At 44.5% G+C, this 72,089-nt stretch overlaps 1 protein-coding gene across 1 annotated transcript; it reads left to right on the top strand.

Annotated features, from left to right (window-relative positions):
- The first annotated feature begins 25,932 nt into the window (after positions 1–25,932).
- Positions 25,933–43,500, top strand: XBP1 (X-box binding protein 1). The gene is given in 6 exon segments (XM_086943300.1): positions 25,933–26,216; positions 32,141–32,237; positions 33,322–33,453; positions 36,163–36,245; positions 36,248–36,326; positions 41,430–43,500. Coding segments are annotated over 6 exon segments (1,116 nt in total). The 5' UTR covers positions 25,933–26,055; the 3' UTR covers positions 41,994–43,500.
- Positions 43,501–72,089: the final 28,589 nt, after the last annotated feature.

Consider the following 72,089-nt stretch of genomic DNA (forward strand, 5'->3'; position numbering starts at 1 on the left):
GTATGTCTAAAAACTACATTTAAAGGCAATATATGAAACCTTAGTGCTTTGTGGAACTCCTTACCCCCGGCAATTCGCGCTATGAGCGATTTGCTTTCTTTTCGTCGCGCCGTGAAAACATTTTTATTCCCTTAGTCATTTTGCTTGTGCTGTTTTTTATTTAGTTGTGTTGTGTAGCTGCCTTGTCGGGCGCCAGGACGCTCCTTAGCTGGAGCATCTGTGCGCCTAATAAAAACCACATAACATAACATAACATAACATAACACATTACATAGACTTTTGCCGTTTCTAGAGTGATCACATTCTACATATAGGAGGATTGTTTCTATTCAATCATGTAACCAGTAATATTATTTAATGTGTTATGGCACACATTATGAAAGTAGACTTCATCCTATAGTAAGTACATACCTACCAAGTAAGGATGAGTTATTAAAATCTCATTTAATGATTCTAGCGATAGCCCTGAGGCAATCGGCCGAGAGATTGGGGATACTGATAGCTGGCACCGAGCATTTAATATCAATATATGCCAATGACATCCTCATTTATCTACGTGATCTAACAGCTGGAGTGGAACCTCTTCCCAGCATATTCACCTCCTTTGAGAGTATCGCGGGCCTGGCAAACAACGAGGGAAAATCAAACACCTTTTATTTCCGAGAAGGACCACGTCCAGATATGCTTCCATTCAGCACCTACAACCTACCTGTAGAGCACAGCACCTTTAAATACTTGGGAATCCAAGTATACAGGGCACAGGCTAAACAACTTGATGGTAACTCAGTGAGGGCAATCACTGCTATACGCTCAAGCGTATCTTTCTGGACATCCCTACCACTGTCAGCAATGGGACGGATTGCCATCTCTAAGATGGTGATGCTCCCCCGGATATTATATTTCTTTGTAAATTTACCCCTGATAGTTCCACAATCCATATTTCGTACCTTAGACACACTACTCCTGGAGCTTATATGGGGGAAGGGCCAACATAGGGTTGGCCTCAAGAAATTACAATTAGTACCCCACCAAGGTGGGTTATGGGTCCCAGACTTCAAGGCATATTACTATGCATGCCAGCTTCAGTGGCTATCCTACGGAACGGCAGGCAGGAACCTGCAGGAAATAGGCTACAAAACACACAACTTAGAGCGTGGAACCCTACACATATTACTGCTCCCCAAAATGAAAATCCCGCAGGATGGGCCTCCCCTGCTATAAACCACACTTCATTGCTGGAAGAAGGCCTTACACTATACTTCAGGTACGACCCCGTATGCGAGAAATATCCCATTACTGGGAATACCACTTCCCGGGGAGGGCTAACGAAGGCGCGACTACAGGATTGGGCGGCGGCTGGCGTGTAGGAGGTCGGGTCGCTCTTTGGCAATGGCACACTAATAGATCATGACACTTTTGTGCTGATCACGGGGGTACCAGACCGACATTATTTACTATATGCTGCAGTCGCCCACTACATTAGGAAGACCTGGGCACCCCAGCGTGTTGATTCTACACAGCATGAGCTAGTACACTTGCTTTATTATATGGGGGAGGGCGGCCATCTAGTAAAATGGCTATACACTGATATTAGGGCACAAGCAGCTATTAACCCTTTCGATGCTGATGACGAGCTCAGCTCGTCATCACCCACGGGTGTCGTGTGCTGATGACGAGCTGAGCTCGTCATGACAACAGCAAAATGGTCATTTGCAGCACAGCGCAAAAATCACTGCAGCAGCGATGCGGTTAAGCTCATTGACCTTTGAGAAAAATGGGCAGAAGCACATACACGGATATAACTGATAAAGCCTGGGCCAGTATCCTAGAACATCCCAAACGGCTATCCCGTAATGCCAGACTTAAATGTATACAAACTATGGTCCTACATAGGTCCTACTTAACCCCCAAAAAAATAGAGTGTATGTTCCCGGAGGCCCAGCACTGCTGCCAGCACTGCTGCCCTAGATGCAAGGCAGACGAAGCGGGCTTTTCCACATGCTATGGGCCTGCCCCCACCTCATTGTCCATTGGGGAGAGATCCAGAGAGTACTTGGGGAGGACACACATATAACAATGAACCTGTACCCCCACTGGCGGTACTAGACAAGACAGCACCATGTAGCTGAGGTTTCAAGAACAACGCTTCCTGGGACACCTTTACCCCCCTCAATGAAAATTATATCAAAAAGGTTCTTCGGATTATAAACCCATCTAATCACTTCAGTGACCTGTTACCACCTACCATCTTCATACTAATTAAAGATGAAATCGCCCCTTCTGGACAAAGATCGTCAATGCGTCTCTGTCACAAGGCACGATCCCAGAATGCCTAAAAGAGGCTCAAGTAATACTTATATTAAAAAAAAACACAGCTGACAGCACAGATCTTAACAACTTCTGACCTATATCCAGCATATCCACTCTAGCCAAACTCCTTGAAAAATGCGTTGAGTCACAATTATGAGACCACATCGAAAATTTCCATCTCCTGGCCCAACACCAATCTGGCTTTCGTAGTGTGCACAGCATTGAATCAGCTCTCACCTACGTGATGGATAACATGTTAATAATGCTTGATCAAAATGAATCCTGCCTCCTTATCCTACTTGACCATTCCTCCGCATTTGACACTGTCAATGACGACAACCTCCTATTCATTCTGGAGCATAAAATGGGCCTTTCGGGTCAGGTGCAGCATTGGTTCTCATCCTTCCTGCAGCACAGAACCCAAAGAGTTAAAGCAAACCACTCACTCTCACAGCCCTCATCAGTCAGCATGGGGGTTCCCCAAGGGCCCTCCTTTTCTCACATTCTCTTCAATTTGTTCCTGGAACCATTAGCTAATGTTCTAAAATCCTTGGACATTCGCTTCCATATGTATGCAGACGACACCCAACTCTATCTGAAAATCTCCTCTCCGGATGACATCACTTCACTCAACTCCACCCTACTGACTACCCAAAACTGGTTAACTGCGAACCACATCCTGCTAAATACCTCCAAAACAGAATTCCTCCTAATTTCTCCCCCGAAACATACTCCTAAAATCGACCTATGGATAAACCAACTCACCGCCTTCAACTGTTCCCTCCGCATTATCGACTCAGCTAATTCTCTAGGAATTACCCTGGATAAGCATCTGATTATGAAGACTCACATTAGCAATGTGTGCAATGGAGCTAACCACCTTCTGAGAACACTCAGGAATCTCAAACCTTTCCTACCTCAAGCAGATTTCAAGCAAGTGGTCCAAGCACTTGTTTTGCCTGGACTTGACTATGGCAGTGCTACGCTGTGTGGCCTCCCCAAATACCCTTTGGCCCCCCTAAAGGCTTCACTGAATGCGGTGGCCTGACTGATCATGGGCACCAAGCGAAATGCACACATCTCCCCGGTTTGAAAATCGCTGAACTGGCTACCCTACGAAGCTAGAATTCAACTGAAGATTGCCTGCCTATCACACAAAGCCCTCCACTTCAAAACCCCCATCTACCTTGCACAAAAACTAGAACTATCCGGAGGGGGTAGACTGTCAAGGAGTACTAATTCCCTCCTCTTGAAACCACAGATCTTCCACAAAAAGAGAACATGCCATTGAGCCTTCTCTGGCTCTGCTCCTAAAATTTGGAACTCTCTTCCACCAGAAATTCGGAGGATCTCTTCCAAGGCTGCTTTCAAACTGGAAGCAAAAAGATTCCTCATGAATAAGTTCTTACCGTAACAGGAGGGGCAATTAGCTCTAAGCGTATCGTACATACTATAGTATCGGTTATTATTCCAGTATATGATTATTATTTAGTTTTTGGTTATTATTCCTGTACATGATTTTTGTATTTACTCCCCTTAAGTCATTATGCTCCATCATCTAGCCCATTCTTCGTTCACCCGGTGTATAAATGGTCTGTTAGATGTTCACTACTTGATTCAATGCCTATTAGACTCCCCATTTGACTCATGTTTTGATTATTGTTCCTTATTGGTTATTATTCCTGTATATGATTATTGTACTTACTCCCCTAATATCACTATGCTCCATCATATAGCCCATTCCTCGTTCACTCAGGTTTTATAAATGAGCTGTTATGTGTGCACTATTTGATTCAATGCCTATTAGATTCCCCATGTTAGATTCATGTTTTGATTTGTTACCTTTCCCTCAAATTGTAAAGCGCTCTGATATCCTTTTGGATCAAGTTTGCGCATATAAAAAAGTTATAAATAAATAAATAAGACAACACTCTGGAATGTCTACTGGGTCTTCGCAAGAGGACCAACGCCCTTAAGGTCCAACTGCGCTTTCTAGACCTTGCCCTTATATTGGCCATAAGAGCGATCACCATGAGATGGAAATCCCCTAGATGCCCCCCAATAAATATGTGGCAAGAAGATGTGATCCGATGGTGTGGGGCCGAGAACGTGCCACTTAGACGTGAGGAAGCGAAAAGGTTAAGGAAACATCCCATTTCCATGGACTGGGATCTCATGTTGGAAGATTTTAGAAAGATAGATTTTTTACCCATACACATTACCCCTACTCCATAACGTAGCCAATTAAACATATAACATGAGACGCAGGCTTCTTATGGGCCCCATCAGCACCCAAATCGCACACCAACAGCAAGGGGTAGAAAAAGCTAGTTATACAAATGTAATAGCTGAGAGTCATATATGAAACCACAGACCAGGAGGGAGGGTGGAGGGAGGGAAGTGGGGGTTTGTTAATGGAACTGTTCAGAATGTACTATAAAATGCAAATACCCGAAGTGATAATATTGTACCTTATAAGCACACACTACTTGTTTCACAGTTGTATTGACTGTAATATGGTGTATTGATATCCGCACCCAGATGAGCAAGTCTGCAAAAAGAAGATATTTGTTTACGATTGTAAAACAAAAAAGAAAATGCCATAATGTACTTGGCAAGACACATTGCACTCATTTTCTGGTACTCAATAAAGTTTGTATAAAAATAAAAAAAAATCTCATTTGATGATGATAAAACACATAGTTTAAGTTCACTATGCCTACAGTAAATGCACTCTAGAAATAATTTTAAGTGAATATCATTAGAGCACACGAGAAACGGGCTAAATGCACGTTCATGTTATGACATTGTAAAATGTACAGGTGGAGCCAAAATGGCGCAGCACCATATGTATGTATGTACTGTGTATGCATTGGTATTTATATAGCGCAAACCTAGCCAGGAAGCAGTGGAGCGCTGTACAAAAGGCATGAGGCAGCCATAATCACATAGTCTGTGACTCAGCCACGGCCTGCAGAGACTCCAGCTTCTCAGAAAATTATTGAAAGGAAAAATAACTGGACTAGTAAAGAAACTGTGGAACATTATATGTGGCAGATTTAACTAAACTATGCTAATATGCTACAAATGAAGGCACAATATGCATCCGCAAAAGGAAAATATGCAGTGCATTGAACTATTAAAGGAACATTATGCTGCACATTCTGTAACATTGTTTTGCAGATAGTTTGGCATTTAACAAATATCCACAACAAAGGGGGTGCACATGCTTTAAAAAAAATAGATAGCTTTTCCGAGAAAGAAAACTACATATTCAGCAGACCTGTTAAACATGTAATCCACCAACAATTAATGCTTATGTCTTGTAAGGAAGCTCAGGATCGCCATTTTATTAACATTGTGCTTTCTATCTCAGAGAGTAAATTGCTTGTGTTTTAACGGATACACAATGTTTTTTTGTCTTCATTGTGCAATAAACTGGTTGAGATAAGAGAATAGGATTTTTTGTAGATTGGAGGCCGTAGACATCAACCTTTACTTTCAGGCCCTGTCCCTGGACATACACCTACATTTGAAGGATTGGAGGATTTAGTGTATGTGGGGTATACTTTCGGCCTCGCGGCCCCCCTTCCACACCTCTTCTCACTCTACCAAGTGGGAGTTATATCTGCACCAGCAGATCCCACTTAATTTTATTGCTTGGTTGCTTAATCATTAGACTTTCCAGATTACCTAGGCATAGCTGTTTCACTGTTACAATGTTCCCCATGCTGTTCCCATACTTCCCAAAACTCGTGTCTCTTGATATGTACTCCCAGCCGATCTAGCCTGTTTGTCGTACGAACTGACCCCAGCCATCCTGCTAGGGTTGGAGGATTATGATGAATCCAGTTAATGCGAATTTCCCGCCTAGCTAATAATATCAAGAGGAAAAGTAAGTTGTTCAGCTTTTTACTTAACTTGGGACTTCCCCTACTGTAAATTCCACTTCTAGCCCCAAACATGACTAGCTCCAGGCTTAACTCTATTTCCTGGTATGGAACTTCTGAGAGAATCTTACCCACTTCTTTCCAGAAATCCTGTAGTTGGGGGCATCTCTGGAACATGTGGACATCGTCTGCTCTCTCCTCCCCACATTTTGGACACTTTTTGACCTCTCCTCTGCTTAATTTGGACAATTTCATTGAAGTCCAGTATACCCTATGTACGTGAAAACATTTTTCTTCCTGAAAGGTGCAGACTTGATTATGTGCCAACATGTAGACAGTGATACTTGCCATAAACTCTGTACATCCACCGTCGGCAAATCTTTCCCCCAGATCTCCATAGGTAAGCTGAATGCCTCCTCTCCTGCCGTTATAAATGATCAGTACCACTGTGCTACTTCTTTCTTCATTAAATATGTTTGAATATTCTTCTCTAAGTCTCTATTTCCTGTGCCTTCCTTCGCCAGTGACTTTGTCCAGTTCAGCAGTTGATAAAATTTAAACTTGGAAAGTGCCCCTTTAGACACTAAGGAGAGTTGGTCCCAACTGACTAGTGAATTCTTGCTTATTAGCTGTCCCCATCTTGTTACCCCTCCACCTCTCAAGGGGATTGATAATACATTGGCTAAACATTCTGGTGTTCCTGGTGAATCCCAGATTGGGGCATTCTCACTATAGTATGGGATTTTCCATAACCGTCTAGCATGGTACCATAACTTAGCGGCGGACCCTAAAATCTTTAATTTCACTTTTCACAAAAATTTGGGATGTCCAAATTTGTATAGAAATTAACTTCCTTCCGAGGTAGTCATAGCTTGCAGGTAAGGTGGATATAACTAATGTTCTTTAAATAAAACTCTAAAGTTCTTGAAGTGGAAAGCCCTATAGTATAGAAACAGATCCGGGCTGGCGATCCCGCCATGCTCCTTTTTTCTCCCGATCTTCTTCCAAGCTATTCTATCTCCTCTTGATGCCTAGATAAAACTGATAATATCTCCCTGTATTTTATTGAACCACTCTCTCCTAAATTCTAGAGGTGTAGAATTAAAGATATAAGTGAATTTTTGCAGTATCATCATCTTCAGCAAATTTGAGCGGCCCAGGGGCGATAACAGGAGGCTTTTACATGCATTAGGTTTCTTGTTTCAGCTAGGACCTTGTTAAAGTTTACTTGGGCTATTTTCCCTATATCCCCCACTACCTTTATACCCAAATACCGTATTTGTTGCTTCACCAAGGGGTTGTTAGTCTCCCAAACTGCTCCAGTACATTTATTTTGCTAGGAAGCGAGCCTAGTAAATCATCTGTGTATATCATTAAGTCATCTGCATATAGTGCGACCTTTTTAGCCCAGTTTTTATATTTAAAGGCAGTTATCTGTTGGGTAAATCTCAAGGCATTTGCTAAGGGCTCTATATACAAGTTGAACAACAGTGGTGAGAGGGGGCATCCCTGCCTAGTACCCCATCCAATGATTATATTATCCGTTAGAGTTCCATTTCCTAATATGCGTGCAGATGGGTTCTTGTATATGGACTTTACTGCCCCTGCAAAGCTATTTCCCAGGTTATACATTACAATCACTTTGTATAAAAAAGCCCAACTAACCCTATCAAACACCTTTGCAGCGTCGAACATGATTACAAATAAGGGGATTTTCTCCTGAGTAGCCACATTAATTGCTCCCACTAATTCATGTGTTAATTCTTGAATCATTCTGCCCTTTACAAACCCTTTCTGATCCTCATGAATCAAACTACCCACCACTTTACCCAATCTTTTTGCCAAAATGTGGGTGTAAATCTTGTAGTCACTGTTTAGCATAGAAATTGGCCTATAAGATTCACACCGTTTTGGATCATTCCCTGGTTTTAGTAAAACACGAATTTTTGCCTCTTCCCAAGACCTTGGTAAGCCCTGTCCTTTAACAATAACTCATTAAATAGTTCAGTTAGTCGAGGAAAGAGCTCGTTTCTCAGAGATCTATATAGCTTGTTTGGCAGGGAATCTGGACCTGTAGCTTTTGATGTTTTCAGTTTTTTACCACTCCCATACTTCTTCCTCTATTATTTTGGAGTTTAAATCCCCTCTATACTTTCCTGTTAGGGTCTGTTTTATCCAAGTCTTGAGATGTCTACTATTTGTTGTTCACTAGCCCGAGTATCTTCTGTATATAAATTCTTAAAGAAACTACTGAAATCCCTCCCAATCGCGGTTTCATCTAGACTTGCTTCTGCTTGGTTTTCCTCTTAGATACATAAAATGTTATTGCAGCTTTGCTCAGTCTTTGCCTTCCAGGCAAATTATTTACCGCAGCCCTCTCCATATTGATAGTGCGCTAGTTTACTTGCCTCCCATTTTTCCTTGATTACAACTTCTAATATATTACAGAGCTCCTCCTTCATTGCATTCATTTCCTGTTTTATCTTATCCTTTCCTTGTATCGTATTCTCCTCTTCGTTCTCTTTTCTAGAGCTAGGATTCCCTTTTCCAAGTTGCTAATCTTATTCTTGAAAGTCTTGTGCCTAAAAGCAGCTGCACTGGTTAGAATCCCTCTTATTATAGCCTTAAAGCATCCCACCGAAACTGCCATGAAGTCTTGTTTGTTTTCACTAAGAAAAAGGAATTGTTTCACTTTTCAGGCTTTCAACTATTTTGGGGTCAAGAAGCAGGGTGCTATCCAAGGTCCACCTGTTTTCACACTGTGGCTTCTGGAGACATATCTCCATCTGGACCGCTGAGTGGTCAGAGGGGTGCACTGGGAGGTGTTTCACCGTTTTTACCTTGTTACATAGTGCCCTGTCTACTAAAAAGTGATCGATTCTCGATGAGTGGCCTAATTTTTTATTCTTGAAGTTCAATTTTGGATGTGTTGCTCCCTTTTTGCGCCAGATATCTACCAGGCCTAGATCCTCTAGATAAAGTTTAGCCAACTCCTCATTCTGGGCAGGGTAGAATTATTTCTGATTGGTAATCTATCATTTCTAGGTCTATTACAAAGAAAATATCCGCTGATTATAGCTTGGGCTGAAATATCTAAGAGATGTGTATACAAGTCCTGCACTGCGGCAGGATCATCCATATTGGGGCCGTAGTACCCTGCTAATACATACATTCGCTCAGATATGCGTACTTTTGCCATGGCCCATCTCCCTTTTGACTCACTGCTAGATGAAACTATTATTGCATTTGCTGATCTCTTAAACAGAATGCTCACTCCCTTGACACAACAAGCCTGATCTGTGCATATATATGAGTCTACCCACTCTTTCTTCTTCAATATTTCTTCCCAGTCTACATTTAAGAGATGAGTTTCTTGGAGAATTATTATATCACAGTTGGTGCTCTTTAGATATAAAACATTTTTTTGGCTTCTGCTTCTGACTCTCAATCCGTTTACATTCCATGGTATTATATTATATTAACTCCCATGTCCTTTAGTGGCACCTTTAATGTTTCTCTTGTTATTGCACAAGTTGGACCAATTTTGTTTCCCCATATGCTCCCACACCATTAGTGAACATAGTCTTACACACCCTTTTACCCAACCTCCCCGTGCTCCTAACCCACACATGGAGAGCCCTCCCTCTTACTCTTTGGTGAGACGGTCTCACCAGTTTGAGCCCCTTGCTCCATTGGCATTCCTTACACTTAATGCACCTTAATCTTATTTATTAGGGATTCTACTTCTTTAAACTCCCTCAGATTGTGCATCTAGTTTCCCCACATAATTCACAGGGACGCAGGGAAGCACATCTCTACTGACGCCCCCAGAGATCTCAGCTCCTGTATGTACTGCCCCGGTTCCCATTGTCTATCCTGTGTTGCTTTTGAGATGTCCGATCTTATTCTAAAAGTCCAGTCGCTTTTCGTGTGGGATCCACCTCTTATTGCTTCCCCTAGAATTTTCTCCTTTAGGGTATATGTTCTGAAATGTATTAGTATCTTCCTTGGGTTCTTCCTTGGTTTGCCTTTTCTGAATGGGTCCCTGTGTACCCTCTGTATATCTTCTGTCAATACCTTCGTTTCTATCAATGAGAAGAACTTTTTGAGATACATTTAGGATTCTCTGGTTATTTCGCCTAGCTTGAATTTCCAAAGACTTGATTTTTCCCCAGAGGTCCTTCTCATTCCCCTTCAAAACCCGGATTTCCTCTTTGTTGATTTCCACACATTTTCCCAGCTCCTCCACGGTAGCCTCCACTACGTTAATACAATCCACTATTGAGTCAATTTTTATCTCCAAAGCTTCACAGGTTCCCTGAATTTTAATTTTTCTCCGAAGTTGCAAAATTTGTTCTTATTTCTGAGATCAACGTCTCTATTAAGCTCGCTGTTCCTCTTGTTCCTTCCTGGCTTTTCCTACGCGTCTCATGAACTTGTCCGCCTGTTTCTATGGAGCTCTGGGAGGGGAGCACTTGTGACATCGACATATCCAGACCCCACGCAGGTAATCCGCTGCTGCAATGTTCTGTATTGTGCGCCTCTTGCTTCAAAAATCCATAATTGCCAACGGAGCTCGTGAGCTCACGACCGGTCCACTAGCCGACCACCATGTTCTCCTGGTAGCTCACTAACACTTTCCAACGGATACACAATGTTGCCCCAAACAACAAACATGCTTTGGTGTACACACTTCTTGTAATAAAAGGAGTGTCTCTTTCATTATGCACATCCCAATTATGTTCTAACATTTGGCTTGCGTTCCATAAATATCTCGTCTTCACTTTATAAGACAACTGGAAGCGTATTTTCCATCAATAAATAGCACCGTAAATATTTATTAAGTATTTCATATTTATCAAGTGCATATCTCACTTGGGGGAGCTTACGGATTCTGTGGGGCCCTCGTGAAATACCTGCTGATTTGAGAAAAATGTCCAGATACATACGTAGTCAAGACAAGAGCCCCTTTTGACATTTCTAATGAAAAAAGAAATGTATGACTGCGCAAGAGAACAGGGTTGTCATAGTTACAGATCATAAGGAAATCCTTATGTGAATGTAATCTTTAAAGTTCATACTCTAACCCAAGGAGCCCTCCGAAAGGGTTTCCAAAAGAGGAGCATGTGAATTATATGTATAATAAGGTGCTGTTTAATATGACTACAGCGCAGAGATTTAGGACCCTTTCCGCCATGAAGGTTAAAGAGCCGAATAAAGAAATCGCCCTTTTTGCAGGGAGTTTAAATTCAAAACTTAAAATTGCGGACAAATCTACTCACCTTTTATCAAACTAGATATTGAGGTGAGATAAAAATGTTTTAACTCAATAAAGCTCGTGCCCATGTGGTTTGCAGATGGAGGAAAATATTGTAAACTTTCTTTTATTATGTGCCCATTACAGGAGACTAAGAAACAATCTTATACTTACAAAGAACAGATTCTACATCCCACATAGGGCGTATCAAACGCCAGCGCGTCTCCAACGATGTTACCCAGACACCCAGTTCCTCTGCCCCAGATGCCGACCACAGGAGGCAGATTTCCACCACATGTTCTGGAGTTGCCCTACACTACAGCCGTATTGGAGCAATGTTCACAAGACACTCAGGGATCTCACAGAGCTTTCACATATGAACCCCTGGGAGTCCTGTGCATTAGGAATCTTTCGGAAGCATGTACGGAGTGTCAGTGCTTGGAGTGTATCTGAGCATCTTCAGCACACAATGGATCTGTTGCAGATATCGAACGTGTTTGGTGTTGCTGTTTCACGACAATGTGACATGTTGGCGTCTAAGACACAGCATTGGTAAATCCTAAACCTTTGGCTTTCCAATATTGCGTGAAGAAAGCGCAACACGAAAGAAACGGAGCATTCACAAAGGCAACACGTGCAGTCACGTGCAGTCACCCATGCACATGTGCAGCCACACACGTGCGGTGCACACAGTCTGGTCATTTTGTGTTGGGGATGCGGTGTCACTGCAGTACACACATATCTGCCCGTGGGGTTGTCACTGCTTTCCCTCTAGGAAAGCCACAATTGTTGCAATTGCCAGTGCTTGATCTCACTTGCATTTAGTGTATCTGGATACTATGTTATAAAACGCTTTGGTCAGGGCGCACTATACAAGGACTGAAAATTGTTGCAATTGCCAGTGCTTGATCTCACTTGCATTTAGTGTACCTGGATCCTATGTTGTAAAACGCTCTGGTCAGGGCGCACTATACAAGGACTGAAAATAAATTAACGAGAATGTCTCATTCTTTGTCAAAACCGGGCCTGTGCCATCTGAGAGCGCTTGCACTTTTAGTGGCAGGTGAAACAAACACGACGCCTTCCCAGACGGGATGCCCTTCGATTCAAGTTTAACTCTAACCCCTCTTGCACTGCCCTTCCCCCTGCCTCGCTGGGTCCAGCCGCATTCCAGCTGTTTCCTTCACACACGCCCTGCCCCTGGCTATCTAACACGCCCCTGCTTCTTTCACGCCCGCCCCCGCTCTGATTAAACAAGTCTTGTGTGTTTATCACGCCGGATAACAGAGGCTATATTTAAGGAAAGGCGCGGGGGCCTTCAGGGCGAGGCCTGTCTCCGGGCATCCCTGGGGGCGGGTCGTGCAGCTGTCAGAGTGGGTGTGTGCCCTGTCTGCACAGACCGGTCAGTCTTGTCTGCAGCACAATGAGATTCCTCGGGACCACAAGTCCAGGCACATCGAGCAGGAGGCAAAACCTGCCTAGCAGAGATGCCAGGGTGCCTCGTGTCAGGGGAGGCGATCAGAGGGGTTCACCCTGCATTCTGGTGTTTGTAGTTTTGTTTTGATATTGTGGACAATGTGTATGGGGGTGGTGACGTTTAGAAGATGCAACAAAGTGCATGCAGAAGTGAGTGTTAAGGCTGTAGTGAACAGGAAAGAGGTGAGATGTGACATATGCAGAGAGAGGATGTCACAAAGATGCAGAGATAATAATGGCGCAAGTTCCTAATGTAGACTGCAGAGGAAAGTGATGCAAAGGGAAGAACAGGAGAGCAAGAGGCTCTGAAGGACACTACTCCTGTTACAGATCATAGTAATGTTTAATTTACTTATATTTTCAGAATTGAAAATTTTCCGATTCTAATTAATCACAAGAAAATCATTGTTGTTACTTATTTATCTTAAGCAGCTAACATGCATTGGCAAAGCCAACAGTTCTGGCTTGTTTCAGGCGTAGCTCAGTTGCGGTGTTATGAATCTGGATGCTTTGCTATGACAGAAAGTTCACAGACAGGCAGCAAACTGCTGGTCAGATGGCACACTATGGGATGCACAGGATTTTAGTTTACAATCTTAAGCCATTCCCTTTATTACAAAGGTCAAGACGCTTGGAAAGGATTCCTAGTAACACATGCTGGGCCACACCCCTTTTTGAGGCGTCCCACTTTTTTCATACATAAAGACCTGGGTTTTTGGAAACTGTCATGAGGTAGAATCAAGACTAGGATCCATTGTATTAAGCTTGCGCCCCAAGCATTTGGCGGCAGCAGGCTGCTGTGAAAAACTCTGGGACTCACACTTATTCTGCTTTTATTTGAACTAAAGCTACTGATATTATTTCCACAACAAATATAAGGACTTGATAAGCTACTCATAGCTGATATGGGGCATTTTGAGAGTTCTTAAAACGGCATAAAGTGGGGGCTCTAATTTGGTAGGATGAAAAAGGTGGGTGCCTCTAAAAGGGATGTGGCCTAAGAGCCATAACAATGATGCCTTTCCAAGAGTGATGTGTGTGAATGAAAACTGAAAAACGCCATTGGAGCAAACCAAATCATGGAAAACCAATTTCAAGGAAAGACAAGTTTAATGAAATACAAAAAAAATCGAAAAATAAAGAGCATTTAAATGCAAGATAGTTGTAAGGAAAAATTTAAAAACTTGGGGTGAGTTTAGGACTACTTTGTGTTTTTAGGTTCAGGGATAGTTAATGTTTAGGGTGACTGGCATCTTCTGAAATGCCCTGGGGGAACATTCCAATAGGCAGGGTGCTCATTTAAAAAGGTGCTTTTTAGGGTTACGGGTGTTGAGGATAATCACTATTACTGAGCGAGGAGTGTCAATGCCACTGATAAATTTCTCTTACCTAACAGGAAGGTGGGGCTGGGCGTATACCAAAGTAAGCACAATCAAGTCAACATGTAGAATAACAAGTGCAATGGATCACCAAGAACTCACTCTGGTCTCCTGTTTGGAAAGTCAAGAGTTGGCAACACAGGGTGGTCTGCCAAAGAAACTGGATATCCTGGACTGTGCTTGTCAGTAACCCAACGTTGGAAGAAACGGCAACAAAGTGAAACAAATCAAGCATGTGTGTTTATTTCTGCAAATCCCAAGAAGTGAATGAAGAGTAGTTGTAGTGTCACTGTCCACTGTACCCTAAGCTTCATCAGCGGGGCACCAGAAATGCAAAGCACTGAAATAGAAATTACTTGTTTTTATGCAGCACGTTTGCCATTTCTAAGTGCCGTAAATAACAGATTTTACCATTACTGTACATGTGATACTGAGGGCCAGAATTAGGCCAAAAAGTAGACCTGGCAAACAAGTTCAAACCAACTCCACTCCCTTCCTTCTCTCTCAGCTCTCTCCACGGTCGGACTGAGACATAAAATAGGTCTGGGCACCAAAATAAAAGTGGACCCCATTAGCGAACCACAAATTTAAAAAGTGGCCCACATTTGCAAATCAGGACAGTTTTGAACTTGTAAAGTCATGCTGTATGGGTATTTTGCAAAGAATGGGACACTGCGTGCATGTGAGTTTGATGCAGGGAATCTTAATGGTAACATCAGGAAACTCATTGTAATGGAAAGAACAACCTAGGCGGAAATCTTAAATTGCCTACATAATGGTCACAGGACAAAAAATGGGAAAGGGGGCAGTTTCCAATAAAATTTGTACTATTGTTATGTATACTAAATAAAATTTATTTTTAAACAGAAAAATATAAAAATGCATATATTTCAATACAGAATAAAATCACATTTCATAAACACAAATGCACAATAAAAAACATATGATTTCTTTCACAAAGTTACGAAAAGATGGTGTGTCAAGTTGTATGTCAACGCGTTTCGGCGTCCAGCACCTTTATCAAGACAGAAGACACTCTCTGAAAATAAAAAAGCATTTTAGTATAAAATATAAAAGAATTTATAGCTACTTTCTAATCCTAAGGTTTGCATTTATCAAATTGTTATAACAAAATACATTCTAGTTAAAACAAAGGAAACTGCGAAGAAGGAAAGGGATATTTTGTCCTGCTATTTAAGGCAATATTTACGCCCTAACGATAAGAGCAAAGGTTAATACTTGCCTCTACTTTAGCTCATAAACTTATATTTCCACAAAACAATGTCTGACATGATTTATATCACACATATTTCTATTTCCTCTGCTGGCAGTTCTAAGTTCATCGATATTGAGAACCAACATCGTGCGATACACAAGAAATCATACTGGCATGCTTTCAAATAGATTCAAATATGAACCAATTCTTATTATTTAAGAAACAATCTAAGGTTTGAAAATTCGACGATAATAGAGACAATCAATTATATAAATAAAAAAACCATTTCAGTATGTCACATGAACAAAGATACATATTTCAAAGAACATATCTTGCTATCTGTCATGTAGTGAACAGAATTCTAAGAATGCGGTTCCACTTTTTAGTAAGAAAATACCTAATACTAGGGGTACATTAATGATGACAACACTGTACTATATATATGGGAGTACATATTTCAATAGACCTGTACCGCTTTTCTCCCTTGTGGATAGGCAATATAAGGATGTAGTAATAATAAAAACGATATATCATATAGACATAGATCCACATTTCATTAGACATGCACTACTCTCTCCTTTACGATAGAAAAATTATAAGAATTCTAATTCAGTTAACCCTTGATTGTACTCTGAGTCACTAGCATAGTTGCTCCGGATGGTTGAAAACGATTTAAATAAAATCAGAAGGTAATAGTAAAGGAAAGAAATGTGATGAGATGGTATAAGAGGACTGTCTAAACTTGATGGCCCTATAATAGTATCTTATTATTACAAATAGAACCCCTTTTTTCTTTTATTAGAAACTGTTATTTGTATATAAAAATGGCAGATCTTATTTGTCTAAATAAGAGAACAGTATTATTAAGATATAGATCTTATAGTCTATGTAGCATTATTATATACATTATCTAATTTTGGACATTATTAGGTCCGCTTACCTATGGCTGTGAACAGATCAAAAACAGCTTGTAAAAGGAATCACGCGGTATTATCAGCGGAATTCTGCATTAGTTAATAAGAGAACACATAAGAATTACATGTAATTTTCAATTTATATAATTCTATTCAAAGGCTGTAAATTTATATTCAAGTGAAATTTCACATACCTAATATCTATTTAGTTCTTGTCTATTATATTTTCCATACTTTGGTTCAATAATTAGGCTCAGCGCTTGATAATTCGATAAACCTAAAAGAGATGTCTGAAAGAATTGATATTATGAGAATAACATACCATTTCATTTCGTTGTTTATTTTACCTATGCTCAAACATTAAAGTTCGTGGCTGGTTTACCTGATATTTAAAAACGATGAGACGCCGCCTCCACGGAAAGTTTCAGTTCGTAACGGATTAACGGAGTGCCTTTCAGTTGCACCTGTATTGAAATTGTGTGTAAGAAGTGCGTGTCAATCATTTGAGGGTTACTATTACCTTCTGATTTTATTTAAATCGTTTTCAACCATCCGGAGCAACTATGCTAGTGACTCAGAGTACAATCAAGGGTTAACTGAATTAGAATTCTTATAATTTTTCTATCGTAAAGGAGAGAGTAGTGCATGTCTAATGAAATGTGGATCTATGTCTATATGATATATCGTTTTTATTATTACTACATCCTTATATTGCCTATCCACAAGGGAGAAAAGCGGTACAGGTCTATTGAAATATGTACTTCCATATATATAGTACAGTGTTGTCATCATTAATGTACCCCTAGTATTAGGTATTTTCTTACTAAAAAGTGGAACCGCATTCTTAGAATTCTGTTCACTACATGACAGATAGCAAGATATGTTCTTTGAAATATGTATCTTTGTTCATGTGACATACTGAAATGGGTTTTTTATTCATATAATTGATTGTCTCTATTATCATCGAATTTTCAAACCTTAGATTGTTTCTTAAATAATAAGAATTGGTTCATATTTGAATCTATTTGAAAGCATGCCAGTATGATTTCTTGTGTATCGCACGATGTTGGTTCTCAATATCGATGAACTTAGAACTGCCAGCAGAGGAAATAGAAATATGTGTGATATAAATCATGTCAGACATTGTTTTGTGGAAATATAAGTTTATGAGCTAAAGTAGAGGCAAGTATTAACCTTTGCTCTTATCGTTAGGGCGTAAATATTGCCTTAAATAGCAGGACAAAATATCCCTTTCCTTCTTCGCAGTTTCCTTTGTTTTAACTAGAATGTATTTTGTTATAACAATTTGATAAATGCAAACCTTAGGATTAGAAAGTAGCTATAAATTCTTTTATATTTTATACTAAAATGCTTTTTTATTTTCAGAGTGTCTTCTGTCTTGATAAAGGCGCTGGACGCCGAAACGCGTTGACATACAACTTGACACACCATCTTTTCGTAACTTTGTGAAAGAAATCATATGTTTTTTATTGTGCATTTGTGTTTATGAAATGTGATTTTATTCTGTATTGAAATATATGCATTTTTATATTTTTCTGTTTAAAAATAAAATTTATTTAGTATACATAACAATAGTACAAATTTTAATGGAAACTGCCCCCTTTCCCATTTTTTGTCCTGTGAACATTGTGTAGGCAATTTAAGATTTCCGCCTAGGTTGTTCTTTCCATTATGTTTTTTCCCTGACCTAGGGGTATACGTTTTATCTATGTGTACAGGGAGCCCTTGTTTGATGCAAGTGAACATCAGGAAACTCAACATTAAAAAACACCCCGGGGTTGCCATAAAACAGGCCACCGAACTGCTTAAAAACCAGCTCATAGATTGATCTGTTGGACCAGCCCATTGGACATCGCCTGATGGCTCTATAAGCTAGTCCAACTCCGGCTCTCTCTCTTTCCCTCCTCACTTTATTGCCCCTCTCTCTCTCTACTGAAGACCCCCTTACCTCCTGTAAATACCAGAGGAATATCCTGGAGAGGTTGAAGCACTAGCTTCCTACCTTAAAAATCTGCATCCAGTAGCTTCAGCAAACAGGACAAATGGTAGTCCAGTTCAGTGCTTAATTTGTGCCGGTGCTTTCAGGTGCTAAGCACCAGCACCTATTACTCAGGGCCGGGTCTATAGAATTGAGAGCCATGGGTATGCTCCAGAGCCTGAGGAGTGATGCAGGTGCCGACTTTTTCATGGTGAAGCTTCCTTCATTGTTTGAGGCTTGATCGGAGTCCGTCAGCTGCGGAGCAAGTAGTGAAGCAGTGAGGGGGGCTGTGGTCAGAGGCAGCTTCAAGGCTCTGCAGGGACAGGCAGGCCTCAGTGCAGATGGAACAGGCAGTCCTCGTGCGAATCGACTGCTGGAGCACTCCTGGCAGAGTGAGGGCTGGTTCGCTGTCCCCATCCAAGCACCGGGGCGCAGCCGCGAAGGAATCTTCCGGAATAGAGAAGGAGCAGTTGAGTTTCATGAGAGGCCGTGGTGCAAGCAGAGGAAGTGGCAGAGGAAACCCTTGTGAATCCCCTAAAACCTCCCGGCAGGAGAGCGCTGGGTAAAAGGTCAGTGCAGTTGGAGGTGAGAGATTTAAGACAAGCAATGTTAGTACCAGAAATGGATACACCCTGCCTAAGAACTAAAAAACATCTGATGGTCAGTTTCTTTATAAAATAGGGTCCATATTAAAATTATATACATTTTCAGTTTTTCCCAAGGTGACACATTGACACTTTTCTAACAAACGTGCAGAATGCTGCTGGGGCTTATTTATGGTAGGAATATAAACAGCAATGAATAGCAGAGAGTCAAATGCCATATTTTGTGTGCGCATTAGGAAAAAATGTTGCCAAGAGGCAGGGATGGAGAAGAGTGCTGGGTGCTAGGGGAGTGTCTTTACTTGAGCAAAAGGAGAAAAAAAGACCTCTTGCCAGATCTTTACTGATACAGAAGTAGTCTCTGCCAAGAGCCTGGTTTTCCCCCAAAAGATCTGTTTCTGAATATTTGAAAAGGAAAAAGGCGCACACAGGCCAGTTCAAGCTCAGCGTTTCTAACTGCCACCCCCAGTTGGTCATTCCTGTCATTCTCCGTATAGGCAGTTTGCCCTCAGGTCACATGTTGTGAGCGGTCTGTCAGAGACGGTGCTTGGCGCTGGTGGAGGCAAATGTGTGCCGAGGACTCCAGGCTACCTTTCACTACCGCTTATACTCTGTGCACAAGGCAGGGGTGGCCTTAGGCATGTGCAAGCTGTGCACTTGCACAGGGCCGCCAAACCCCAGGGGCCGCCACACCAATATATATCCTTAATATATTAATCCTCTGAGGATGGATACATATTTGAGTGGCGGCCCCTGGCAGAGATTTGGCGGCCTCCGGCTCTGTTCCACATCCAAGTTCCAAACACCCTGACTCCCCCCCTCTTCACTGGCCTCCCCGCTCCGCCCCACCCGGACCACCTCTACCGGGGCCCCTACCTACGCTCCCTGCCCAGGGCCGTCATGAGCCTAGAGTTGCCCCTGCACAAGTGGGCGGTGCAGGACCCATGCTTCACAGAACAGCGCCATGAGTGCACGGCCAGTCATTCACGCTGCAATTACGAGCATTATTAGCACGCCACCGTGGCCACCACAGGAACGTGCATCCCACAGAGAGCAGTGTTACACTGTAAAACAAGCACCACACAGGCACAGCCTCCTCCCCCTCTCACTCAGACTCTTAACTCCCAGGTCCAGTGACTCCTCAGCGAGGAGCTTTCACGAAGTTATGATTCTGTTGCGGTGACACGGAGGGATATTTGTGTCTCAGTCTTATCAAAGGACCTAACAGAGTATTTATTTAGGATTTTACTTGCAGGGGCTGATCTTATGACTACTTTTCTTGGTTTCGAATTAACCAGGAGCGTAGTTTCCATTGATGCAGCACGTGCAGTGGCACTGAGGCTCATTCAGTTGGCCTACTGCTATTGTTTACATTCAAAACAGCAGCTAGGAGTGGGGTATGGGTAGGGGCATTTTCTGATTTGCACTAGGGCCCATGACACACTGGGTACGCTATTGGAAGAAAATGTTCTAAAATCAAATCTTGGCTTCCCATTCCCAAAAAGGCTAGTACCTTGATCAAGCTGCTCAACCTCCGTGTCCCACTTCTGTTTGCCATGGTCAGGATTCATACACTTTGCTCTCCTTCTGTACCAGTTTGCACCGACATTTGCACTTCTGCCTGATATGCAAAAACAGCTATTTACTGAATGATGTGTGAGAATTTAAGGCTGCAACAGTTAACAGGTTCAAAAGATATTGATTACACAGTGGACAATCTATAGAAATGTAAGCGGAAAACTCTATTGCATCAGTACCAAACTGCGTAATTTGGACACAAGAACAGAAGAATGACCAATCATGGCAGGAGAAAAAGTTATTCTCACAGAAGTTGATTTTTTTTTAAACCTTACCAGCTATGTTCCTTTAAAACTGACAAAACAATGCATTGGCAAAAGAAAGTGAAAAGGATGGAGTACAGTTTGTGCGTATTAGGCAAAAATTAAGTTGACATTCTGGCCACGTCAATAAATAAACACTCAGGCGTGACTTCACACAGTGCTTGACACTCAAAATCATAATCACTAGCTTTTTGTAATCACTGAGTCTGCAACTCAGCACTTTAAACAATATATTCTTTAAAACTGAATATAGAAGTTAATATTTCATCAATAAAAGCTTGGCCATATCTTGGCGTTAATATTTGCTAAGTGCTATAGAGTGTTTCAAGAAAGAAACACAGCAGGTTTTGTGTTTACATCCTGGCAGCCACGCCAGCCTCCATCACCGCTGAAGACTCCTCGCGGTAGGTTGGCAGTCACTTAGCCATCAAACAATCTTCCCACACAACTCGACCTTCGGTTATACACAGAACCAGGCGCACCATAGCCTTGTTTCCATATATAATATTATGTTATGTTATATTAATTTGTACAGTGCACTAATTACTCAAGAGGCTATCCAGGTGCTTGCACAGGTGTGTGGCCCTTGAGGTGCTTATGTGAAGAGCCAGGGCTTCAGCTTCTTGCAGAATTCAAGAAGTGAGGAGGCGGCTCTGAAGTGTTGAGGGTAATGGGTGTGTGGGAGCTAATACATGCAGTGGGAGGAGCAACAGGAGGTGAGGGCGGAGCAGGGGGAAGTGGGTGTAGCGTCCGAAAAGAATGTGAGCACCTGCACTTAATATTTTACAAATTTTCTGCTGGCACTCGGTTTTCCCTTTTAAGAATGCTGGATGACTAACTATGCCTTGTCGGGGTTTGTACTTGGCATTTCTACACATTGAGCCTTTCTACCAACATACACTACTCATCTATGTTTCTGGTTTAGTAGATTTGTTATGTCTAACTCCAGTATGTATTCTACCAGCACTGATGTTGCAGTCTAGGAAGAAGCCCTCCTTCTAATTGTATAGATATGACCTCAAACATGCACTAGACACCAACACAGTGTCTGCGCTTCATTCATGAAGCCTTTTGACATCAATTTAACTTATTTATTTAGAATATATTGACATCGTTTTATAAAGCACAAACCAGGCTTGAAAAGTGCCTCAATGCTTTAGATGATTTTTAAATTTTGTATAAATTTTTATATGTAATGCTTTTATGACTATGTCGAATAATGCTTGTTTGACTGACTGACTTGCTTTAGATGAGTTTTAATGGAAATATGTATTTAAAATGTTTCATACAATACAGAGAGATAACTAAAACAACAGACATCACAGTCACAGTTTCTTCCCAAGCAATACCAGATGCAAACATTATCTGCAGTGCCCACTGAGTTAAATTAGGGGCATTGGGATCTGTACTCCTCGTCAATACCAATCAGATATCACAATGAATAGCTGTACAAAACCTATCACACCAACAGAGATTATTCAGCAAAACAATTATTGCATTAATTCAATTCACAAAAACAATGAAAGTATGTTGAGAATTCGGATTCATTTAATCTTTGAGGCTTTCCCCAAGTCCAGCCAACACGTGTTTCGTCGATTGGGCAGGAACCCACGACTTCATCAGGGCTGATATTAGACGCTTGTCAACATATTATGCCTTCTGGCTGGTTGTATTTCCGACCCAGCCTAATGTGGCATGGGTAATAGTTTCTTATTTGGTCCTGGTCTTAGTATCTTTTCGAGTTCTTTATCAGATGTGAATAGAAGACTTCCCAAACTCGGAAGGACGCGCTACACACCAAGCCGATTACGTTGTCCCAGGACTCCATAATAATAGGAGCGGAGACTTACTTCTCTTCAATAATATCACTGAAGGAAGTTATTTATACAATAACCTTTGGATCCGAATAATATACACAGATCAAGATGAAGATTGATATTCACATCTGATAAAGAACTCGAAAAGATACTAAGACCAGGACCAAATAAGAAACTATTACCCATGCCACATTAGGCTGGGTCGGAAATACAACCCGCCAGAAGGCATAATATGTTGACAAGCGTCTAATATCAGCCCTGATGAAGTCGTGGGTTCCTGCCCAATCGACGAAACACGTGTTGGCTGGACTTGGGGAAAGCCTCAAAGATTAAATTAATCCGAATTCTCAACATACTTTCATTGTTTTTGTGAATTGAATTAATGCAATATTTGTTTTGCTGAATAATCTCTGTTGGTGTGATAGGTTTTGTACATATATACCTTAATCTTTGGATTATCGGTGGGTAAGGATGACAACCCACACCTAGGCACCCAACGACACAAAAAACTACTAGTGTAGGTGAAGATACTAGCCTATATACTGTGAAGCGCCATATACCACCAAGATCAGTCATCCTCCTATTCTTCATAATCACAATGAATAGCATTCACTTTAATAAAACAATGGAGATAACACGTTATTAATCAACAATGCACTTAGATTATATCTGGGCTTCCCCATCTAATGAAAACTCCTAAAATACATTTTGAACCTCTGGATGGTCAGCCTCTGCAAAATTCTTCATCAGCTCAAGTGCTGTAGATGAGTTTGGTGGTGTTTTGCAACTTCGAAGAAAATGATCCATTGATACCTGGCATACATGGACACAGTAAACAAACAACATCGAGGAACTTCAATAACATTACAGTCAAGCTTTTGCTCTATGAAGGAATTTGTCCGCAATGGAGGTTGAATACATCAGCAGTATAATGAACAGCCTATCCAACACTGTATGGCACAGTTAATAACATACATGAGTGCTGCATACCACTGCAACAAAATAGCAGGTAAAATAAAAATATATACAATTGTACATTCAATGTCAATAAGCATGTTACCTGTTATCAAAAGAGTAAAAGACAGTTAGACCGCATGGGCAAACTAACTTAACTTTTCCCTTTCTGCTAAGACTGTCCATACACCTTATTATTAAAGACAAAGGAATGTTAGCTATATGCAGTAGTCTTCTTTGTCACTATTGGGAACAGTACCGGTGCCATTATGAATTCCCACTCTAGAAGCTACAGCGCTGGTGGGGTGGGAGGAAGGTCCCACTCTTTCAAATGGCTGATGAGCTGGGTCGTACTAAAACATTAATCAGACCTTTAGGGGCAAGCAAAGACCATGACAGGACAGAGTGATGTGGACCATTGGCATTCAAATCAGTTGAGTTTGGTAAAGGAGACAAAAGAAAGAGAAATTATTAGAATTTGTTAAACAAAATATAGTGATGCAAATAGAGTGAGTGGAATAGAGAAAGATAAGAAAAAAATCAAGGTGATGAAATTAAAAAATTATGTCTTGATAGAAATGGGAAAGAAGGAGAAGAGGAAGAATGGAAGGTAGGATAGATGGATGGATGGGTGGGTGGGTGGGTGGATGGATGGATGGAAGAATCAGTCCTTATTGTGAGCCTTTGGTTGCAAGTGGAGCCCAACGACACTCATTCTTGAGGACTGGAACTTATTTCAGACTTTGATCCAGGTCAAGAAAGACAAAAACATAAAAAGGGGAACATAAAAGGAAGAGAAAATGCAAAAAACACATGTCAAAGGGGGAAAGCAGGGTGAAAGGGAACCTGTAAAAGTGGGCTAAAGTGGCAGAGTGTGTCTTGTGGTAGGTTACTGAGGAATGAAATGGACTCAAAACTACACAGCCTTAGTATTCGGCACTCCGGCCATCAATAACGCCGGACACAGACTTCTGAGTATCACTTTGAGTCCTCACACTTACACTTTTATGAATTAGGCACAGGGGTGAAATAATCAATGAATGAAAGGATAAGGGCTAGAAGGTTGGATGGATGGAAGGATAACTAAAGTGTGAAAGGATGAATGCATGGAAGATGGGAGTGATGACCAAAATAATGAACGGGTGGTTGAGAGATGGATGGCTAGAAGAAGGAGACATTGGATTGGAGGGTTTGTGAATTAAAAGCTGAAAAGATGGATGTGTTGGTGGATGGATGGCTAGAAGGATGGATGGATGAAGGGATGTCTTTTCGACAGGGTCAGACTGGGACAGGACATTGGCCAGGTCACCAAATTAAAAAAAGCTCACGTTATGTTGAGGATTTTACAGTGGCTATGGCTATGGAGTTAACACGTTGGAATGATGCAACAAGTGGTAATGGAAAGAAGTAGGAGATAAACTGAACAGGGCGAATCAGATATCTAAAAAAGTGTCCCACATTTGCAAATCAGGGTAGTTTTAAACGTGTAAGGGGCAAGCTGTACAGCGGTTTTGTAAGGCATTGGAGACTGCTTGCATTTGTGCTTGCTGAAGGCAATGTTTGTGGTTAAATCGGAGACATCTACAGTACAGCCGGTCCACCAACCATATAACAGGCCAGCAATGTCAGGGGCCCTAGTGCAACAGGCATAACGGCCCTCCATCCATCCTATGGTTGGTTACTGTAATACAGCTATATTTAGGGTGCAGCTCAGTTTTTCCTTTGTGTATGTAAAGCGCTCTGATACCCACGGGTCGAGCTAGCGCTACATACAACTTTATAAATAAATAAGGAGGCAGGAGTCACTGCACCGATCCCCAACTAATAACTACGCCCTCTGGAAACATAGGGCACAAAAGCATGCGTAACCATACTAAATTTAAATCTAAACATGCTTAAATGTCCTAAAACAGTTCAGCCCTTTGCTCAAACCCCCGACCCTTTGACAATTCTGAATGTGGACAGTTCTCATGGTTTACTTCACATCATGCCTCAACCCGCGTGCTGAAGAATCCGGCTTCGATTGCCCCATACAGCCCCTCCTCTCCCCCAGGCAAACAGGATCTAGGCTTTGCAGGGGAGGATCTTGGCATGGGGCCGCCTGCCACCTGTAAACCTTCATAGGCTTCCCCACCCCCCTGAGCGCAAGGCGCAGGAACTGTCAATGATGACATCTGAGCATTCTCTTTCACTATCTCGCGGTCCAATCAGAGGCCAGAAGCCATGACGTCAGACCTGCTTGGCCTATAGGGATCGAACACGATCCTAGATATGGCTAAGACGCAGGAATTGCTGATCATTTACTAAGAATTAGAGCCGGGGAACGTTAAGCTCCCGGGTCCGAGCGTTCCGGACAACCGAACGTTCACGGAGGGATACGTAGTATCCGGCCAGCCCAGGATGCTGCTCATCTCCGGGAACCCCGGCGCAGGCAGCCGGCCCATATCCGTCATGGTCCCGGCGATTCACAGCGCCCCCTCCAGCCCGGAGCCCAGCGATCTGCCCCCGCGCAAGAGACAGCGGCTCACCCACCTCAGCCCGGAGGAGAAGGCGCTCAGGAGGTGAGGCATGCAGGCGGTAGTGAGGCAGACAAGCCACCCCGCCCCCCCCCCCCCCCCCCCCCCCCAGCGGTCATGGGATTCCTGGACTAGGACATGGTCTACCCGGGCAATCATGGCGTTGCCTAACTTCTCGAGGGCTCTGATCACATGAAATTTCTGTCCACCCGGAGGTCTGGGATTACGTTTAAGCAGATCGACTTTTGATCGATCACCCCAGTCCCCCCCCCCACCCCTCCGCCGCATCACCCCTAGCCTCCAAGGCAACGCCCATGTTGCAGGGTCTTTACTCAATGATCTGGTGCCAGGCTCGAGGCAATAGTCTGCATTTCACAATCCCAGGCTCCCAGCCGTGGGCAGGGACCTGGTAACATCTGGCAGATCAGCAGCAGACTAACTATATCCGGGCTCTTGGGATGGGGGTTTAAAAGTTCCAAAGTCAACCGGTTTCAACAGCGCTAGATAACCCTTCATAGGAATTCTCTTCAGTGGACATATTATGGGGTTTACCTGATATTTGCTATTATGGTCAAATGCTCTGTGCCCCAGGGTTGAACATAGACCAGCCTTATTGTTCAAATATCATCCCCAAACAAACTATACCAGTTAATATTTACACACGAACTGTAGCAGAAGGTTCCATTGCAGTCAATGTAGTTTTGCTCATGGTTGATTAAACGACAGGGTTCTTTTTATGGACGTTTTTTCTAATTTCAGATATGATATTATAGCGAGATGTTTAATAATGCTCCCTGATGTGCAGCTGTGTTTTCTAAAGTAGGCTTCTTTTGGGGGCGGGGGTCTTAAATGACAGTGATGCTGCTCTAGAGATTACATCCACCCGAGCCCTGTGATGAAACTATTCCACTAACTCGTGGTATGCAACTAACGATTTGCAGATGTCCGTGCCCCACGGCACCAGCTTCTTACTACGATGTATAGCACCTCTGTGGAAAGACAGTTTCGAAGACTGCCCTGCCCCCTGTCGAGACCCCGAGTGCCTGTTCCTGCCCCTCCGCCCCTCTCCCTGGCTGACTCAGCCCGGTCAGCCTGTGTGGGCGGCCCCCTCCCTCCGGGGAGACTCGGTCCGCCCCTGCTCTGCTTGCCACGGTGGCAGATCAGCTGAACTAACATGGCCGGGTTGACGCAAGTTCCTGCATTTAAAACGACACTCTCGGGAGGGGGCGAGAGGCCAGTTTAGATAAACGATACCAGCCACGCACTTTTTCTGATTCCTGAATAAGAATCAACCATTTCGTCCTCAAATTAAAAATAAAAGGTGCTAATTAATACTAGATAGTTCGGCAGACTGGGCGTGGGCATTAGTAGGGGCACGGTGCCAAATTCTCAAAGCTGTCTGGAGGGACAAGCGCCGGAATGAAGGGTTGGAGCAGGGTGCGGGACAGAGCCCGAGGCGTAGGGAAGGGTCAGAGGAGTGGTTTGTAGTGGGGTGTAGGGCAAGGGGAGAGGCCCTAAAGCTTAGTGTGTGAGGAGTTTGACGCAAAAGGGATGTCTGGATCACTGTTTGGGGGAGGGTCTGGAGCTTATTGACAGAATGAATGAATGTTGCACTTACAGAGCGCACTGTCACTCTTGATTGAGCGTCCTGCATAGCTATGCTGGGGATCAATAGTGTCATACTGTCATATGTGATATGGGACCCGGTCTGCACAACTACAACTAAGAACTAACAAACGACCCACCTAACCACACCCAATTGATTCCCTATTGTGTCACAGTTTATTTTTCTTGGAAGTTTCTCCAAAACATACCTTTTAATCCCAAAAGCTGGGTCACCGAGAAAGGGGAAATACTTTCCTAGTTTCGTGGTAAAATATGTTGTTATCAACCTGTGGCTGTCAACGTCGTTTGATTTAGGCACTGAGGGAAGTATAGCTGTTATAGAATTCTGGAGAAGCTCGTAGAATCTGGTGCTTCGGACATCAAGGAGGCGTGCAGTATGTCGCAGCTGATATATCAAGGAAGCCTGTAAAACGTGGTTGTTCAGATCTTTTATCGTGGTGCGATTTTGACATTAAGGGAGCTGTTAGGACCTCGCCGTTCAGACACCGAAGGCTCTTGCAGTGTTGTTCAGTTGGAACAAGAGGAAGCTTCTTGGCCTCGTGGTACTTCAAACACGGAAGAGTGGTTGTAGTGTCAGGAGAGAGGTTTGAAGATTATATCTTGGAGGCACAGAGGAAACTTACACCATGACTTCTTGAAGACCGTATGATGTGGCTCGATTCAAGCACTGATACAGTTCTTAGTATGGCTTAGTAAAACACCGGCCAGCTAATATTCATTTTTTGCACCAGTGAAGCTCATCTTTTTCCTTGGTTCTGACAGCTGTACCATCTGTTCACTATAACCCTTTGGTGCCATTGCGATAAAGCGCTACAATCTGGCATGGCTTGATGGTATTCTACTCGGTTTTCTTTTCACCTTCCTTGCTTGGCAGTAAGGAGTTCAGTACATGGTATTTCTGTGCCATTCGTGCTTTATGGTTTCAGCAGGAAGTACTGACATTAAAACGCCTCGCGTACATCCCAGTTATCCTCTTTGCACACCCTTTCCCAGCGCCTGACTCAGTCTTGACAGTAACTGAAGCCATCCCGCCCCCGTTGCTGGCAGGGCTCCCAGTTGCCAAAGACCTGTTGGCTGTGCTGATTATGTGCACCTGATGCAATGTGCAGCAATACCGCAGTGCTCTGAGAGTGCCAGCAGCCCACGTGTTTTCAGTGCCACCCATGCCTGACAGCAGATGCATATTTCTTGAGCAAGCCATGCCTCTACAGCATCATGTGCCGTGCAAAACACTCTATATTCCCTGGTGCCCTCAAGAGACTGCTTGCCTTTCACTGACTGTCTTACATGACACTCTCAAAATATCAGGGGCCTTTCAGGCAGTCCGAGCCACCCTCTAACAAACCACATGGTCGCAGCAGAATGTTTTCTGTGCCTTACAACAGGCTCCAAACCTACACCAGAGCCTGACCCTTGTACTCTTTCCCCAACACAAACGTATATCTTTGGGGCAGTGCAAACGCATCTAAGCGAGGAGTAGGCCAGTCAGGCAGCGCCGACAAGTCTTCGGCCTTATAGATGAAGGGAATCAGAAGTACGCCATAGGTGGTCGCCGAACCAGCAGCACAGACAAGTCCTTGTTGGTAACTGGGTCTTGGACACCCCTCCATTGGAGACGGGATGCATGGCCAAGTGTTCAGTGAGCATGATGGCAATGAGGGTGTGGGTGACGGGCAGCAGGGCAAGTCTTCAGTGGTATCAGAAAAGCATCCCAATCAGGACTTCCGGGGTAACTGGGCCAGGAATTTTAGAAAAGCCCTTAATGTTGACTTTGTGAGGCATCTTACGCACTCCTTTGGGGTCAGCCAACATGGACACAAGCCACAAGCGCTGACTTGGACAGTCAGGGCAGCCAAGCCTTTAGTGGAGTGGGTCCATGCGAATCATATGTCCTTAGCTGATGTTCAGACACAAATGGGGACTCCCTTAGACTTTGACAGTGGAAAGCCACAGCAGCAAGTGTAAAGAGGACATGGAGGGCGGCAAGTTGTTGGTGGCAGAAGATTCTCCCATTAGAAATCAGCAGCAAGTACAGGCCTTGATGAATGTGCTGTTGATGGCAATGGGAACAGGCACAATAGACCTGTCTTCAGCAGGGACGGTGTCAGCCGTTCTTAGAAAAAAATAATAGTGAACGTTGACTAATCTGTGCTGAAAACATGAGTGTGCAGTGTGGTAAAGGATTTGACAGCAAGTGAGATGGGCAGTATGGTCAGCGGCATCTTTTTACCACATGGTGTTCTCTTAGTTTAAGGTCTCCTGGAAGCCTCTGCAGCAGTTGGAACGGATGACCTGTGTATGTAGCGCTTTCAATGTGCACTACACCGTGCAGAGCACAGTAAACTCTATACAAAGCAATCTACCAGGACACAGTCCATTTTACACCAGGAAAGGCTCGACCCAAACTAGCTTGACAGGTGTGCAGCTAGAAGTGATCGAGGGTAGTCTTAGGATGGACTTATGGCATTACACCACTCGTTGTGCTCTGTTCACAATCCGCTCTCTGTCCCTCCTGCCATGCGAAGGCCTTCATCAGGAACACCTGTGTGCCTCCACTGAAGGCAGCTTGGTAAGGAGTGCCATTTTAAGCACGTGGTTTAGGCTTCCAGGGCAGTGCCATCTTCCTCGTTTCAGAAGCATCTAGAGCCCTCTCCTGCACACAGGAGCAACGTATTTAGCTTCATGCACATCATCCGCACACATGTATGAAATTAACAGTATTTTAGTAAAGAAAAAGCTTGCCGTGTGCTTTGTTTCCGTGGGTAAACGTGACTCTAATGATTGAGGGGGGGACTCTGTCAGAGGGGTCACAGCAGTAAATGTAAGGGCAAAACCAATCATAGCCTGCCTTTACCCCCCAAAGTCTCTCTTCGTATATATCTCTTTCTCATAGTGTGCTCACTCGTGCAATGGTGATGGGGTCAACCACCCTTACAAACTGTGTGGTAATCTCTTCCGCCACAAAGGCAACAGACTCGGCTTCTTGGTTTAGGTCGCAGCAGATGTGTTGACATTTTTATTGAATTTTACAGTGAACATACAGCACGAGAATAAGGATACAAAAGGCAATATTATATTGTTATATATAAATAAAAGATTCTATAAAAGGTACAAAATAACAGTGAATATATGACATTTGTTAATGAATAAAAGCATATAGATATGAAGTACATAAAGAACATGAAACAAGGTGGTATAACAACCACTGCAACCAATAAAATGACACAGTAGAAAATATAGCAAAATACACAACAAACCTGAACATGAAATTACACATATCCTATTTACATCCCCTTTTGGGGTCAGCAAAGTACAGAAAGACCAGGTGAAATAAATTGATACATGAAACATTTGTAACAGCACCTGAGACTGCATAGAGCATTTTCCCTGCTAGGGCATCCTGTGACTCTTGGTCACGCCACACATAATCTCTGGGATACCCGAGGTTGGGCTAGAAGTGTAGGGCCACCAGAAGGTACGCCACCCCCTTCTAACCAGCCTCACCCCTGAAAGGCTTCTCCCGAAAGAGGCGGCCAATTGGCCCATGTAGTGGCCTCAAGAATCGTTGTCGTTATTCAGCTAAAATGCTGCAACGGCCTGTGCAGGTAAGAGCGGTGTGACGGGTGGGGGGATTTCGACAGCGACCGCAAGGGGAAATTAAATACATAGTGAATTTTCCCTAATCTTCGTCTATCGAACCCCCCACCTTGCACAGCCCCATTGCTTTTACCTGCACGGGCCGCTGCTAAAATGGTGGGCTCTAAGGTAGCCATGTTGGGGTGATTTGGTGTCAAAATTCAGTCACCGACCTCAGCACATCAGAGGACAAAGAGGGGGCCACCAGGTGCCAGCCCACTTTTAAAGGGTCTTACTCTGCCCCCTCACATACCCCTTGACCACCTCCAGTCATAACCCACTTCCTCGGGCCCCCACCCCTCTACAGTGGAGCGACTTATGATGTCCTCCAGCAAATGGTGATGGGCTGGTACCCGTTCTCCGCGCCTCTCTTCTGCTCTCCTCCCCATATCTCCAAAATTGTTTCCTGTATCACACAAAATAACATGTGTAACTGATGTGCATTTACTGTAAACTTTAATGTCAACACATCTCTCGTAAAATAATTTGTATGTTTTAGATAAACAAATTGAATGGTCAAATCACAAATGGCGAACGTGGTTAATGTTGGGGTGTCCAATATCTTGCTTCAGAGGGCCTTTTGATTTTGAATAAATCCCACCCATTCCGCGTTTGTAAACCACGGCCCTCTTCCCCATGCTTGTGTAGATGTTTCTGCAGTGTTCAAACGTCTTCCGGTGTTAATGGCGCTCCCTTTGCCTCCACAGGAAATTGAAGAACCGGGTGGCCGCACAGACAGCAAGAGACCGGAAGAAGGCTCGAATGGGGGAGCTGGAACTGCAGGTCGTGGAGCTGGAGTTGGAGGTAAAGGCTGCATTCCTATAAGGGGGTCACTAGGAGTTCTTCTTTCCAGAGTCATTGTGTGTGAGGTGCGCATGCAGGGACACTCACAACTGTGTACAACCCGGTTAGCAGGCCACTTGTACATGCCCGGGCCTGAAGGGGTACACATGGGCAATGGGTACACTATGGATATGGGAACAGTTTAGACCATGGGCACTCATAAACTTTCTTTCGGGGGGCCAAATTTACAGTGTGGTTTGTGGCCGAGGGCCACACCGGTGGGGGCAGGGTGAAGGGGGGGGGGGGGGGGGGGGGCGGCGTAGGGCTAGAGCAAAAAAGACTGTGACCAAGAGGTTGAACACAGGCCCCTGCAGCGGAAGCATTAGTCCACTGAGCCACCAGACCCGACATACACACGTCTGTCAGTGTGTCTCTCTCTGTCTGTGTGTCTATGGCTGTGTGTGTCTGTCTGTTTGTGTGTCTCTGTATGTCTCCGTCTGTGTCTCTGTGTCTCTGTCTGGTTGTCTCTGTGTTTCTCTGTGTCTCTGCCTGTGTGCCTGTGCCTCTGTGTCCAAACAGGAAGCTTCCCAAAAGGCCTTTTAAAAGTGAGCTGTGAAAGGGCTTACAGCTGACTTCTAAAGGGTCTTTTGGGAAGCTTTCCGACGGTGCCATGACCTCACAGACGCTGGCAGTAAACACAGAAGATGGCCGCAGGAGCACACGTAGGAAATACCTATTTCATATGTATTCACAACGTATGTTCCTGCGGTCATCTTCTATGTTTACTGTCGGCCTTACTTGAAACTTAAAAACTGCCATGCAAGGTCCGCGGGCCGCCAATGAAGGCCTGCCGGGCCGCACTATGAGTACCAATGGTTTAGACCTCCCTTCATCTAGGTTGTGGTGGGGGGGTGGGTGGGTGGGTGAAGTTTGTGTGCACACCAGCAGTGCCCCCTACAATCCCTCCATGGTCAGCGTGATTTGGGCGCTCAGTAGAGGGCGAGGCCTGTAGGCAGTGTGTACAGATCTATAACTGTTGCATGTTCATCCTAGGGACGGTCAAGTATTTGTGTGGCCATTTCTGATGGGTCTTTCTCTTGTCTAGAATCAGAGACTCCTGCTTCAGAACGACCACTTAAGAGAAAAAACACAGCGCCTCTCAGTGGAGAACCAGGAACTCCGAGAGAGGCTGGGCTTGGATGCCCTGAAGGTGGAAGAAGATAATGAAGAAGCCAAGGTGAGCGGGTCCTTCGGGCTGGGAGGGGAACGGATCACCGACAGATTTGCTGGGGCTGTATACTAGGACTCTCTCCTCAGGGAAAAAGGTTCTCCAACCTGAGCGGAAAAATTGCACTTTTTTTACGTTCGTCTACCCTTTCCACTGCAGAATGTTATGCTTTGTAAATTCTTCAGGGAGGGAATAGGCATATACTATGTGCTAGTACACCTGGAAATCACTCCTGGGGTGACGTTTGATGCGTACGATTCAACCCTATGTGAATAGCAAAAAAGTGTAAAGGAGTTAAGGCAGTGCAGTAGAAATCTGCATGCACTCTTCCACTCAGTTTTTGGTGCATCGGGCAGATATTCCCCATTAGCGATTAGAGGCTTTCTGGTGAGACCCCTCTGTTCTGGAAACGCATTACCATGTGCGAGTAAGCCGATGGCTGCAAGGAAGGTTGTGCCGCAGTTGGTCATTTGTGAGTCTCAATATCTACGAGGTTTACTCTTTCTCCCCCACCCGTCACCATTGCTGGTGACCTCCCCATCAGTGCTTAATTTGTAAAGGAATAAGTGTCAGGGCCACCTTGTTTTCTTATACGCCTGCTGATGTCGCTGCCAAATGTCGTGGTTGCCTAATACCAGGATGTGTCTTGATTTCTCTCACGCCGGTTGTGTCCACAAACATACTCTTCCTGCCTCTTTATCTAGCTCCAGCAAGTTCTTTATCTCACCCCTGCTGTCGCGATTTCTCACTGTTCTGTGTTTCTCTTCCCCTTTTGCTGCTTTTCTCTCTTGTTTTTGTCTGTCTGATGATGAAAAATAAGTCCTGGTCCCCAAAAAAGAGTGCTGGTAGGCCCCACCTGCTACCCTTGGCTCAAATTAAGCACTGCGCACTCCCCTTCTGCCCCCAGTGGCGTCGTGAACCACACACCTTTGCAGTTTAAGTTCCATTCCCACTAACCTCTTAAGCTGAGTCTCACCAAAATGTTTATTAGTTTTATTGGCCTTTTTCTGGAGGTATACAGACAAAACCTCAAGCGCTTTAAGGAAATATACCAGGGCAGGGCTGAGGGTTGGGAGGCGAGGGCTGCTAAGTGAACCAGGAAATAAATGGAATGGTGAAAATATTGCATAAGGGCAGGGAGCAGCAACTAGAGTGAGTTCAAGGGAGAGAAAGAAAGGTAGATAGAAAGTGGAAAGAAGAAAGTATAGAAGGAAAGGTGGAAAAAAACATGGAAGAAAGGAAGGGTGGAAAAAATGGAGGTAAAAAGAACAAGTGAAGGAAGGGTACATGGATGAAAGAATGGATGAAAGGATGGCTATGGGTGGATGAATGTGCTGATATGCAAATAGAATGGTCAGTGGATGAATGAAATGGTGAAAGAATGGATGGAATAATGAAGGATAGAATATAGGTGCTGGGAGGGTGCAGGCGTGAATGTGTCACCAGATAGTTGGAATGGTGACAGGATGGACTGAAGGATGAAAGGATGTGAACATGGATGAATAGAGTGAAGGTTTGGAGGATGTATGGATAGATAGACAGACAGGAAAAGGGTGAACAAAACTATTCTAAGAAGGATCAGGCTTACTTGTTTCACCCACTTGGTGTCATTAGAGGTTTGGAGGGAGTTATAGTTACCTGGCAACTCTGTTGCCTGTCCTCTTCTAATTTGCTCACAAGGGATCCAATAGGACTTGTCCTATGTTGCTGCTGATCAGAGAGGTCCTCACTGTTACAGTGAACTTTCCCTTGCCTTGGGTTACCTAAATTAAACATATAGGAGATTAAAGTGGATGTTAATTGTTAAACAGTAGCATTGATAACGTGAAAACCGAGGCTTTGGCGGGGGCCCAGGAGTCCTTGAAGTGTGGGCGGCCTCTCACAGAAGGCAAGGAATGCTTCAAGTGCCATAGGCAGGGTACAGAAAATAACACCTGTGCTGCTGGTCGAAGGGAGGGTTTGTGTCTCTGGAAAGGGGCAGTGATCATCTTGCTGAAACATGTTGGTTCCGTAGCGCCAGGTGTGTTCCTAGCTTGACGCCAGCGACTTCAGAGCACAGATCGCTCTCGGAGAGACCACTGAGGTGCAGTCCCAAGGGATCCTCAGATTGGCATCTCTGATCCATCCCCACAATGTTTCCCAACCCTAGGCCGCTGGTCTCCCATCAGCCCATCGTGTAAACGTGTGATGCAGTTTTTATTGCACAATCCATGGGGTTTATCCGTGATAACTCATCTACCACCTGATCAGGATATTTCCTGCTGTGTGGGGAGGGATTCTGTTGGATGTTTTTGTAACTGAAGTGGTCTCCATCTCTGATTTCAAGCCTGACTACAAGTTCTGCATGCAGCTGAGTCTGGGACAATGTTCCCTCTTTTTGGTTTGAAAGCATGTAACCCATAGCTACGTGTGCAGTGAGGTCTAACGCGTTACCTTTTTGCTTTAAAAGGGTGTGTGCCACTTGCCTTGTGTGCAGTGAGGTTCTTTCTTTGAGAATCCATGTGTTGAACACGGTTCCCTGCAGCAGGGTCATATCTTTGAGAGGCTGGCCACCCAGCCTGTACATTGAGACACTGTGCCTGTATAGCTTTGGAAGCCTGTGACCATTGACTGTGTACACATTGGGGTCCAACCGTCATTCTTCCTCTTTTTTGAGTGTGCGCACATCTGCAAGGCCTGCAGTGAGACCTAAACAGTCCTATCTCTCTTTCTGTGCAGGTCTTGATCCAGTCCCGCGTGGAAGACTTGGGTATGGTGACCGGGTCCGCTGAGTCCGCAGCACTCAGACTATGTGCTCCTCTGCAGCAGGTGCAGGCCCAGACGTCATCACGCCTGATCATCTCCACGTTGATGATGGCAGCGCTGACGACTCCGACGCTGAGGTGAGACGCGAGCCCCCTACACCCCTTCACTGCCAGCAACACAAACCGCTGCGCTCCGCGGCCGGCCAGAGGGGAGGCGCTGAGCACAGCAGCTGTTCTTTATCACCCAAACCCTCCCGACACACACACGCGAGACATCACAGCACTTTACAAAGTATTTGATGTGAATTGAAGAAACACGGTAACGTCAACAGGCCTTAAGAGCAAGGAATATTACACTAACATTTTATCTTATAAAATGATCGTGGAAATTGAAAATAATTACATAAAGGATGAAGAACGATCAAGCTATAAATAACATGACTCACTCTGTTTATTAGGAAGGCCAAGTATTGTTAGCTATAGAAATGTCATGAAACATTTCTATAGCTAACAATACTTGGCCTTCCTAATAAACAGAGAAAGCCTTTGATCGGGTCTCCTGGCAATTCCTGTGGGCAGTCATAAAGAGAATGGGATTCGGGCCAAAGATCGCGCAGGCAGTTAAGCCCTTTATGTAAGACCAACAGCTTGTGTCTCAGTTAATGGACAACTTACCGGGCAGTTTGATATCTCCCGGGGCACCAGGCAAGGCTGCCCTTGCTCCCCTCTGCTGTTTTCCCTCTATTTGGACCCCTTCATCAAGCAAATAGAGAGAAATAATGAGATTCTCCCAGTCAACTTCCAAGGCAGATGCACCAAGATCATGGCTTACGCCGATGATCTGGCCATCACTTCACCTGATCCCTTAAACACCATGGTGGCTATTGAAAGTGAGGCAAAAACATTTGGGAGGCTCTCTGGCTATGCCATGAACCAAAACAAAACCCAAATATTAACAAATAGCCAAGTACCCTGGACCGATTATAGAGTGGTTTCCAAAGCCAAATATCTGGGAGTCTCCATCTCATCAAATCTGGATGAGATTGTTACAGATAACCTAGTTCCCCTGGCAGCACACACTAAAAAAGCTCTGAACCAAATCAACAACCTACATTTAACTCTTGTTGGCAGATGTAATGTCATAAAAATGACATACTTTCCCAAACTCCTATATTTCTTCCGCACAATACCTCTGGAATTTAGTAAATCAAACCTGCAAAAATTTCAACAAATATTTACACAGTTTATCTGGTCATACTCCCAACCCAGGAGGACATTAAGGCAGCTCTGTTTACCAAAAGAGCGAGGGGGTTGGTCTTTTCCTAACATCACTCTTTACTATTGGGCTTCGGTTTTACAATACAGCGCAGAATTGTTTAGAGAGGCTCCTCCCCCGCGGACAGTAGGGCTTCCTACGCCCTTCCAGCTACTGTTGGGAGAACAGTCCTGAGGCAGTCTTCCCCGGGAAACCGCCTACGGATACTCCAATAGGGGGAGATTTAAGACATTATTAAACTCTTTTAAAACCTTCCGCAGTATCTGCAAATTCTTAGGTCTGGGCAGATTCAACTTTTATACTCCCACTCTGAACAATGGCAGCTTGCATGCTATCTTCGGCAGGACTTATTTCTCAGACTGGCATAAGGCCGGCATATCAAAATTGGGAGACCTTGTCACCTGTGAAGGGGTAGTCCCTTTCTCTGAGTTACTGGCTAAATTTAAACTAAAAAATAAAGACGCATTTAAATATCTTTCCTTATTTGATTTCCTGTCTAGGAAGGCAGGGGGGCCTTAGGATTTAGGGAAATTGACCTCCTTAATACCTTACGTAAACCCTTAACCCCTCAAATAGGCCTGTTATACAATATCTTAAATAAACAGACCCCCGACGACTTACAGAACATAGCTGATAAATGGCACAACATAACTGACACTCCCAGCAGGACTTTTTTTTAACTCACTTGCCCTCTCACAGAACATTCTAATCTCTGCCAAACTACAGGTGCAACATTTTAAAACTTTTTTTTTTCTATATCTCACTCCTAGCAAAATTGCAAAGTGGGGGACCGGTCGAGGCACCCTATGTCCTAGATGTATGGAATATGGGGCCAACTCTATCCATATTTTTTCCACATGCGTAAAACTCTCCATCACTTTAAATCCAATACAGGAATTTTTAAGGGAAGTTACAACGCAACCTATAACACTGAATCCAACTATGATTTTGCTAGGAACGCAGACTGAGACCTCTCAGTGGAAAAGAGATGGTCTAACTTTTATCGCGATGACAGTGTGGCGACTCTGTGTGGTCTCTGCCTGGCTTGAACCGGAGCCCCCATCTTTTTAGGGCTCGTCCTTTCCTATTCAGTAGGAATAGGAAAAGAGCCCTAATGCAGTCAACCCATTTCTTAAGGCCAAGGGCTCTCCCCAGAGGATTTTGGGAAGTGCACGCCTCGTGAACGAGCTTGCATTTCCCCACAGGCTTCCCCCCTGCCAGCAGCATTTGCCACATCAAAGGCTTCAGCTGCCCCGCCCCCCACCGTCACTTATTCGGCAGGGAGCCTCCCTCCCACTGCTTCCCTCCCACAGGCTTCCCCAGCATGCGCAGTGCGCGCTGGCCTCAATTCTCCTCCCCCTAATTGCTTTCACGGCCACATCAAAGGGATCCTTTCCCGGCTGCTTTGCCTCATGCATTTCTGCCAAGAGCTTGTTCTTCGTTTGCCTGCTCCCTCCCTCCCCGTCGGAAGGATGGTTAGCTGCTGCAGACAGCAGACACATCCCGCAGACTTCAAACCACTGTGGTCTTAACAGAATTAAAGCTTACCAAGCGCCCAAGAATCCCTGTCTGTCATTAGGCCTTCCGACGGCTTACGTTACACCTCCCTCGACAAGAGGCATCTACTTCAGTGGGCAAGCGCATCCTCATGCGTATCCCTCAGCCACAGGCCTCTCTCTCTCCCTCATGGATCGCCCTCTCCGTGCCTTACCAAAACACCACCCTCTGTACACTACCAACCCATCGAGCGCCCAACCCTTCTCTCGGAAAATGTACTCACTAGCTCCCACAAAAGTGACCCTGGTCTTCCCTACCTCGTTCAGAGAACAAACACCCATTGCTTCTCCGGTTTGGGGCACCCTCGGGGATTACCGCCGGATTCCTTTACCAAAGCATTCCGTGCACTCACTCCCCGAATCCCATCCCTTCCATTCCCTGTGCACTATCACTTACTCACTCACCGAGTGTCCATTCCTTCCCTCCTTAGGGAACACTCTAGCCCCCTGTGGGATTACCCTCTCCTTCCTTTGATGCGTACTCCCACCCATACCCGTCCCACAGCAGACTCTCTATCTGCACTCTCTGCCCCCACCCCACCGAACCCCCTTCAACTCGTCCACAGAGCACCTCGATCTCTTTCTGAGACAGAGCACTTTAATCTCAGGCACCCCCTACTCCTCTCAGCCCTCCCCCATCCTCTTTTATCCCAGCCACGCAATCTGTCTTTCGCCCCCGTGTCCTAATTGGACATTACACAGCAATTCCGTGCTGATAATTTTGGCGAGTAGACCACAAACTACAACAATAACACCACCCTACACACCCTTGAGAAAACAGGTTAACCTTTTCCTTCGTTCCACATACATGCATAAAAAAAATACGACTTACCATCCACACTCTACATACAAAAATATCGAGTCCTTCTCCCTTTCTACCACAACAGCACCGATAAAACACACTGCCTTGAAGACACAAACCACCAACATGGCAAATCACATCACCTGCTCACAAATCAGAGTCCAACCCACTTGCAAACATATAGCCCAAGCCCCCAAAACAACACCCATTGTATGTGCTCTCTGTGCATTTGTTTTCTCTTTCACTGTGTTTTTATCTCTTCTCTAAATTATTCGTAGTTTTTTCCTTTCATTGGGGGGGGGGGGGGGGTTGCTTTATTGAAATGCTTGAAGTATCATTTATTCACGTTGGCAAATAAAAATTACAACAGAAATGTCATGGACAACGTCCTTTAGAAGTAGTGAAAATGTGCATAGGAAACTAACGGACTGGTTTAGAAGGGCTTCCTTCTGTTAGTCGAGATAATACTCCATAGATGATCGGGTTTTCGGTATCATATCCTGTGGCGGGAGGGGGGGCGGGGGGGTTCTCCGCCATCACAGCTCAGGCTTCTGCAACAGGCCTTGACCCTCGTTCAGAAGTGTGCTGCTCCTCTCTCTGGGATTAAGGCCGTGCCCTCTGCCCCCACCCCCGAATCGTACTACTAAACTCTGTGGCGAAAGCCTGTGCCCCCCCCCCCCCCCCCCCCCCCCAGCTAAAGCTGCTTTCACCTCTCTGGGCAAAGCTAACCCTAACCAACCCACCCCCCAGCTCAACCCACGCACCCCCTCACCCAGCTAAACCATCCACCCACCCCTCCCCCAGCTCAAACACTTTGTAACTCCATGGCCATGGAAAACGGGCTGCAACCTTGGACATTGCGTTGTTGACTTGTTGCAGATATAGCCAAAGCCTACCTGGAGACCTGATAACATAGGACTGTATTTGTCTTGTGTGGGGTTGTGGCGGGGGAATGAGGGTCAACATCTGTAAATAATTCTGTTCTCGAAAAGTCACTTTCCACCCACAAGAAAGATTAGATTAGACGTAAATGGAACATAGGGTATTGTTTACATTTGGCTCCAAAGGGATCTAACCATGTGCCTTTCAGTAGAGCTTGGAACAACCTCCCCAAGCCCTTCACGAGTCTTTCCCCGCCTTAGCGTCACCTTCTGAAAGTCAGAAGAGGTGCATATGTTCTAGCTGCTGCCCAGAGAGGGGCACTTAAAAATACTTTGTGAGGTTACACAGTTGGTATTTTTTCCTCTTCCTGTTGATCAGCACAGGATAATTGCATGGAGTTTGGCAAGCTGGCAGAACGTTTATCTCAGTGCACCTCGTACCTTGGCTCCTCCACATCGTGTACCTGTAACTTCTGATAATATATGCTTGCAGAAGGCACTCAGTGCCATTGTTGTGCCTATGTCCTCTGCCCGCACTCATGCCCATGAGAGACTAGGAATGTGCCAACACTGTTAACCAGTCACACTCATGTAGTTAAGGTTTAAACCACACACGTCCTGGGATTTCTGCGCAGTGTTGGCCCCAAGTGACACTCTTCTCTCAACAGACTGTACTTTAAATGAATTGAAAAATTAATAATTTGCCTCTTTCCTCCCTCTCTGCAGTCTGATATATTACTTGGCATTCTGGACAGCTTGGATCGGCTGGACCCAGAGACGTTCCTCTACGCCAAGGACCTGGAGTCTCGGTGTCTGGAGGAAGAAGTCGGCAGCGACGAGCATACCATACCGGCCTCCCCATCTTCTGCTCTGGGGTCCCCATCAGCAAAGCTGGACGCCATTAATGAACTCATCCGCTTCGACCATGTCTACACGAAGCAGCTAAGCTCGGAGTCTGACGCTTCTGAGCTAAGCAACGAAGCCTGCGTAGTTATTAAAATGGAGGAACCCACTCAGAGCCCCACGGGCGAGGAACTGGCCAGCCCCCTCGCCTGCGTGAAGCAGGAGATCCTGGAAGATCACTTTATCCAGCACTTGTGCATGGAGAGCCTCCTCTCGGTCCCGGAGCCCACCCTGCAGAAGCCTCTCAGCCTGTTGGACACTGCCAGCGACTCCGGGTACGAGGGCTCCCCATCCCCTTTCAGTGACCTCTCATCTCCACTGGACTCAGACCCCTCTTGGGAGTACACTTTTGCCAATGAACTCTTCCCCCAGTTGATCAGTGTCTAACTGGTACAATGCCGTCCCTCCTTTTCTGGGGAGAGACTCACATTTCAGACTGAGACAGAAATGGGTGAAGAACATTTTGCCCCATTATTTTCTTAAATTAAGCCAAAATGTACATAGAAATGCAATTGTTGACTTTCTATTACTAGTCGTTATAGAGAGTCTGCTACTTATTTAAAGACCTGAAAACTCAACATAAGTATTTCTCATTGACATGTGACCACAAAACTATTCAGGCTGCTCCTCTTGCTACAGAAGTGTGTGACCCCTTTTTGACGCAAAAGGGGTCATAGGGCATAATCCAGCTCAATGGAAAGGTGAATAGACAAGCTATCAGCAGCACGTGTGTTATAGCTGACATGGGACATAAGGAGAGTGTTTAGGGCAGGGGCAGTCGATTGAAAGCATAAATCTACCATGTGCATGATCAATGCTTTAACCACTGTGAAAACCACAGTTGCCCTTATATCTGAAAGGTTGTTACTTTTAGGCAAGGTCAGCTCACCAACTGAGTGTGGAGACAGAATACCTCTTGTTTTAATCCTCCCCAAGCTATCCCAGCTGTACCTTTTAGTATTCGCTCTGTCTAAGGGGTCTACCGGCAGCTCAGTGGAGGTAGGTGCCCGGGTAGGTGATAACTGGGCCTTAACACCATACATTTCCTCAGGGGATTGAATGAGGCTAATAACATTTGTATCAATTTATGACCATGGACCTTGAGAGTTATTTTGGGTCATCGGCTCCACGTTTATTCACCAGCCCGACATTCTTTCCGTTTCAAATGCCAAAAAAGTGCTACATTCAGGCCCAGCTCAATTGAAATCTTAGCATACCGCCTCAGCACAACAAATTGTGTGTTTGTTAACATAGAGAAAATCCTCACCTACCCTTACGTCACATATTTTCTTAACATAGCGTGCACATGCCAGTCCACTGAGGTAGATCCTTGTTAGGATGGTACGGTGACATACGTTTGCTGAGATGGTGATTCTGTTGATGTCTTTGAACGCAAATCACCATTACCCTGTTGAAGACATCGGTGGCATGAGACTTTATAACATTGATTTCAAAGCGACAAGTGAGACCACTGAAGCCTTTTATAGATACTGCAGGTCATTGTGTAAGTGCATGAAACACCCGTTTTACACTCATCCTTCAAGACATGCTGGGATTACTATTCTGCTTCGTTGCATTTAAGGGAGAGCGTCATTTATGGTACCCCACAACAGTGGTTTGCTGTTAGCATCTGGATGTAATGTTTTGTCAACAGTCACTGCCCCTTGTCGGCCTGTACAATTTGACTGCTCTGTCTATGCTGGAATAGGACCTTGTGCTTCACAGAGCCTTACAGTTTATCTGAGAACATAAATCTATTTTGTAAAAGAAACAAATTTACTGTGTAAATGTGTCTACATTTATTAATATTATTGTATTTCCCTTATCCTGGATGCTTTAGCATATGAGTTGCTTCCTCTATTTTAATATTTAATACTACATGTGCAATTAAAAAGTGCAATGCAGCCCGTGTGTGCTTTGGCTTAATTTTATTTGTGAGGGATTACATGCACGGAGCAGTGTGTAATCTGCTTTGGAGCATCTGACAGAAGAGCATATAGAGGGTTTTGTGACACTGAAGCTATGTGTTCACTCTTAAAAGATAAATATAAGAAAAACAAGGAATTGACACATGTTGTGAGACCAGCAGGACTAAACGCAGATGAGGAACAACAAGGTTCACATCGTAATGTACACACAACATCAAAACCTATGATGAGAGTCTTGATAAGAGCATCATATCTTAATGATGTTCAAAAGGCACAAATAAATTTCAACGTTCTGTGAATATCCGAGTGAAGTCATTGACCAATTTTAAGAGCAAAAAAGCTTTTGACAGCTGAGTAATACCAGACCACTAAGATTTCACATACATTTGCAGTGCTTCAAATGAGGAGTTGTTGAGTACCTGTACACTATAATTTGAAAGGTAGAGTATCCGCATCTTTTAACACAGCATATACTTTTTAAAGGAGTAATATCAAGTTCCTAGTTCTATTACAAGCGCTGCAATATATCTACTCTTACAGTGTCTGTTATATTGACTCTGTAGTTCTGTTTAGGTCTGAGCTTTCAACGAAAAAGTACCTTTTTTTTAAAATTTGGTTTAAACGTAGGAAAAATTTGTGCAGATTCATCAAATGGCTCCATTCAGCTAGCGAAATTGACTATGTTTTAGCATGTCGTTACAGGTAGGTCTCGGGTGGTATGGGGCGGGGGGGGGGTGCGAATGAGAGTAAAAGAGGTATCAAAATGAACGTTTCGGTTTTAAATCCCATAGGAAACTGTTTTCCACTACCCCAAAAACGTTGAAAGCAATTACACCAAACTTGATATGGGAGTACAACTTTCCTGTTAGTTGTCACTACTTGCACAACTTCGCAAAGCCATGGCTGATCCGTAGCCCCATAAAAAAATAATAATAAGGACCTGTCATTAGGCTAGGGAGTTTTTTCTCCCCTGTCATCCATGGGATCTGCAAATCTGACTGACTGGCCATTACAGATACAAGCATTTGCAATGAAATAGGTCTCGCAGTTGTGAGAGTTTGAGCTATTGGCATTGTAAATGGCAATGCCTTTTATTTACTTGTTGGTGTTTAAAACATAAATGAAAGGCATGGTCATGTACAATGCCAATAGCTTAAACTCTCGCAAATATGAGACCTATAATTAAGTCTGACAGTAAAGTACGCGCTGGAGTGAAATATTCAGTTCACATTCTGTTGTTTTCGTGTCACGTATACATGCCTGGGTGACCCAGTAAGTAACATATGTTCTTTGACCAGTGTGTTGTCTGTCCTCTTGTGTGAAAGAGGTACACTGGCTAGATCAATCGGTTCATTAAATGGAAACACATTCAAATAAGTATTAGAACTATGTGTAGGCGAGGTCCGTTGAAGCAAGGCACAGAGAGAAAACACAACATGCACAGGTCAAACAACCAGAGAGTGGAGCCGAGACTCAAAGAAGCTCGTAGCTTGGAATTCAGTGCCTCCAGATGAAAAGAATGTCCTCTAGCAGCTTTGGGGGAGACGGTGGGGGGTTAAGGCCCTAAGAGGCCACCACACCATGTGAGATTATGAATGACATTAAACTCTCCAGTGTCCTCCTGTTTCTTCCTTCTCTAGTGTGTTGGGTCACACCCCTCCCCCTCCTAATTTGAAATTCAAAGCCTCTGCCTGTGTCTGTTTGTGACCCTCCCATTGCCTGTAATAGCCACCATATTGCCCCCACCCGCTACCAATTAGCCCACTCTCGGACAGCCTAGATAGTTAGTTGTAAACTGTGGCTGTTATCAAACGCTTGAACCCAGGGCTTTTAAATGGCTGCACTGCTCGAACACGCTGATCTCCTCCAAGGGCCCTGGCCCGTCCAGGGTGCCGCTTCCCTACCAGGTTTCCAGCTTTACCCTTGGGCACCCGGAGACACTAGCTGCGGCGTCTGTCCTGATGGGATGTGAGTGAATTCTCTGCTGTCTGCCCCCTGTCCCAGCCCGGGAGGCAGCATCGCTTGGGTGGGCGGGGGAGGAGGAGGGGTAGGCAGTGACCTCACTGCAGCGGCTTGGAGGGAAGCGAGACTACGTGCCATTCTCTCTCTTCATAAACAGAGGCCCCTGATCCATCCCTACAGGCACAATCAGAGAGCCAGAGTGGCGCGTGCTCCAGCCATGAAGGCAGCATGATGGGGACTCTGATGATAAATCTTTTACGACAGAAGGGAAGCAGGCCATCGTGTCCGGAGGGGCGGTCCAAAAAGCGGACAGGGCGGCAACCAAAAACCCTCTTTTTCAATGGGAAGCCAGCGTTTACCATAAACACTGACGCTACCCAATGAAAAGGAGGGGCAGGGCTTACAGTACCCTTTTTCTAACAATATCACAGAGGTGGGGCAGACCTAAAAAATATGATGGGCTAACGTTAACCAAAGTAAAGAAGTGAGAAGCACTGTGGGAAGGGGGGTAGGTATAAAGGTGAGCACACCTTAACCCCTGTCCTATGTGTGGGCGCCACAAAGATCCCCAGAATTAAAATTAATTTATAAGAAGTACATTTTATCCTGGGTTCCGCAGGTAGCAAACAAGAGCATGGTCTGGCCAATATGCTGACCCTACCGCCAGCCCACACTGCTTACATCAGAGCACCATGTGCAGTGGTGATTAGCAGTCTGTGGAATGTGGAGCCTTTAGATGATTGCTTTTACAGAAGCGGGTTGTAGTAGGTCATCAAAGAAACAAGATATTCACTGAAACGGTTAATGTGAAGTTCAGTTTAGCTTTGGCCATAACTTAATGTAGGTTTCAAAAATGATGAAATTGATGCAAAAATAACCATGGTTCCGAAATGAAAACCAACAAACAACTGAAAAGCCACAGTTGGTGTTAGCTGGGCAAACTGTGGCTCACACACTTACCATACAAAACATAAATGTGCACACCTAATTCAGTGCTTATGAATTACCTTGCAATATTTATAACGGTACATAAGAGAGATTGACACTACAGCTTTAAATTACAGCCCATATACAAAGAGCTCATGGTCTAGCAGAAGTCATGTCATTAACAGTGTTAATGGTGAGGTAATGTGATGTTACCACAGTGGTCATTTGTAATTTGGGAAGTCATCTTTTTCACAAATGGTGCAGTTATGAGTGTTGCATTCGGGTTGCAAGTGTGTGAGTGTGTATAAATATTTTACAAGTTTGGGTACTTTTACTGGACAAGTCGAGCAGTGCAAAAAAAAACATTTCGGATGACGTGACGTCTGGAAAATATATTGCAGGTTCCTGTGAAATATGGAAATAAGGGGTTCAAAGAAAGAATTTTTCCTGGCTTTGTTTTTCTACCGACGACAATAGTCCAGTATTTGACATACTGTTCTAAGTAAAAGATTCTCTGTAGTATAAAAATACAAAATGGGTATTGTGTAATATTGTCCTAGACTGTAATTTCGAGGTTGAAGTGACCATTAGAAACTACTGTGCCTTGGGGGGCGTGGCTTGGATGCCGCGCAAGATGGCCGGCTAGGTACGGAGCTCCGCCGCATCGATCACCTCACGGCGTATTTTTCCCGATGTAAACGGGACCGCTACTGAGCACCGTCGCTGGATTTGGCTGGCGGAACGTTAACGGAATCAGCGGAGCAGCTTTTCACCGCTTGTGGAGCCGTTTTCGCTCCTCTCCGCGATGAAATCCCTGCCCCTCACGGAGCCGCCATTTTGAAGCTCTTCCGAACATCGGAGCCTCTGCTGACAGGAGCTGTCACTACACGACGTGTCACTGGACACCAACGAACTTTCAGACACCGACTTCACTTCAGGGGTGAGATTTATATATCTTGTGCAAGACGCCTTTACTGCATTTTTTCTCTCCTCTTCCACATTAGAGGAAGCGTCCAAATACGCAGTTTTATCGCGCTTCACCCCTGACAACTAGATGTTTCCCGCCCTAACATGCTCACTACTCTGAAATACTTTTTATCCTAAACTTCTTCCTCATGGCGCTATGACAACAACATTCTCAGACTTTTTGTCCGTTTCTCCTGCGCCTCAGCTACTTCAGGATGCTCATTCCTGTGCTTCCATTTTAGTCATCCTCCTCTTTTTTGTACTCGTTATTTAGCACACTCTAATTCCCTGTCGCTTTTTCCACTGAGTTCCGTCTGGGTGCTTCACCTTCTCTTTGGAGATATTTCTGGAACATTTCACATGCACCTTTAGTTGTCTCACAGGGAATTGAGACTCTATTGTCGCACGTTCATTTCTTTCTATGGTCAATTTACGCAAGCCTAAATTTGTCTTCACACCATCGGGGAGTACTTCAGGAGCATCTTCATCTGGTACAAATAGAGCCATTGGTTCTGCAACAATGACGACTCCAAAATCATCATTGGCTCATACTAACACCAGTAAGTCTTCCCCACCCGCTCCGGCGGGCAAGCGCCTCAAGCAAAATTCTCCTACGCCAGAAGACAATCCTTCACATTCTTCTACTGACCAAATTCTAGAGGAACTGCGTGCGCTGCGCCCATTTATTGAAAAAACGAGTACAGATATGCAGCTTTTAAAGGATAAATGGGAAAATATGGATGCCCGTCTTTCTACTGTTGAACAGCACCTTCCTGAAGTTCAGTCCAACACACAACGTATAGACTCTCTAGAAAAAACGGTCCTCTCACTCCAAAAGCATACAGAAGATTTGGAAAATCGAAATAGGAGGAATAACCTCCGTATTTACAATCTGCCGGAAAATCTTGAGGGGGATAATCCAGTCACTTTCTTCACCACTTTCTTGCCGAAACTTCTGGACCTACCACCTTCCACCTCCATTAGTCTACAAAGAGCCCATAGACTAGGTGCCAGAACGGGCTCCTCCTCAAAACCTCGTGGAGTCATCATTTTATTTCTGAAATATACAGATCTTTTATTGACTCTCTCAGCTGCGAGGAGTAAAAAACAAGTGACTTGGCAAGGTCAACGAGTATATCTATCTCAGGATGTCTCTAGCGTCACCGCCTCCAGACGTAAAGAATTTCTGGCTATGCGTCCCTCTCTGCGCGCCTTGGGAGCAAGATATGGCTTGTTTCATCCTTGTACTCTCAGAGTCACCTATCGAGAAAAGTCTTGGTCATTTCAGGAACCTGGAGAATTAAGGAACTTTCTTCTTCTACACAGTGAAGAAGGGATGGACGCCTCCTCTTCTGCTTCGACCAGTGGCTGAAATTGGACTTTTATTGTTTAACTTGTTTGTCTTCCTAATGGCTTGTCTTTGACTTCATGTATTCTCCTTACTTCTCATCTCAGTTCTTACACTCTCTTTTCGTATCTTTTCTTCCCTTTATCTATCTCTGGCATCTCCTATATATCCCTCTATTTTCTTTCTCTACTTTCTGGACTTCTGCTTTTACGTCTACATGTTATGTATGTTAACATTTTTTCCCCTTTTTTCCTCCCCAGACGGATATGTATCGGATACTCCTCTCAACACCTTGTCCCATTCCATGTTCCTTTTGTGCGGTCTCGATGTGGTTCTCCTCCCGATCCTGGTCCGTACGTCTTGTAAAGCATCACCACCTCCCCACCTTCCCTATGTGTATTTTTTCTCTTTCAGGTATGTTTAATACAGTCATTCTTTTGGATTTGTACTGTCTTCTATGCATTCTCTCTTTTCTTCCTTCTTCCTTCCCCACTGATCTTCCTTCCCTTTTCCCGTCCCTCTCCCCCTCCCTTTTCCTTTTTCATCTTCCTTTTCTACCTGTTCTTCCTTCTTCCTTTTTGAAGAGTTTTTTGAAGAGTTCTATGGTTAAAACTTCTATACAGTTTGAATTATTACATGTACAGTATGTTTTTGCACTTCTTGATTTAGATCAGTTTAGTAAGTTTTCACCTTCAAAGTTGTTTCATGGAATGTGAAAGGATTTAATCACCCTATCAAAAGGCAAAGAGTACTCTCCCACCTTTCCTCTTACAATCCAGATATCGTCCTTATCCAAGAAACTCACCTATCTGACATCGAATCTTTAAAGCTAAAGCGATTATGGGTTGGAACTGTTTTATTTTCTCCTGCTTCCCAAAAAAAGAATGGAGTAGCCATTTTGATTCATAAGCGACTCCAGTGTAAAGTACTTCTAGAAGACAAGGATGACGAGGGACGCTGGGTCTTAGCTAAACTACTAATTAACAATATCCCACTTACGATATTCAATGTTTATGGTCCTACATGTTTTGACTCCTCTTTTTGGCCCTCCATTACAGCAAAATGTATTCAACATAAAGATGATGCTTTTCTATTGGGTGGAGATTGTAACCAGATCATTGACCCATTTTTAGACCGAAGATCCTCTGTTCGTTTTTCCCCTACTAAACCACATAAACAATTCCTTGACACTATTACCCAAACTCACCTTGTAGACTCATGGAGACTCACTCACCCAGACGTTATGGATTTCTCCTTCTTCTCTCCTCCTCATGCTTCCTTTTCCCGCTTAGATTATATCTTTCTCTCTTCATCTCTTTCTCAGCACCTTATTTCTTCTTCTATTGAACCAATTGTTATCTCTGACCATGCTCCTATTATTACTGTTTTTGACCTTCTTCCTCCTACTCCTAAATCTTCTCGCTGGCGCTTCAACCCTTCTCTTCTTACTGATCCACTTTTTTCCTCCTCTTTTCGTTCTTTTGCTGCTGAATTTTTTCATCTTAACTCTACACCTGATACCCCACCTCATATTCTTTGGGATTCCTTCAAGGCCACAGCCCGAGGTTTTATTATTGATTTTGTCTCTAAAAAGAAGAAAAAATTCCTTCAAAAACGTAAAATCACCCTTGCACATATTAAATCTCTGGAACATCAATTCTATACTTCCTCTGATAAGATTATGTCTCCTGAATTGCTTAAGGCTAAGATTGCCTTTAACAAACTTACCACAGACTCTGCCTCCTCTTTTCTTCTCCGGACCAGCGCGCGATTTTATGGAGGTCGAAATAAATCAGGTAAACTGTTAGCTAACTATTTAAAATCTCGTAAAGAACGCACTAATATTGATTCTATTTATTCCCCCTCTAATGTACTTCTTCATACCAATGCAGAAATTTTGGAACAATTCCATTCTTTTTATGAGACTTTATATACTCCGGAAAACCCTCCCACCCCAGAACTTATTCAATCCTACTTTGACAACATTCCTCAACCAGATACTTCCCACCTTAATATTTCGGCCGTTGATTCTGATCTTACGATTTCGGAACTGTCCTCTGCTCTATCCTCCCTCACTAAGGGGAAAACCCCAGGACCCGACGGCTTCCCAGTTGAATTTTACCTACATTTCTCAGACCTTCTTTTACCCCACCTTTTATCTCTATTTCAGTTTTTTTGTTCTACTGGATCAGCCCAAGGCTCTTTTCAGGACGCTACCATATGCCTTATCCCTAAAGATGGTAGAGACCCTAAGTTCTGTAAAAATTATCGACCTATATCTCTAGTTAATGTTGACTATAAAATTTTTGCGAAACTATTAGCTCTTCGCCTTGACCCGCTCCTACCACATCTTATAGGGAAAGAACAATGCGGATTTGTTAAGGGCCGCTTGACCTCGGATAATTCTAGACTCTTCCTTAATGTTTTAAGTAAATCCCCTTCACTATCGATTCCCCTTGCAGCCATTTCAGTAGATGCTGAGAAAGCCTTTGACCGGGTCGACTGGTCTTTTCTTCTGGCCTCATTAAAATGGCACGGCTTTAACCCCAAATTCATATCTTATATTTCTTTGATATATTCTATGCCCAAGGCATCTGTTCTTGTTAATGGTCAACTCACTTCCCCATTCACACTCAAACGTGGTGTTCGTCAGGGCTGTCCCTTATCACCTCTTTTATTTATTTTAGCACTTGAACCTTTCCTTACCTCCATACGCAATAATCAGTCCATTTCTGGCTTCCCGTACGGTAAACGTCATCTTAAATTGTCTGCATATGCTGACGATATTCTTTTATTTATTTCTAACCCACCTACCTCAGTCCCCGCATTACTAGACGAATTTCAGAAATTCTCCTTGGTCTCCGGTTACAAAATAAACTCGGACAAAACAGAGATTCTTCCTTTAACAAAATTTTGTCTCCCCCACTTTTTCACGGCCACTGGCTTTGCTTGGAATTCTACAAAAATTAAATATCTCGGTGTTCTTTTTTCTAGCTCTATCTCCTCCTCCATTCAACTTAACATGAATGCAGTCATATCTAGGATAGACTCATTACTCTCCTCTTGGAATCCACTATTTCTTTCCTGGTGGGGCTGTCTTGACTCCATCAGAATGATGATTGCCCCTATTTTAATTTACTTATTATCCATGCTCCCAATTCGTATTCCAAACTCCTATTTCCGTCGCATTGATTCTACGTTGTCCAAATTTCTTTGGAAGCAGAAGAAAGCCCGCATATCGCTCTTCAACTTACGTAAATCTAAACTTAATGGTGGTACCAACTTTCCAGACTTTCGGCTCTATCATAAGTCCTTTTCCCTTCGACAGGCTTCCCGTTGGTTATCTCAGGAACCCTCCCCTTTTTCTCCCCTTTGGCTTTCTGTTGAACAGGAACTACTGCTTCCGTACTCTTTCCAAGAAGTAATTCGTTTTACCTCTAAAGCCCCATGCCTTAATCCCCTTTTATTCAAGCATACTTCTTCTCTTCTGCGCCCTTTAGTTTCACCTTCCTCACTAACGCAGGAATCCTTCCTACTATTGCCTATATGGTACAATTCACTTCTATTAATTAACAACCGACCTATTGCATGGCCCTCATGGAGAGCGAAAGGTATCATTTGGATACGTCATCTTTTTGATGGGTCCTCTCCATGCTCATTTCCTGCATTTAGGTCTCAATTCCACTGCCCTCCTTCTTTTGCAAAGAAGTTCCCTATCCTTATGGAAACCATTCTAGATCGTTATTACTCTCTCCCCTCTGAAGATCTACATACCTCATCTTCCTCTCTACTCACTGTCCTTTCTACAACTCCTAAAGCTTCCATCATTTACCGGTACTTTTCAGCCCCCAATCCAGATCGTCTCAAATCAAAATTAGAATTGTCCTGGGAGACAGACTTACATTCTTCATGGCCGACTTCTCTCTGGGACAAAATATGGGCTCGATCCTTGAAGACTTCTCGTACTGCCTCTCTCACTCAATCCCTATTTTTCTTTTACCATAGACTATACCTTTCTCCTCTTTCTATCTCTCGCTTTCAACCTGATGCTTTATCTAATTGTTGGACCTGTAATGCCCCTTCTGCGGATCTTTTCCACCTCTTCTTCTTCTGTCCTTCAACTCGTATTTTCTGGTCTCAACTATTCTCTCGCCTTTCTCGCATTTTCAACCTCTCTATTCAATTCTCTCCTTCTTTAGTATTTCTTGGTAGCCTTTCAGAGGATTTAGACCTCCCCCCACATTCTCGCGGTCTTTTTGACCTTATGCTGGCTCTGGCATTACAGCATATTGTCTCTAATTGGAAATCTCTGAACAAATTGTCTCTCAATTGTTGGTGGAATCTTGTATGTCACTCACACAGACTTGATGTAGCCTTTGCTTCCTCCTGTAAACCCTCCCGAAATGTTGAATTTTACTGGCTACCTCTTACTCTATACCTTGATCGATCCGCCAAAAAGAGTTACTCTCCACTATCTTTGGGTAATTTCAAGCCCCCCTGAACACATGTACTCTTGCCTGCAGTTTTTCATGATATTTTTCAGTCTCAATATTGTAATTATTTAGCTTTATATTGACCTTCTTCATACTTCTTTTTCATACATGCAATTACTCATATGATGGTTTTTTACTGTACTTTTTGATTACCATTTATTGTATTTCCTATTATTTGCTTATCCATCTTCTACGATAAATACCATGTTTTTGTTTTCTTCTCTCCTCCCTTCCCCCCCCTCCTTCCCTCCCCATAACTTAAAATGCTTTGTTTTTTATTGTGATATTGGCTGCTTATATTTTCTTTGTCCCAACTTATACCTTTTTTCTCATATTTGCTGATGTCACCTTATTGTAATACTAATTTTTCTCTAATAAAGCTTTCAAACATAAAAAAAAAAAGAAACTACTGTGCCTTCAGCTTTATTTATGATATCACCAAAACTCTTGATGGCTCTTTACGACCATATTACAATTGTCCTTTATGTATAGTGCCTGTCCCTCTCTGTTGCCACTGTGTAGCTATCCGCAAGTCAGAGTTTTTATAGTATGAGTGTTTTTTGTTTTGCTAATACCAGTGGTGTAATTTCAGAAATGTTCACGAACCTTTACAAAAAGAGGTTCATTCACCTGAGCTCCACTCTGTAAAGCTTTGGGGGTGATTCTTCAATCGGAGGCTGAGAAAAAGAGGGTTTCCAAAACACCCCCCATGCTTATTCCATAGGGAATTTTAGACAATGATTCAGAAAAAAGGGTTGAACAGAGGCACAATTTAGGCAGAATGCTAGATCTTTACTCGGAACATTTTCATTTTGTGATTTTGTATAATCTTTTCATCTGTTTGGGAAATTAAGGTTAAAAAAAGAGATATCCCTGGCCATGGCCGGATCTGATGGATCAGTGGACTAATACATCCACTACAGGGGTCTGTGTACAACCTCATGGTCACAGGTTAAAATCCCGGCGGGTCTACTCAGCCTTTCATCCATTTGAGGTCAATAAAATGAGTACCATTGAGTTGGTTAACAATATACATCTGTTATTTCAGCGCCAAGATGCCCTGTCGCTGGGGTGAATGTGCGCTTTACAAACACACCTGTTATGTTATGGGACTCTCACAGGAGTTCTGTGATACCAGATGACTTATTGGCTGGACCCACAGGACTGATCACACGGAACCAATCACTCTGATTGGCTGGGTGCAACATGAAGGGAAATGTGGGACAATGCCACTGAGTGCGAGGCATGGTCACAGGCCAGCTCTTTTGACAAAAATCCACTCCTTGCATGCCCTAAGGGTGTGCTCAGTTTGGGGTTGGCCGCAGAGGTATCATAATAAGATCTTACTATAAGTGAACAATAAATTCACTAACAAAAATCAAACTTTAAAGCGGGGTTATAGGTAGTTTTTCTAAAAATAAAAAACTACAGTTTTAAAACGAAGAATACCAGTTATACGAAGCAGACCTATGTATAACTTGCATCCCTATAATGCACTGCTTATGACCTCATATATTATCTCACTATTGACATCTGAAATCTATGGGCGCGCAAGTTATATTTAACTCCGTTTTGAATAACTGGTGAATTTCATAGTTCTTTTGGTTTTGTTTTGAAAAATGCAGATTTAAATCACAATTCAATAAAACTTTATTCAATCTTAAAAAAGATCATAAAAGCACAAGATAAAATAATACAATACAATAGATACATTAATTCATTATCACAAGATATTGGGGTCTCAGTGTAATACAATAAATAGAATATTAAAGCCATAATACTTCATCAAACATGGATAATATAAAACATGATTAAGCAGCTAAAATGCCCTGTTATGTCCCCTCCATTGTTTTCCCATTGCGGATGGCCATCTTAAGAAAGCAACAGACAGTAAGACACATTTCTGGACTGTCCAACATTTGAAGATAGGTTAGTGCAACCCTACAGTTCTGAAAGGCTAATTTAATCAGTATCGGTTTACGGTATGATTGAAAAAAACGCTGGTATAAGCCACAGAAAAACATAAAATGTAGCAAAGACAATTCCTCCTTGCCGTTACAAGGACGTGGGGGCAGCTTCTTAATCCATTCACCTTCCAAATCATAAAAGCATACTAGACGCCAAACCGACCCACACCTACTCCAAATAAGAGTGATCTCTCCCATACGGTTAGTTCAAACGTAAGATACAAAGCTATGTCGCCCATAGCAAACATAGAATAATAATGGCAGACAGTAGGGTTATTAGCGATCTCTTGTAACTGCAGAGAGGAATTGTGTTCTGCAAAGCTCTGCTTAAGCACTTTTTTTGGTGGCTTTACTAATCAAATTGGGGGCATTGAACAATTCTGGAAGGCCAATATCAACTGTGGATTTCCGCACGTAACTCAACCAAGGTATAGAAAGTCCCCCATCCGTATTCAACTATCAGCAATAACAGACTTGTTAAAAGAAGCCTCCCTATTACTACAAATCTTTACCAGAGTTTCAGGGGGGCCAGTCTAATACTATCCTGTATATATTCTAGATTCAATTCGGAATGCAAATTAACATTTGAACTGGATGGCGGTTCAGCAATCTTCCACCTGAACTGGGGTGGAGTTATGAAAATCCCAGCTCCATAGGTAGCAGTGGGAACACATTGCGGGCATATTATCAAGGACCGGTGTTAAAATTATCGACATTTTATCGGCAGGAAACTGCCGATAGAACGGCGATAATGGGCTTGATAATAGGCCGTTGTTAATTCCCATTGAAGCCCATGTTCACATCGGAACATGGGCTTCCATGGGAATTAACAAGGGCGTATTATCAAGCCCATTGTCGCCGTTTTATCGGCAGTTTCCTGCCGATAAAACGGCGATAATTTTAACACCGGTCCTTGATAATATGCCCCCACATCTGTAAATTTTAAGGAAGGGGGAGATTGTAGTACTGATATCCCTAAAAAGCGAGCCAGCTGCCCTCCCAAGTTATAGCCGTGCACTGTTCATTTGTGGCTGCCTTCTTTTATTAGCATCAAACACCAGGCCTAAAAAAACAGAAGTTTGTACTTGTTGTTAACTGCTTTCTGCCGAAATTTAATACGGACAGGGCTTTATTACCTAGGCAACATGCCATAATATGAGATTTCTCATAATTGGTTTTCCTATCTAACATATTCATGGAATAATATAACAGCTAGGTCCGCAATTTTCGGCACGTCCTTAGTTGAGCCTGATAAAGACACACCCAAATCATTATTATACAGGATAAAAAGCAATGATGCTAACACCCACCCTTGGTGTACGGTCTGCCACTGGCTAGAGGGAAAGAATCAGAAAGTTCTCCTGAGCTGCCATATCGTACCTTAGGACTCTGGTTTTATGTAAATCATTCAGAAAATTACCCAATGCATTTTGATTAACATCAACAATAATTTAGTTCAATTGATGCAATCGAAGGCCGTAGAAAGATAAAGGCTAGATACAGCGGGCAGCGCCTGGTGACAGTGTATTTACTTAGTATCAGATGTAGGGTCAGGCACTAATCCACTGTACCTAGCCCAGGTCAAAAACCATATTGATATACAGCTAAAATGTTGTGTATGGCCCATGTCTGCAAGCACTTAAAAAAAACCCTCCCCAATATCTTTACAGAACTATCCACTAAGGAAATGGGCCTATTTCATTTGGGTAAACCCCTATCTCCTGTCTTAAAAATTAGTGCAATTGTAGAAATGGCCCAGGAGTCTGGAATCTTGTAACAGAGGGAGCTATTAAAAATGTTCACAAAAAGGGGTCCCCAGAGATCGGAGTTACATTCAAAAAGATCAATGGGGATCCCATCCGGGCCTCATGCCTTACCACAGACAGTAGCTCATATGGCCACTTCAACCTCCAGAACAGTTGGGAGGGGTGAGAAGCTGCTTCAGTGCACCTTTGCATGCTCTATCACTCTCCAGAGAATACCTATACCTGTAAAACGCTCCACCCAATCCTGACCAGAGATATTACATAATAATAAGACGTTTGGGGGGGGGGGGGGGTCGCTCAAAGATAACCTATTAACTGTTTCCCAAAATGTCGTACTGCTATTTTGCAAAGCGGCCTGCTCCAATGTCTCCCAATCCCTGATAAACAATAAATGCCCCCTCTCTTTAAGAGTTAGTCTATAGAACTTGTTAGCCTCCCGTACCGCCCCTATATCTTGGGGTAGCTGGCTAGCATCATTCTTAGATGGCATTTGCTGCAGAACAATGCCCATCAAATCACAGAGGGTGGTCAATCGTAGGTTCAAGAGGTTTCAATAGGTAGTTCTTGATAATACCACACAGTAGTTCATAGTAATGGAACTACTTTTCAGTAGTTCCATTAGATATACAGCTAAGGAAAGCCGGGAGATTCTTCTTTAATGGAACTTTTAATGTTGCTGAGGGGTCTTTAAGATGCCACACCACCTTCAATCCATCTTTAGAGTTATAAACTAATACCATCATTTGAAAGAGGGCTGCTATCCCTATCTAAACATCGAGACGCCTTGTCCCAGATTCCCTATTGATGCTCGTAAGAGGGTATCTACACATGCCACAGGGAATACTTCTGGTAAGGAGCCTGAAAAGATTGATGCTGCAGGGAAACGGGTGCTACTTGGGGTAGCCACACATTGGTGAATTACGAACTCACTGGGCCTCCTCTCTAGGTACAATCACTACGACTGGGAGGCGAATGGAGGAGTTTATAAAGCATCCACCCGCGGCTCACCTCAGAACAGGATAAGTGCTGGTTACTGAGGGCAGAATGATTAGCCATGCTTATGTATGGTTACCCTGAAAGCAGCAGACACAGTTTCTATAGGGATCAAGCCTAGCATCCTTCTTCGTAATTACACCTGGCTTAGCGTCTGAGGGTTAAGGTCCAAAATCCAATAGAATCTCTTGAGTATATCTTTTAATAGCGAGCATCTGTTGAGCCCACAGGTCAACCAGATGCTCAAGAACATCAAAAGGGATACAAACATAGAAAAGTCTGGTCCAAAGCCTGCTTTTTGTAAGCTGCACACCAGGGATAGTAACAAGCAAGGGACTTGGGGTAGAGACTCATCTATCAGTAGTACCAGCAGCCCTTTTAGGAATCCAAACCATCTAAATCCTTTTAAAGAAGAGTCTAAAGAGAAAATGGGCAGTGGAAAGGTAGAGGTTGTGCTAAAAGGGGCTCCTCTGCTACAAAACTGTGACTTCCCTTGCCCCTGATCACACTACACCTGTAAAGAAAGACTAAGGCACCTCCTCTCAAGCTGGGAAAGCATTGCATCATGCCTTCATATTGAGAGGGAATGGTACCGCCTCAAATTTACCCTCCCAAAATCCTACCCAGCGATCACATACTGAATACAGACATCTTCATTTGCTGGAGGAAGACGTGCAGGTGCTCCTAGCAAAAGGCTCCCTAGAACTGGTATCCATAATCTAGCAAGTGACTGCGGTGTAATTTCTCTATTTTCTCATTCTCAAAAAGGCCGCTCCTTGACCTCCAAACATTGAGCAGGTTAATCTCCTTCACACTTTCACAGTCACCCTACAAGATGTCATCCCGCTGCTCCACCAAGGCAACTTCATGTCTGTTCTGGATCTGAAAGACGTTTATTTTTACGTCCCTGTACAACACCATTACCTTTGCCTAGTGGTAAACACTACCACTTCAAGGTGTTGTCCTTTTGCGGTAGTAGAGCGCCACGGGTGTTTACACAGTGTCTAGCAGTAGTAGCAGCCCATCTGCGCATGAACACCATTCACTTGTTTCCATATTTAGGAGCTTGGCTGATAAAGAGCAGCAGCAAGCAGCAATGCCTAGCATATACTCAGCTGGCAGCCTAAGGTTCACCACAGAGAGTGAAAAAGTTGCATCTTCAACATATTCAGCCTTTACTCCATTCTGTTTTATTCTAAATGCAGAAATAGGCAACATAAACACCAACCAATGGAGGGATAATAACATTCCAACAGCTTCTGCCTTTTTTCTGACATCTATCTGATCACTTCACACTAATGAAGGCGATGTTATTATGGTTTTGTGCATAGTGATTGTACCACACACCAGTTTACACATGCATCCATTACAAGACTGCCTCTCACGGCAGTGGGCACAAGCAGAAGGGCATTGGGAGGGTCTAGTGCTGATAACGACAGGCACTCTCTTATTTGGTGGAACCACAACAAACCATTATTCAGCAGGCCCTTCCTAGTCCCTCTTCCGCAGGTGACCATCGCCACCGAAGCCTCTCTGGTAGGGTGGGGAGCTCACCCACACCAACAATCATTTAAAGCTCATGGGCCCCTTAGAGCAAGTATTGTCACATCAACTACCTGGTGCTTCTGGCCATCAGATTAGTTCTCAGACCGTTTGCCCCACATCTGAGGGCAAAACCAGTACTCATAAAAACAGACAACATGCCAGCTATGTTCTACATCAAGAAGCAGTGAGGGACTCACTCCTGCTTTCCCAACTGGCACGGGAGTCCTGCATTGGGCAGTTCACAAAACGTGCACCTGTTAGCAGAGCATCCCTATGAGCGGAGAATGATTTTGTGAATCAGCTCAGCAGGATAAAACCAGGAAGATCCACAAATAGGAACTCCACCTTCAAGTCTTTCACAGGTATTTGCAACACTGGCTTGCTCTGCCAATACACCTGTTCACCTCCTTTCAAAACTCAAAATGCCAAAGCTTCCACACTAGGTGTCCATATACCGGCAGCCGATGGGCAAAGAACTATGGATGAACAAGCCAGGTATATTTGCCTATACTTTCCACCTCTTCTCCTCATGCCATATAAGGTAAGGAAGATGACGCTACTGTCCATGACCCATATCTTAGCAGTGCCTACTTGGGCTCCTAGAGATATCAATCAGTCCCCACGAGAACCATCCACTCAGGCCAGACCTTCTCACCAAGGTCACCTCAGACACCTAGATCCTAAACTGCTTAATCTCTAGATTGGGCACCTATGTTCCTAGAGTTTGGCTACCTCAAGACTCCCTTAAAATCCCACAAGAATGTATAAATGTTGACCGTGAGGCCTGAGAGCCTTTCACTGCTGCCTACTATGCAGCTACGTAGAAAAGTTTCATGCACTAATGTACTTCTAAATTCCAAAAATTAGATCAGTTTACTGTCCCTGTGCAGGACCTTGTTGTCTATCTTAAACATATTTACAAGGCAGGTCTCACCTACACTTCCATATTCTTGCACTAGACTGCAATTGCAGCGTGTCTTCAATACAGACAACATTGTGTTTTTTTAGAGTTCTTGTAATTATAGTTTCATTGAGGATCTAAAGGGAATAAATTATCCAAACACAGTTTCCAAACCTGTCTGGACCCATATGCTGTCCTGACATGACTTCTGGGCCCTCATTTCAAGCGTTTTCACTCACTTGGGTTGGAAGATGGCCTTTCTAGTAGAAATCACCTCCCTGAGACATGTTAGTGAGTGCCAAGCCCTTACAGCACAGGAACCTTTCATTCAAATTCACAAGTACGGGGTAATGCTTCCTACCAGCCGCAAATCTCTACATAAGGTTGAGTCATCATTGCACATGAACCAAACTTTTGAGTTATCTGTATTGTCCCCCAGAGTCAGTGTCTGTAGAGGAAAGGGCATCTTATATTCTGGATGTTAAGAGGGCGCAGATATGTTATATTGATAGAACTAAACCATTTAGAAAGTCCAATCACCTTTCTTTAGCCTTTGCCAACCCCCCATGGGGTTGTCGTATCTGTATTGCAATATGGATAGTTAAATGTATTTGGGCGTGCTATGCTAAAGACAATAAAACTCTTCCGTTGGCTCCAAAAGCAGAGTCTACACGAAAACAGGAGCCACATTGGCTTTAGCTAACATATCTTTCAAAGACATCTGCAAGACTGCTATCTGGCCAATGCTACAAACCTTCATCAAGCACTACTTAGCGGACATTTTGGCATGACAACAAGTCTTAGTTGACCAAGCTATATTAATAAAACTATTTCAAACATCTGCATGATTTGGTAGCTAGCCACAACTTGTGAGAGGGACTGCTTTATAGTCTATGAAGGGCATGTGCGGCTGCAGCCAAATATGTCAAGAACGGAAAATGTTACTTACCATATATGCCTCTATTCATAGCATGTAGTGACACAGAAGCCATCAATGATCACATATGTTTTCTATCCCTTTTGATTTATTCACTTTACTATGCACAGCACATTTCAGCGTGTTTGAAATTTAAAATAAGCTGGGTGTAATTGAGAACCAGTATTGGTGGTCTACCAGGGCCAGAAGTCTTTGGGGCTTGTGTTGGGAATTTTTGAATCACTTCAAGTCATGCTCATTAGACTCTTTTAAGATCAAATTGCCTCCCACCAAGGGCACTAGTCAACCTGCCTCTTACTACACAGACTTTGGAGAAGCAATCTATAGCGCAGCAATGCAATAGACAATGTGTAACCACAATGGTTTTGAAACCATCTTCAGAGGAGAAAGGAATAGGTTTGGAGAAAATTAATTTGTCAAAGGTGGCCAAAGCAGGGGGTGTGTGGGGGCGTGGCTACCAGTCGAAGATAGTGGACGCTCGTTTCTAAGTTCCGTGCTCTAGCCCTGCACCGTCCGCCATAATAAATGACAACAGTAATACTTTACATTACCCCCAGGATTCAGTCTACAACATATTTTGTTCCGTCTTCCCCCAGGACATGAAGATGATGAAGTTGTACCCCTGCCGGAGGCCATCACAGTAGACCTTACTCCAGCACAGCTGGCCTGCTGAGCGGGTGGTGTGAGTGGTGGAGGGTGCATGACCAACATGAAGAGGCTGCAACGCCCACATGGGAGGATTAGAGAGGAGGTTGCCGTACAACGAGAAGAGGCATGCCCAACCTGTAGAGTGAACCTTGAGACCGGCACGTAGAGCTGGAGGCAGTGGGCACTGTTGACACCAAATAAAAGGGGGGTCTCTTGACCCAGAGAGCGGCTTCTCAATAGAGGCGCTTCAACTGCCTTGTGCCCACCAACGGGGCATAGCAACAAGGTGCTGCGGCACCAACACCAGAGGGTAGCAATGTCTGAGAGATCCTCAGAGGAAAGGTAGCCATCACACAGCACCACCCGGCACTGAATCAGTGTTTAGGGAACTCAGACAAAGGTAGATGCCCCAGGATACCTGATACCAGCAGGGGCAGGTGCAGCTACTGCCACCAAGGGGCACCCAGACTTAGCAGGGAACTGGGGACCCCCTTACAGTGAGTATCTGGTGGGGAGGCCCAGGACACTGAGTGCCAGGAAGGGTAGGTGTAGCCAGTGCCAGCAGATGGTACCCACACCCTGTGGGAGACTGACTGGGGGGCAGCAGCTGCATGCCTGTAAAAGAGACCTATTTGTGCCCCAGAGTCAATTCACACACATAGCCTGCCGTGTGTGTCTGCTTCTCTCCTGCCACTGAACTAAGAGACAGTACCCATAGACGCGATTCCAAGAGATACAGCAGACAGGCCATGGGTAAAAAAAGGTTAACCTCACATTTTACACAAGGTAAAATAGACAAATTTGCCAATGTTGCTCCAACATCGAACAGCAAGACTGTTGAGACCTAGTGGCCCCTGCCCAGAAAGACTCCACACCTTTCAATCTTCAAACCACCCAAGATTCGTGGTCCTCCCTCGAGGGCAAGATTGGAGAGTTGGGTCTAGAGTTATAGTTACTGAGGCAGGACCTGCGCAAAACAGCAGAAAGAGTGACCAAGGCAGAAGGATGCCTCTCAACACACCCATGCAACCTGCGGTAACAGCCCTTCAATGCAAAAGTGTCCGTTCTGGAAGCAAGGGCAGAGGATGCAGAAGGTAGACCCAAGAGAAACAACATCTGCATTGTGGGGATCCTGTGGGGAATGGAGGGCCTCACTCAGTATGCTTCATAGTGGACTGGCCTTGGTCGAGGCTACCAACGGCAGAACTATCAAACTGTTTTATAATATAAAGGGCCCAGAGGTCTCTGGAGGCACAGCTGCCACTGCGGACACTTCCGTGATGGATGTATGTAAGACGTCTCAGTTTCGTCAACAGGGATGTTATCCTCCGAAAAAGTCCAGAAAACACCACTGCAGATCAACCCCAGTCATACTTTTCAAAGACTACACCATTAAATTCCAGCAGCAGCGCCACTTATTTTTGACTGTGAAAGAGAACCAAAGAGATGCGCAAATACAATATATGCTACAGTTCCTGGCTCGTCTCAAAGTTATTGAAAGGATGAAAAGACCGTATTTTTCAACTCACCAGAAAGCTCCTGTTAACGGCTGGAGGAGCATCCGAACCTCCGGCCCCCCACTCCCTCTCTCTCTCTATGAGACTGCCGGGTAGACTGGGGCCACTGAATAGACACAACTTCAGTAGCATGCATACAGAAGTAGAAGGACACACCGCTCAGCGCCCCCCCCCACATGTTACACCTAAACACCTGTGCCCCACAGCCACGGGTGACCCGCAGAGTGCTGTCACTGAAATGGTGGATCCCTGTACTACAGGTGCCCATCGGAAAAACCCATTAACTGAGTGACTCATTGACACCAGCGGGCATACATAGCCCCCTCTCACACTCCTTTAGGTGTATTGGTTTCTGTAGATTGGGATAGTTTTGTTCACTGATGTTGGCGACAGATGCTTCAAGAGGAGAAGTGTGGGAATGGGGAGTGACGGGAATGGGTGGCTACATGTTCTGGCTGATTTTCATGTAAGTGTTTTTTTAGGTCTCGCCTGTGCCAGCGCATGCGTTGCCCTGGCACGACTTTTAGTATGTGGGCTTCATAAAATGCTACCACACGGCGGCGTATAGCTTGCAGTATGGCTTTCCTCACGGCACCCTTCTGTCATGCTCTTTTTTATCTCCCCTCCCATTTTGCATTAGTGCGGCTGCGCGGCCTTGTCACTTTCACGGCCACGCGGCTCTCTCACTGTCTGTGTTCGGGGACACCCGAGCCGCCCCCTTATACCCACCTCTCCTCCTTCGCCTTTTTTCTTCCTCCTGAACGCCCTCTCTCCTCCTCTTCCTGCCCACACTCTTCATTTTCCACCGGTCTCTCCGCCCCTTCACCGCCCCCTAGCATCCTCTTCGCCACCTACTCCACTGGCTTTCCTCTCACAGCCCGCGAGCGATCGAGCTTTTCGTGTCCGTTGTTTGGAAAACACCAGAGGCAGACATTACATTTTCTATGCATTGGCCAAGAAGCTGATTTTCGGATTTCAGTTTTAAGTTTCTTTCTTCACCGCATCAACCCTTGCAGAGAGATTTACAAAAGAATAAGCGGCATGAAATTCTCCATCAACTTTATAAATTATGGTTTGCTAAACATTCCCTTTTAAAGTATTTTAATTAGAACAAAATTTCACGCATCTGTAAAACCTGTTCGTGTAGGACTGCTTAAATGCACGTGCACGTTTAATTAATTTAAACCAATTAGACACATACTGTTCATATTTAAATGCTATAACTGCTCTATAACGGTCTCTAAAAAGTCCCACAAGAAACGACTACGCACTAAAAATGGCAAATACAGAATGAGCTGTTAATACTTACGAGCTACGTATTCTTCCTGACTTTCCTGGGTTGGAGTTGCTGAAAACATCTAATGCGTTTCCATCTGTATTAACAGGTATTGCTTTTAGTGGTATTCCGCTGTGGCATCCATTTCATATTGACGTTTTTTCTATTGAACTCCTGCTCCCAGCCCCCCTAGTCCCAAATTCATGCTACCAGGATGATTTCTCCACTGTGTTTCCGAGATATTACTGCCTGCATTTGTGAACAAGAAACCCACCAGCTTCCCGGAGGTCAGTCGCAGCATGCCTACGTTAATGGGCGGTGCTAATTAACAATGACAACAAAACGTACCCTGGTGTAAGTCATTTATCTCAAAGCATCAGTGGCATTGGCAGCCATGTGACTGCATGAGGCTGACAGACGCCTGTCACAAAAAGCGTCTCCCGTTTTAGGTGTCGTCCTCAGGACATCTGTGTGGTTTGCTGACCATCCCTGCTGACTTATACGGGAGGGGTCAGTTTCCTTCCATCCTAGGGGCCCGATCAAGAGTGAGATGGCAAGCCAGTCCTCACTGTAAACTCCCCTTTGAAGCTGAAAAGGGATTGCATGTTTCTGAGTCATATCGTACATGGGTCACGGGATCAGTGACTGTGCTACACTTCAAGAAGCACAGTTCTAGCTGCGTAAAGCAGGTGGCATTGACTCCTAGTATGGGCTGCAATGGGAAAACAATAACAAGTATTTGCAGTGCAATAGGTCTTGCATTTGTGAGAGTTTAAGCTTATTGGGATTGTAAATGACAATGCCTTTTATTTATCTGTTTTGAAAACCAACACATAGATAAAAGGTTTGTAATTTACAATGCCAATAGCTCAAACTCTTGAAAATGCGAGACCTATTGCATTGCAAATGCTTGTTTGTTCTCGTTTCAGTGCCATATACACCATGGTCCTTTCTCGTTGCATTCCAGCAGTATATATCTCCCCTGATGGCTTGCACTCTGGCCCCAAAATCGGCTATAATCTATTGTCCTGGAACGTCAACGCCTTAATGACAAAATCAAGAAGGGAGCAGTCATATAGTATGTCACTAAATTCCAGCCAGTGGGACGACTATTCCAGGAAACTACTAGGAACAAATTGTTCCTTTCTAGTGCAAAATGGGTACACAAGAGTCTATCCTTCGGGCTACGCCTAAAACTACTTTGCGTCATTCTGAGGAAAACATTTCCACTGACAGTTCACAGGGTGTCTATGGATTGCTCTGGTCATTTCATAATGCTAACAGTACTTTTGGAGGGACAGGCATGGACTCTCATCTGCTTCTATGCCCCCCCCCCTCGGTTACTATACTCCATATTGGAGTCCATATCCCGCCTACTGGCAAACTACTATTGACTATGACTACAATGTAGTGATGGATACCAAACAGGAATCCGACGCCATTTCCGCTGCCCCTAGACACTTGAGCCTGTGGACAAGGGCAGACACCCGGGGTAACGTGGACCTCTGGTGGCTATAACAAAAAAGAGGTAGGCAATACACACATTACTCTCCCTCAAACAGCACTTCCTCCCACATTGACTATCTCTTCAACCCCTCTACAGACATAGATAACATTATCCACTTGAACATACTCCCCAGAGTCTCATTCCCCAGTAATGCTAACACTAGGCAGGCAAGGAGAGGGGAAAGTGACCGAGTCACCTGAACCTCTGGTGGCTCCTGATGACTCCTTCGTGGACTTTCTCCCAACACCATTACTGACAACTTTGCCATCAATAGTGGCACAGTTTCCTCCCTGACTACACTGTGGGAAGCCCTCAATACAGGGATGTGGGGAGGGCCAGTGTCGGACATCTATGGTAAAACCAGAGACTGTGAAGCAAGACACACACAGAACGTGTCATCAACTGACTGGAACCTGCACAAGTGGCCCACTCTACTGCAACAATGCAATGAGAGCTCGATTTGACCCGAGTAGCATTTAGGCAGCAGCTCCTAGACACAGCCCGCCTGAGCTGGTTCCACACCCAGATCAGTGTACGAATTCGGAGACAAGGCTGGGGAGTTGCTCTATTGGGTCGCGAAGACATGCAGTGTCAACTGTTTCATTGCTGAACTGTGTAACTCCGCAGGAGAAGTGAACCCGAAATGCGATTAGAATAGCAGCCGAGGACAGCGACTTCTACACCTGCTGGTGCCCTCCTCCGAGACAGAAAACCCCATAGCGCGCAATCTCTCAATAAGGACTCTCTCGTCTGCTGACAGTGCAGAAGTGAATCATCCCCTTGCTGAGGAAGAGATTCAGTGAGCTATCATGGAGATGCTTTTGGGTAAAACCCCCAGCCCCAATGGGTTCCCCATGGAACTTTTCAAACAGTACTCTTGCCTGCTTGTCCCACATCTACTGGCCCTTATACGAAGCTGCCTGGACCAAGCGAATATTGCCTCACGACCTTACAAGGGTCCTCCTACCACTCCATCTCATTAATCAACATGGAATCTAAAATCCTAGCTAAAGGTATTGGCTTCCTGCATGGTGGGAGTGGTGCGTCCATGATTATTGTGGACCAGAATGGGTCTATGCGCAACAGAAGCATTAGACATTGCCTCCATTGGTGCCACCTAACTCTGGCTCAAGCAGGCAAGCTTATGGATGTCAGTGCACTCTTCCTGGTAGATAGTGAGCGAGCCTTCGATATGGTACATTGTCCCTTCTCAATGGCGGTATTGTACGAAATGGGCTGCAGACCACTTTTCATCCGTTGGACCGAAACCTTTTACTCCAAACTTGCTGTCCTTAGTCACCTTTGTTATTTGCCCTAGTGGTTGAGCCCCCAGCAAAGCTGATTCGTGTTAAAGCCAGGGTACATGGCTTTCTGTGGAGAGGGGGCTTGGAAGGTAGCATCTCCTTATACGCAGTTGGCATGCTCCTCTATATCCAGCAACCCCACTGCACTGTCCCCTGATTAATGGAACGCCTCTGGATCTTTGGTGACGCTTTGTGACTCAAGGTAAATTAGGGGTAGTCAACCATGGTACCAATTCAAGGGGACATTGTGACAGTGGCTGCTGAGGCTGAGCTTTTGTTACCTGTGAATAAGAATTACGGTGTCCCAACAGCAATACTGAGCACGTAATATATTACCTGTACAGCTGAAAACTAAAAACAACTTCAAAGTTTGGACATCTCTCTCGCTTTCCCTGGTGGGCATTGTTTAAATGGTGACCCTGCCTCACTTCTTGTATGTTCTGTAACACATCCCCTTCAAGTCCTATTGTTGAGAAAGTTTCTCGGATCTCCTTGGAACACTGCAGCCAAAGGTCGTACTAGGTGGGGTTGGGCACATACCTACATGTACTACGGGGTATCCCAGATGGTACCAATAAATGACTGGTTTTATGCAGACAGAGAGGACCCTGCCTTACTGCTAGAATGTTAGAAATGGGGTAGCATGGTGCAGAGGGGGCGGGCCAAACTCCAGAGGACATGTGTGAAGCATCCACGCACTACAGACAGGCGACACACCAGGCACACCACAAAAAGAGACCACCCCAGATTAGATGGAAAGAATAACTTTTGTATTGTACCAAACCTACACATGTAATCACAATTATCACTATACTGCGCCAACTGGTGCCAGGGCAATATTCGCAATGGGATTATGTACAGGGCAGGGCCAATCTGTCCGCTGCCAGAACCATTGGGAAAGGATAAGGGATGAATGAAAAAGATAAGTCCATCAGTTGCAATGCTGTAATAGAAAAATATAAATCATTATCATTTGGCATGAAAACTCATTGGGCGTCCGCATTAACAGCAGGCAGGAACTCCATTAACAATGGGCATAACCTTAGTAACCAGTATCAGTATCCCTATGAGGAGAAGCATTAGCATAACCCCATGAGCACAGGCATCATCATCCCCTGCAAAAAGAACATTAGGCCTACAAATAAAGGTTCATCACCTTAAGCATGAGCACATTCCACCTGTGGTCATATGTGAGAAGTTGGCCTGATATATGATGTCTCCAATTCTGGGGGCACCTTGTATCAGCCCAAACAATCCCTTATGGTGATGGTTGTAAGTCAACCTTATAGACAAGCTATCCTAAGGGTAGCATGGACTAAGCAGCCTTAAAGGCTTAACTCAAGAGGTCGTGTTAAGCAAGCTGTTTTACGAATCACAATCCTGTAATATCAAATGAAAGGACACCACACAAGTTATATATTATACAAATATATGTATTTATTACTAGAATAATTCTCTGTACTCTTTATGAGTGCAGAGGCACAAACGTTTAAACAAAAGCACAGTTAAACATATAAAAGTTGCACAATTATGGATGAGGACGGGTGGCCACTCAAACCATATACTAAAATAGTGGTATAAGAGCCACCAATCGAACAGTGGTTAGGCCTAGGGCCTAGGTAATCGCTGGGAGCAGTCGGGACTAGCAATGCTAAAGTCGGGAAAAGCCCGTGAGATTCGGGTGCAGAGCTTAAAGCGCAGGCATGCACCAATGCAAAGTCAATGGTGCGTAAAAGTTATAAAGTTACTGCAAAAGGAGACTTCTGCTTAACCTAGAAGGATGAAACTTTAGACACATACACTAGAGGTGTGTACCAGTAGTTACTTCACCCACAGGAAGCGGGTGCACAGGTGCGAAGTAGTGTCGGGTTTCGTCACGCAGGTTGATGGTACCTGAAGATGAAGATGCTGCAGGCGTCGTGAAGGGAAGTGTCCGGTGTGATCCAAGGGTGGATCGAAGATATAGATGATCTGAAAGCAGAGGGGACAGAGTCTGGGTCACTCAGCAGTGACCAGGGTGGAACCAGGAAGGAACCAGGCAATGTCGGGCGCAATCAGGTCGATGACGGGAAGCTTGTCTCCGCTGCCACGTGGACTCTAGGGCACCGAGGGCATCCAGGAGTGGATCACGAGCTGTCCCACTCAGGCTCTCGCTGTTAGCGGTGTCAGCTTCTGGATTGGAGCAAACAACCCTTGGCAAGCGCAACCCACGCAGGATTCAAAGATCGCTTAATACTCGGACCAGGAGGGTCAGAGTGGGTGCTCCTTTTCAGGGGAGCGAGGGCAACTCTGGAGCAACCAGACTCACAAGTTAGATTTCAAAGTTCGTCGGCACAGGGGCCACAAGCCAACGGGCAAGTGACCGGACCAACGCGTTGAGCCAAAAGATGCAGAAGGGCCCCACGCAGCACTCGGTGAGTGTAGAGGGGTGAGTTTCGGTGCAAGAGAGACTCAGGGCTGGGGCTTCTCAAACCCCAATGCACAGCTTCGAGGGTCACTCGGGGCTGCACGGTCAGCGTCTCGTGGTCTTTCCAAGATGGCGGGCTTCAGGTCGCCGCCACGGGTATCAGCTCTGCAGGGACTGTGGATCGGGCTGTTAGAAGGCAGGCACGCTGGGTCTTGTCGAACTCTGTTGCTCGAGTTCTGGCGGGAACTGCAACAAAGCAAACGTCGAGGTGCTGGATGGTGCCTGTTTGCACAGGGTGGTCACTCCTTGACCACAAGGAAGATTCTTCAGTCTTCTAAGTCGAGTAGGATGTCGAAGGGTCCAGAGTTTCGTTTCATAAGTTTCAGTCAGGATAATCTGAGTGCTTTGGCACTGCTCCCACTCTTATACTAATCTAGTGGGCTGGATCTCCTGCTAGGTCCCTCCTATGGGTGGGACCCAGGAAGGGGGTGGTTACACCCCTTTCCCTTTGTCCAGGCTCGCGCTGGGACTGGGGCAGGTGTGCCCCAGAACCGGTTTGACCGGATTATGCAAGGGGAAGCCTTGTGCGCCCCAGGCACTGTCTCGTTTCTTTCAGCCCTCCCTGCCCCAATACACTATCTCCTGTCTGGGGAGGTGTAGCACCTCCCTGCGACAGGAAACCCTTTGTCCAGGCCTCCTCTGCTAAGTTTCGGTCAGCAGCAGGAGGTCAGACTTGTGTCGGTGGCAGCAGCATCCATTTTGTGATACTGAGGCTCTGGTTAGGATTAACCGCGTTTTAGTAAAGTAACATGTCTTCTCCCTCTAGAAGGGTGGAATGCTATCCCTGTCGACAGGACTGTTGAGGGGATAGTATTCCAAATCGTATGACACCTTACACGACATGTTTTGATAAAGCCAAACCAAAGTTAGCACATAACCGCGATGGATTATAATGCACTTAAGAGTATATGGTATGGCAATATCCCGGAACAGCTAAGGGAGTTGTTTCCGACAGCTGCAGACAGGCTCAGCTCATGCTAGAGCACCATCTCACATAAAACCAAGCACTCTGCCTCCAGGATTGTTAATGCCTGCCATAGGAGTGACGTATAGGTATATATGTGTCCAGTTTTAGGTTTAGATATAGGTATACTCTATCTAAGCAAGAGGTGATTACACCAACTTGCCCCAGCTGAGTGATCAGCCAGTTGTGTCAATTTAAGAACCAGCCAGGGGTGGCAAAAGCTATGCTTCAGCCCCTGGTAGGCCTTGAATGCACCTATGCCCTTGGCACCTATAGTGCACTATATAGGGGCTGACAAGGTGTCCAGTACCAATTTGGTAATGCACCTAAAGGGCATGGAGTCCATTTTAAGTAGTGAGCAGAGAGCCTGGGGCCCTGGTTAGCAGGGACCCAGGCCAACTAAGTCGAAAACCAGCTAAACACAAGGCAAAAAATCTGGGGTAACCATAGTCAGGTGTCCACCTTCCTACAGCATATCATTAGCATAAACACACGGGTAGTCTGGGCATCATGAGGACATATCCAACACAGGTATGCAGTAGCCTCATGGACTGTACATTTCCTAGGTCTGGGTTCAACCTTACAATATCTCCTGGGCATGGGGATCAGAGTTCAAAGAAATATCCCAATATATGTCGAACATTAGCATGAACACATTTCATCTGAGGGCATACTACGGCAGCCTCAATCACCTTAGCAGGGCATAGGATCACGTGTATTATGGGGCAGAAACACCACTTCCAAACATAACAGGCATCCTGCATAGGGAGGCCCTCAAATTAACAATAACCTCAACGATGGCGACACTACTGTCCGGCCAGGCAGTCGTGTGGAAGCAGTCCTGGCTTGACACTGTCACCGGGGAGCCCCTTCTCTGGGACTTAAAGGTCCAGAATACCCCCTCGTTGCAGCTACCCACTTTCTGGCGGGGCAGCTGTGCAGGGCACCAATGTGCCATTCCTGGTGCCTCTCCCAGCACCCGCGATGCTCCCAGGAACCCCCCAAAGGAATCCTAACACCGGGGGCGGGCACCGACAATATGCCCCGATACCACCCCAACACAGACT

This window comes from Lissotriton vulgaris, chromosome 11, assembly GCF_964263255.1.
Source record: "Lissotriton vulgaris chromosome 11, aLisVul1.2, whole genome shotgun sequence".
NCBI classification, from domain to species: domain Eukaryota; kingdom Metazoa; phylum Chordata; class Amphibia; order Caudata; family Salamandridae; genus Lissotriton; species Lissotriton vulgaris.